Genomic DNA, 72,089 nt, shown 5'->3' on the forward strand with positions numbered 1-72,089 from the left:
CTATTCCTAGTGAATGTAAGCGCGTGTCCAGCGACACTTTTTTTTTTTTAAATGCGGCGGTTTCTCCGAATCCGTCGGGTTTTTGTTCGGCCACGCCCCCCGATTTCCGTTGCGTGCATGCCGGCGCCAATGCGCCACAATCCGATCGCGTGGGCCAAAAACCAGGTGCAATTCAGGAAAATCGGCGCAAATCGGAAATATTTGGGTAACACGTCAGGAAAACGCGAATTTGTAAATGACCCCCATACTATTGCAATTTTCCCAAACAGATGAAACATATGCAAACATTTTTTATATTTTCTACGTTTTTCTATGTCTTCTTATGTGGCTTTTTTTGTGTCCAACTCTTTCAATGTTATCTGCAAGCTGTATATCTTTTTGTCTCCGCCCCCGAACTGCATGCTACGTACTCAATTAATCAGGTGCATGGAGGTAATTTAATGTGTGTCATTTTGTGTTTTTGTCATACCATGAGTAAGGCTTGGAAAAGCTGAAACGCGTAGGTTGCTGTACCTACATGCACATGGTTGGACTTCTTTTAACAAGATGAAGAATAAAGCTATGTGATTTTATTGGATGGGCTACGAACCTTTTCTTCTTTCTGGATCACAATTATGAAACTTGTTTCTGTTCTGCAGTTCTTCCCTGACAACCCTGACAAGTCCCCATTATGTACCTCCTGCCCACTACGATCTTCAGCCACTTCTTCCATTTACTTTGCCTACCCTGACCTTGGATGGCTCCTACCTACTCTCTGCCTGTTTCTTTGGTGCCTTACTTTGGCATCTCTTGAACTGCCTGGGTCTGCTGTCTCCAACACCTGGGCTGTAGGCCCTTGCTGTCCGCCTCTATCTTGGGCCTCTTTCGTGACTATAAATGTTCTGCACCTGACCTTGGCTTTCTCCTGACACTCTCTGCCAAACTTTAGTATCTCTTGACCCCGCTGAGTATGTGTCTTCGGCACCGTTACTACTCCAAGAGCTGTTGACCATTTCACTGCACAATCCAGAGCCCATGTATTCGAGTTAAAAGATAAAAAGTAACAGGGTCACTTCAGAGTCACCCAAGCTAATCTGATTAGGTGGCACATGGGGTTCATCACTTAGATATCCTGCAAAAATTACAACCTGTTGTCTGCTACAAATGCCCACCCCCTACTAGTTAATACACCCTCCCGAGGAGCATTCATCTTTGTCCATACCAGTGCTGGTTTTGTATCTCCACCATAAATTGTCAATGTAAAAGGTAAAGTATTGTATATTCTAGTGAAACCAGATTATAGGGAGAGCTCCGGGGATGTGTACTCTGGGGTCCCCACCAGCAATATCCAACACTCAGCTCACAGCAGTGGGCTGTCTCTGAGCGTGATGCACAGCGGGTACTGGTTCTGTCAGTGAGAGCGTGCCATCCCAGCAAGCCCGTACTCAATAACAATCTGCATGCAGCATGCTTTCCAGGAGCTTTGCTGCATGCAGAATGACACCTGACCCCCCCCCCCCATTAGTACATAATACTTGTTGGCGGATCACTCTGCCCGATCTATGATAGCAATGGTGCTTGGAACTGGCGTGGGAACTAGGACTAGTACACAATATTACTGCCACTGTGGCAGCTAAGCTAGGCTTACACCACTGCCACTGTACCAGGTAACACCACTATTACTGTGCCAGCCAAGCCAAAAGCTATGCCAACACCGCTGCCACTGTGCCAGCTAGACCAGCGGCTAACCCAACACCACTACCACTGTGCCAGCTAGACCAGCGGCTATGCCAACACCACTGCCACTGTGCCAGCTAGACCAGCGGCTAACCCAACACCACTACCACTGTGCCAGCTAGACTAACAGCTAGGCTAATACCACTACCACTGTACCAGCTAGACCATAAGCTATGCCAACACCACTGCCACTGTGCCAGCTAGACCAGCGGCTAACCCAACACCACTACCACTGTGCCAGCTAGACCAGCGGCTATGCCAACACCACTGCCACTGTGCCAGCTAGACCAGCGGCTAACCCAACACCACTACCACTGTGCCAGCTAGACTAACAGCTAGGCTAATACCACTACCACTGTACCAGCTAGACCATAAGCTATGCCAACACCACTGCCACTGTGCCAGCTAGACCAGCGGCTAACCCAACACCACTGCCACTGTGCCAGCTAGACCAGCGGCTAACCCAACACCACTACCACTGTGCCAGCTAGTCCAGCGGCTAACCCAACACTACTACCACTGTGCCAGTGTTAAGGAGATCTCACTTGTTTTGGACGCCATCTTGACTACTGTCCGCCATCTTAGATACAGCAGAGGAAACTAGTATAAACAATATCTGTGTACAAGGTCTCTGAGAACTGAGCACAATTAATAAATTTTTTTTCCCAGAATGTGCTGATGACCAATAGCATTGCAGTATGCTATTCACGCCTCTTTGATGACTCTTCTGTCTGTGATATTATGCGTTTTGAGATATTAAAACAGGAGAAGATCTTTACATACACTAAGAGACTGACGTGTCTTAGTTTTTATGTTCAAGTTCCTAGTACCAGGACAACCATGAAAGGGTTAATTAGGACTCACCTTACAAAAGTCAAGAGGGCTGTTGGGGCCCAGCATAAAAATCCCTATCACCAGCTAGTCCAGCAGCTTGGGTAACCCCACTGCCACTGTGCCAGCCAGGCCAGCAGCTAGGCTAACACCACTGTCACTGTGCCAGCTATACCAGCAGCTAAGCTAACACCACTGTCACAGTGCCAGCTATAACAGCAGCTAAGCTAACACCACTGTCACAGTGCCAGCTATACCAGCAGCTAAGCTACCACCACTGCCACTGTGCCAGCTATACCAGCAGCTAAGCTACCACCACTGCCACTGTGCCAGCCATACCAGCAGCTAAGCTAACACCACTGCCACTGTGCCAGCTATACCAGCAGCTAAGCTAACACCACTGCCACTGTACCAGCTAGACCAGCAGCTAGGCTAACACTACTGCCACTGTACCAGCTAGTCCAGCAGCTAGGGTAACCCCACTGCCACTAAGCCAGCCAGGCCAGCAGCTAGGCTAACACCACTGTCACTGTGCCAGCTATACCAGCAGCTAAGCTACCACCACTGCCACTGTGCCAGCTATACCAGCAGCTAGGCTAACACCACTGCCGCTGTGCCAGCTATACCAGTAGCTAGACAAACACCACTGTCACTGTGCCAGCTAGTCCAGCAGGTAAGCTAATACCACTGCCACTGTGCCAGCTAGACCAGCAGCTAGGCTAACACCTCTGCCACTGTACCAGCTAGACCAGCAGCTAGGATAACACTACTGCCACTGTGCCAGCTAGACCAGCAGCTAGGCTAACACCACTGCCACTGTGCCAGCTATACCAGCAGCTAGGCTAACACCACTGCCACTGTGCCAGCTAGACCAGCAGCTAGGCTAGCACCTCTGCCACTGTGCCAGCTAGACCAGCAGCTAGGCTAGCACCTCTGCCACTGTGCCAGCTAGACCAGCAGCTAGGCTAGCACCTCTGCCACTGTGCCAGCTAGACCAGCAGCTAGGCTAGCACCTCTGCCACTGTGCCAGCTAGACCAGCAGCTAGGCTAACACCTCTGCCACTGTACCAGCTAGACCAGCAGCTAGGCTAACACCTCTGCCACTGTGCCAGCTAGACCAGCAGCTAGGATAACACTACTGCCACTGTACCAGCTATACCAGCAGCTAGGCTAACACTACTGCCGCTGTGCCAGCTAGTCCAGCAGCTAGGATAACACTACTGCCACTGTGCCAGCTAGTCCAGCAGCAAGGATAACACTACTGCCACTGTACCAGCTATACCAGCAGCTAGGATAACACCACTGTCACACTGTACCCGCTAGACCAGCAGCTAGGATAACACCACTGTCACTGTACCGGCTAGACCAGCAGCTAGGATAACACTACTGCCACTGTGCCAGCTAGTCCAGCAGCTAGGCTAACACCTCTGCCACTGTGCCAGCTAGTCCAGCAGCTAGGATGACACCACTGTCACACTATACCAGCTAGTCCAGCAGCTAGGCTAACACCACTGCCACTGTGCCAGCTAGACCAGCAGCTAGGCTAACACCACTGTCACTGTGCCAGCTAGACCAGCAGCTAGGATAACACCTCTGCCACTGTGCCAGCTATACCAGCAGCTAGGCTAACACCACTGCCACTGTACCAGCTACACCAGCAGCTAGGATAACACTTCTGCCACTGTGCCAGCTATACCAGCAGCTAGACAAACACCACTATCACTGTGCCAGCTATACCAGCAGCTAGGCTAACACATCTGCCACTGTGCCAGCTAGTCCAGCAGCTAGGCTAACACCACTGCCACTGTGCCAGCTATACCAGCAGCTAGGCTAACACCACTGCCACTGTACCAGCTATACCAGCAGCTAGGCTAACACCACTGCCACTGTGCCAGCTATACCAGCAGCTAGGCTAAAACCTCTGCCACTGTGCCAGCTATACCAGCAGCTAGGCTAACACCACTGCCACTGTGCCAGCTATACCAGCAGCTAGACAAACACCACTATCACTGTGCCAGCTATACCAGCAGCTAGGCTAACACCACTATCACTGTACCAGCTAGACCAGCAGCTAGGCTAGCACCTCTGCCACTGTACCAGCTATACCAGCAGCTAGGCTAACACTACTGCCACTGTACCAGCTATACCAGCAGCTAGGATAACACCACTGCCACTGTGCCAGCTATACCAGCAGCTAGGATAACACCACTGTCACTGTACCAGCTAGACCAGCAGCTAGGATAACACCTCTGCCACTGTGCCAGCTATACCAGCAGCTAGGCTAACACCTCTGCCACTGTGCCAGCTATACCAGCAGCTAGGCTAACACCACTGTCACTGTGCCAGCTATACCAGCAGCTAGGCTAACACCTCTGCCACTGTGCCAGCTATACCATGATATTGTAAAAATCATGCGGGCATTAGATTTGCGGCGCCCGCGGCAGACCGCTAGCGCTCCGGGACACTGACACTGAGCTCTCTGGAACTGGGAGCGATGCGCTGCGGCTGTGCTGCAGCGCATCACTCCCAGCCATGCACGGACATTTCAGCTGTTTGCAGAGCGGTGCGCTTCCACCCCCATCCGGATGCCTACAAGTCCCTGGTAGGAGACGATAAGCTGTCTGTCTCCACCTGGAGCGATGTGCTGCAACAAAGCAGCACATCGCTCCCAGCCAGAGATTGTCAGCTCCTGAGACGGTCAGCTCCCTTCTTCAGTGTCACAGGGTCACGTGCAGTTCGTTGTCACGTGACCTGCTGTGAGCCCGGGAAATGCCGGCTTCTGTATACTGCCGGCTTATCTACTGTGAGAGGAGGCTTCCCTGCCTGTCATGGCTCAGCGCTTCCCTTCACAACTCGGCCGAAAGGTAATTTCTGAGAGAAGCTATGTTCTGGGCTGCCAGAAAGAAAGGGGGGGGGGGGGGGGTCATCTGTCCTGGGCTCAGGGTCTCTAGCTCTGGGGGGGAGAGGAGACAGACTGTATATAGATGTATTGCAGGGGGGGAGACTGTATATAGATGTATTGCAGGGGGAGAGGAGACAGACTGTATATAGATGTATTGCAGGGGGGGACTGTATATAGATGTATTGCAGGGGGAGAGGAGACAGACTGTATATAGATGTATTGCAGGGGGGGACTGTATATAGATGTATTGCAGGGGGAGAGGAGACAGACTGTATATAGATGTATTGCAGGGGGGGAGACTGTATATAGATGTATTGCAGGGGGAGAGGAGACAGACTGTATATAGATGTATTGCAGGGGGGGACTGTATATAGATGTATTGCAGGGGGAGAGGAGACTGTATATAGATGTATTGCAGGGGGGGGACTGTATATAGATGTATTGCAGGGGGAGAGGAGACAGACTGTATATAGATGTATTGCAGGGGGAGAGGAGACTGTATATAGATGTATTGCAGGGGGAGAGGAGACTGTATATAGATGTATTGCAGGGGGAGAGGAGACTGTATATAGATGTATTGCAGGGGGAGAGGAGACTGTATATAGATGTATTGCAGGGGGAGAGGAGACTGTATATAGATGTATTGCAGGGGGGGGACTGTATATAGATGTATTGCAGGGGGAGAGGAGACAGACTGTATATAGATGTATTGCAGGGCAAGAGGAGACTGTATATAGATGTATTGCAGGGGGAGAGGAGACTGTATGTAGATGTATTGCAGGGGGGGGGACTGTATATAGATGTATTGCAGGGGGAGAGGAGACTGTATATAGATGTATTGCAGGGGGGGGGACTGTATATAGATGTATTGCAGGGGGAGAGGAGACAGACTGTATATAGATGTACTGCAGGGGGAGAGGAGACTGTATATAGATGTATTGCAGGGGGGGGGACTGTATATAGATGTATTGCAGGGGGAGAGGAGACTGTATATAGATGTATTGCAGGGGGGGGGGGACTGTATATAGATGTATTGCAGGGGGAGAGGAGACAGACTGTATATAGATGTATTGCAGGGGGGGACTGTATATAGATGTATTGCAGGGGGAGAGGAGACTGTATATAGATGTATTGCAGGGGGGGGACTGTATATAGATGTATTGCAGGGGGAGAGGAGACAGACTGTATATAGATGTATTGCAGGGCGAGAGGAGACTGTATATAGATGTATTGCTGTGGGAGAGGAGACTGTATGTAGATGTATTGCTGTGGGAGAGGAGACTGTATGTAGATGTATTGCAGGGGGAGAGGAGACTGTATATAGATGTATTGCAGGGGGAGAGGAGACTGTATATAGATGTATTGCAGGGGGAGAGGAGACTGTATGTAGATGTATTGCAGGGGGAGAGGAGACTGTATATAGATGTATTGCAGGGGGAGAGGAGACTGTATGTAGATGTATTGCAGGGGGAGAGGAGACTGTATGTAGCTGTGTTACTGGGGGGTGAGGCGGCTGTATGTGGATGTATTACTGGGGGGTGAGGCGGCTGTATGTGGATGTATTACTGGGGGGTGAGGCGGCTGTATGTGGATGAATTACTGGGGGGTGAGGCGGCTGTATGTGGATGTATTACTGGGGGGAGAGGAGACTGTATGTAGCTGTGTTACTGGGGGGTGAGGCGGCTGTATGTGGATGTATTACTGGGGGGTGAGGCGGCTGTATGTGGATGAGTTACTGGGGGGTGAGGCGGCTGTATGTGGATGTATTACTGGGGGATGAGGCGGCTGTATGTGGATGTATTACTGGGGGATGAGGCGGCTGTATGTGGATGTATTACTGGGGGGTGAGGCGGCTGTATGTGGATGAATTACTGGGGGGTGAGGCGGCTGTATGTGGATGTATTACTGGGGGGTGAGGCGGCTGTATGTGGATGTATTACTGGGGGGTGAGGCGGCTGTATGTGGATGTATTACTGGGGGGTGAGGCGGCTGTATGTGGATGTATTACTGGGGGGTGAGGCGGCTGTATGTGGATGTATTACTGGGGGGTGAGGCAGCTGTGTTACTGGGGGTGAGGCGGCTGTATGTGGATGTATTACTGGGGGGGTGAGGCGGCTGTATGTGGATGTATTACTGGGGGGTGAGGCAGCTGTGTTACTGAGGGGTGAGACGGCTGTATGTGGATGTATAACTGGGGGGTGAGGCGGCTGTATGTGGATGTATTGCTACAAGCATAGTGGATAGTGAGCAGGATAATTTGTATCTTTGTTGTATTCGGTTGGGGCCTCCACCATATTTTGCGCCCAGGGGCCCCCACCAACCTTAATCCGGCCCTGGTGCCAGCTACACCAGCAGCTAGGATAACACTACTGTCACTGTACCAGCTATACCAGCAGCTAGGCTAGCACCTCTGCCACTGTACCAGCTATACCAGCAGCTAGGCTAACACTACTGCCACTGTACCAGCTAGACCAGCAGCTAGGATAACACTACTGCCACTGTACCAGCTATACCAGCAGCTAGGATAACACTACTGCCACTGTACCAGCTATACCAGCAGCTAGGATAACACTACTGCCACTGTACCAGCTATACCAGCAGCTAGGATAACACTACTGCCACTGTACCAGCTAGACCAGCAGCTAGGATAACACTACTGCCACTGTACCAGCTAGACCAGCAGCTAGGATAACACTACTGCCACTGTACCAGCTATACCAGCAGCTAGGCTAACACCTCTGCCACTGTACCAGCTATACCAGCAGCTAGGCTAACACCTCTGCCACTGTGCCAGCTATGCCAGCAGCTAGGCTAACACCTCTGCCACTGTACCACCAGATTTTTTCGCCCAGTGGCCTCCACCTACCTTAACCCGGCCTTGTATACGTGTACAGGCGGTCCCCTACTTAAGAACACTCGACTTACATACGACCCCTAGTTACAAACAGACCCCTGGATATTGGTAATTTATCGTACTTTAGTCCTTGGCTACAATGATCAGCTGTAACAGTTATCACCAGTGTCTGTAATGAAGCTTTAGTGTTAATCCTGATTCTTATGACAACTCAACATTTTTAAAATCCAATTTTCACAGAGACCAAAAAAGTTCTGGCTTGGATTACAATGATAAAATATACAGTTCCGACTTACATACAAACTCAACTTAAGAACAAACCTACAGACCCTATCTTGTATGTAACCTGGGGACTGCCTGTATATATCTGCAGAATATGTGGGCTATATATTACAAAATCACTTTGGGCTTGTGTGTGCTTTGTGCAGAATTTTTTCTCCCATATGTAGGACACGCTGGCACAGAAAACAGCAGTTCTTAGAAAATTAGCAGGAAATTAGCAGGAAATGCGCTTGACCAAATGAGCATCGCACTTTCATTGTGACTGAGCGTGGCTGTATGTAGAGACGTGTAAATAGATGTGTGGGATGTATATCGTATCTTATCTATCTAATAAGTAAGTAGCAAAGCTGCTTGTGGGGGCAAAACCGCAAGACCACTGGCAAAGGTCATATATAGAGATGAGCGAGCACTAAAATGCTCGAGTGCTCGTTATTCGAGACAAACTTTTCCCGATGCTCGAGTGCTCGTCTCGAATAACGAGCCCCATTGAAGTCAATGGGAGACTCGAGCATTTTTCAAAGGGACCATGGTTCGGGAATAAAATGTGTTATTTAATTGAAAAAGAATGTCTTCTGATAAGTTAGCAGATGTATGCAAACATCTGCAATCTATTCTTCACTGTTCCGTGCGTATATTATCTCCCGACAAGTTAGCAGATGTGAAGAACAGTGAAGAATAGAATAAAAACCGTGACCACAGGATCATTTAAGTGAAGAACACAGTGAAGAATAGATTACAGATGTTCGGCACATCTGCTTACTTGTCGGGAGATACAGGCGGAACGGTGCAAACAAAATAGCATGTGAAGAACAATATATATGTGTGAAGAACACATTGCAGATGTTTCCATACCTCACCCTCTATGCCCTTCCCCCCTCTCCTGGTGAACCCCGCTTATAACTTGTCCTGTCATCTCTTATCTGAAACTTTCTTTCTGAGCTTTCAGCAAGTGTCTGAGACCTCGGGATCTTCTCCTATGAGACCCCCATTCACACACAGCGGATTTACCTGATTGCAGGGTCTGGAGTCTCCCCGATGTCTCTGTCCTCAGTGCTGATCTCCTGGATGCGCTGTCCCAGGATCCACTCCTCTTCTTCCACTGAAGTCTCCCCGATCTCTTTGCCCTTCCCGATTTCTCTGCCCTTCCCTATGTCTCTGTCCTGTTCCCCGATCTCTCTGTGCTGCTCCCCCATGTCTCTGCCCTCCCCGATGTCTATGTTCTGTTTCCCGATGTCTCTGTCCTCCCTTATGTCTCTGTGCTGCTCCCCGATGTTTCTGTGCTGTCCCCCAATGTCTCTGTCCCGCTCCCCGATTTCTCTGTCCTGCTCCCCGATGTCTCTGTCCTGCTCCCCGATGTCTCTGTGCTGCTCTCCGATGTCTCTGTGCTGCTCTCCGATGTCTCTGTGCTGCTCACCGATTTCTCTGTGCTGCTCACCGATTTCTCTGTGCTGCTCACCGATTTCTCTGTGCTGTTCCCTGATGTCTCTGTGCTGCTCCCCGATGTATCTGTGCTGCTCCCCGATGTCTCTGTCCTGTTCCTCAATGTCTCTGTTCTGGCTCCCCGATGTCTCTGTCCTGCTCACCGTGTTCTTCAATGTGTTCTTCACACATATATATTGTTCTTCACATACTATTTTGTTTGCACCGTTCCGCGCGTATCTCCCAACAAGTAAGCAGATGTGCCGAACATCTGTAATCTATTCTTCACTGTGTTCACTGTTTTTATTCTATTCTTCACTGTTCTTCACTGTGTTTTTTAAATTAAATGCTCGCTCTCGAGCAGGGGAAATACTTGTCCGAGCAACGAGTCGTTTCGAGTACCTTAATACTCGAACGAGCATCAAGCTTGGACGAGTATACTCTCTCATCTCTAGTCATATACTGATAATTTAAGGAACAGGCAGCTCTCCAAAATGTGGTATAAAGCAGGGTGTCCTTTATTCCATAGTGCGACGTTTCGGTGACAGCTTCCTCAAGCATAATGTATGTGACCAGCAAACTAACATGCAAAGGCCAAACTTTATTCCCATTGGTCAGAGGTTGAAGCATATAATCAGTATAAAATAACAATCAAAGTATATAGAGTAAAATACTCTCACAAGTGTTTTACATATACAAATGTGCATCAAAGTGAAAATATACAATAATTCATGAAATACGTGCATATTACGTGGTGTTAGAGGGCTGAAGCTGGTAGAATATATTAGGAGCTTATTGCCTCTGGGTGGCAATGGATTATTTGGGGCACATTTATTTATCCCCGACCTGAATGCACGTCTTCCGCGATTCATGAAGTTCGTGCGCCTGATATCCTGCATGTGTCGCTTCCACGCTCAGGTCCCTCCGAAGTTCACCTTCTTCTTCCTGGTGCATGTAAGTGCATTGGTTGCAAAACAAATTAAATCTTAAATCCCGTGCTCTTTCCGAATCAGTCGGATCGTCTGACGGCACACACCCTCAAATTCTGTCTCATGAAAGCCAGCACAGCTGTGCCAAAATCCGATCGCGTGTGACACAATCCCCTGCTATATACCTGTCACAGCGGCGCAAATCTCAAAAATGTCGGGAAGTCCAATGAAAATGCGATCAGCGGATGCTTAGTAAATAAGCCCCTTTATCTATCTCCGGAGCTCCGAGATTACAAGTCCTGCTCTCTTGGCAGTTAGCCACACCCCGGAGCGCCCTCTTCTGGACTGTGATGTATAGGGGGAATATGTCCAGCTCTCCTCAATAGGAGAAGGTTTAGTCTGATGTCCTCCGGGAGCTGAATCATCTAGGTATGGAAAATATTCGTTTTCTCATCTGAGGTAGAAGGATCTTTCATTGCTGTACTGAACATCTTAGTGCGGGTACACGGGCTGAGCCTTCTTCATACATACTGGGTTTTTGCATAATATACATAACTTTCTTTTATAAAAAGTGATCAAAAGGTCCTCCAGTTCCCAAAATGATAGCAATGACACCTTACACAGCTCCGTACACCTATGTAAGAGAGTTATTGCCGTCAGAATATGGCAAAATGAATACTTTTTTTGTGCAAAACAAAACAGCCCCTCATGCAGCTCTGTACAAAGAAAACAAAAAGGTAGGGATTTTTACAAGAGGGCAGCGAAAAATAAAACGAAAAAATGACATTGGCGTTAAGCTCTTAATGAAACAAATTGCAATATTTATTATTATTATTATCTTCCGCACTTTTCATCTGCATTCATTTCTACAAAAAAATGTAAAAGTTCCAAAAGGTTTAGTTACACTTGAAGGCGCGTTCACACACGTTGCTTTTCAGATGCAGTTGTTGAAGCCAAAAGCAGGTGTGGGTCACATTGGGGCACATTTACTTACCCCTTCCAGGGTTCCGGAAAGTTATTTGTCCAACGAGGATGCCCTGTGCCGCAATTCATTAAGATCGTGCGCCCGATATCCTGCATGTGTCGCTTCCCCGCTCAGGTCCGACAGAGTTCACCTTCTTCTTCCTGGTGCATGTAAGTGCTTGATTTTGCGACACAATTTGAAAGTTAAATCCCGCGCTCAGTCCGAATCAGTCGGATCATCTGGCGGCCCGCCCCCCGATTTCTGTTCTATGAAAGCAGCGCAGCCGCGCCACAATACCTGTGCAAGTTGCTATAGCCCCCAAAACAGTGCACAGTCCGACAAAAGTGTGTGTGTGCGACCCTTAGTAAATGAGCCCCAATGTGTGAGAACATGTAATGAAGAGAAGCTACTACTTCTCTAATTTCACTCCACACCTGAAAAACTGCACACAACTGCACCTGAAAAACTGCACACAACTGCACCTGAAAAACTGAATGTGTGAATGCAATCTAAATTTTTATGTTTCATAGTTTCATAGTATCATAGTTTATACGGTTGAAAAAAGACACTTGTCCATCAAGTTCAACCAAGGAAGGGTAGGGATTGGATGAGAAAGGGATTTAGGGGAAACCATTCTATATAACATAATCATCAATGTTATTTAGGTGTAAAAAGGCATCTAGACCCTTCTTGAAGCTCTCCGCTGTCCCTGCTGTGACCAGCGCCTGAGGCAGGCTATTCCACAGATTGACAGTTCTCATAGTAAAAAAGCCCTGTCGCCTCTGGTGATTAAACCTTGGTTTCTCCAAACGGAGACAGTGCCCCCTCGACTTTTGATTTGATTTAATCTGAAACAACTTACCACCATATTTTTTGTATGGACCATTCATATATTTATATAAATTAATCCTGTCCCCTCGTAGTCGTCTCTTTTCCAGACTAAATAAATCTAGTTGTTTTACTCTTTCCTCATAACTGAGACCCTCCAGACCCCTTATCAGTTTTGTGGCTCTAAGTTGAACCCTCTCCAGCTCCAGGGCCTCCTTTTTATGGACCGGTGCCCAGAACTGGACAGCATATTCCAGGTGAGGCCGAACCAACGCCTTGTACAGTGGTAATATTACATCCCCATCCCAAGAGTCCAGACCTCTTCTGATACATAACAAGATCCTACTAGCTTTAAAGGCAGCTGATTGACATTGCATGCTGTTATTCAATTTATGATCTACTAGTACCCCCAGGTCCTTCTCAACAAGGGACTCTCACAGATTTACTCCCCCAAGGACATATTTTGCCTTTGGATTATTGGCCCCCAGGTGCATAACATTACATTTATCCACATGAAACCTCATTTGCCAAGTGGATGACCAAATATTTAGTTTGTCCAAGTTACCCTGCAGCCTATGAACATCCTCCATTGACTGTATTACACTACACAGCTTGTACTACTACTCCCATCCTCCATAGACTGTATTACACTACACAGATACAGTGCTATTAATTCCTACCTCTATATCATTAATAAATATATTAAATAGTAGAGGGCCGAGCACAGAACCCTGGGGTCCACCACTCATAACTGGTGACCATTCCGAGTAGGAATCATTGACCGCAACTCTCTGGATACGATCCTTTAGCCAGTTTTTAAATGCGTCGTCTCCCCCTGGTGGCTGCTGGCTTTCTATTGCTTTAACCTCTTGACACTCAGTGGGCTCCGATCGCGGGTGTTTAACCCGTTAAATGCAGCGGTCTGCACGACCGCGGCATTTGACATGCCCTTCGGGGATCTTTCCCCCATGATCACCCACCAACCCGCGCCGTTTTCGGGGGGGTGCCGATCGTTGATATGGCAGCACTGGGGTCCGATCAGGTCCCCCAGTAAGATGGTGTCTATGATGTCATCTTACAGGCACAGTGTCAGCCTAAGCATGTGCATAGGCTGACCCTGCTAATACCCTGCAATACATCAGTATTATACATCAGTATTGCAGAGTATTATCAGGAACAAGCAATCAGATGATTGTTTGTTCATGCCCCAGGGTGGAAATAGTAAAAAAGTAAAAAAAAAGAAAAATGTTATTCAATAAAAAATAAATTAATAAATCAATAAAAATGCCCATGAGCCCCATAAGTGCATAGTTTATGCACTTGGGTGAATAAAGTACCCACTTTTTTTATATTGTGGTGTACAGCCAATTTTTTACTTTTACATACTCCCCATAACATATAAAGAGACATATAACGCTAAAAAAAGTCTAAATCATAACACAAACCCCACATATATAGTATCACAGTGCCCATAACAACCCGTAGAATAAAACGAAATAATTATTGAACCATGAACGCCGTTAAAAAAAAAAATGTTAAAAACCTGCAGAAGATTATTATTTTTACCTATTGAATCCCACAAAAATGCATTAAATAGTGATCAAAAAAACATATGTACTCCAGAATGATACTGTGCAAAGTACAACATCTCCCGCAAAAAACAAGCCATCAACCAGCTCCATACCCAGAAAACTAAAAATATTATGCCACTTGGAAGACGGCGATGCAAAAATGATAGATTTTTCCCCACATTAGGGTTTTATTTGGCAAATTTAGTAAAATGTAAGAAAAAATATTCATGTCTGGTATCCCCGTAATCGCATCGACCCATAGAATAAAGATAACAGGATTATTAGGATATACGGTGAACACGAAAAAAAAAAAGTAAAAAATCCAGTACAGAATTGATGCTTTTCTACTCCTGTCCTAAAATAAAAAGTTCCTAAATTTATAACAATAGGTGATACCAGCCCCAAAATGGTAACACTGGAAAAAGCATCTCATCCCGCAAAAAAAATGCCATCACATGGCCCAAATAACGAAAAAGCGAAAATTTTATAGCCTACAAAAGGGGCCAATAAGAAAACTAAAATCCTGGCAGCTGCAGGGTGCTCCTTCCCTTCTGTGCCTCGCTGTGCCCCCATAACACAAGTAATGTCCACATGTGGGGGGTCGCTGCACTCAGGAGAAATTGTAGAACAAATTGTATGGTGAGTTTTCTCTTTTTATCTTTTGGAAATGTGTAAATTTTAGGGCTAAATGAACGTATAACCGACAAAATTTGACCATTCTAAATTTCACCTCCATTTTGATTCAATTACTATGAAGATCTCAAGGGGTTAACAATCTTTGTAAATGCTGTTTCTGATAGTCTGTGGGGTGCAGATTTGAAAATGGGTTGGTTACATAGGGGGTTGTGATGCTAAATATGTAAAATTTCATACAAAACTGTATTTATCCCCAAAATAGTCAATTCTGAAAATACAGAAAATCGCTATTCGATTTGTAAGCCGCGTGACATCAAAATAAATTATCCAAACATTTCAAAAAATGATGAAAATGTAAAGTAGACAAATGGGAAATGTTATTCTGCAAGTTATTTAGGTGGTAAATCGATCTGCCTGAAAACGCGGTGATTTTGAATTTCGACAATGGCAAATTTTTAAAAAAAATACATCATTTTTTCTTTTTTTTAGTAAATAAACGCAAAACTTAACCCCTTAAGGACGCAGCCATTTTGTAGCTTGAGGCTCAGTCCCATTTTTTGAATTCTGACATGCGTCACTTTATATGGTTATAACTTTTGAACACAGTTACTTATCAAAGCGATTCTGAGATTGTTTTTTCCCCACATGTTGTACTTCATTTTAGTGGTAAATTTTGGCTGATAAGTTTTGCGTTTATTTACTAAAAAAATAAAAAATTATGATTTTTTTTGAAAAATGTCACTTTTTTTGAAATGAAAAAGTACATATGTTTTTTGATCACTTTTTATTGCATTTTTTGTGGGATTGAATAGAAAAAAATCATAATTTTTGGAGGGATTTTAGCATTTTTTTTTTTTACAGCATTCATCATACGGGTTCAATAATTATTTGCTGTTATTCTACGGGTTGTTATGGACGCGGTGATACTATATATGTGGGGTTTGTGTTATGATTTAGACTTTTTTGGGGTTATATGCCTCTTTATATGTTATGGGGCTCATGGGCATTTTTATTGATTTATTACTTTATTTTTTATTGAAGAACTTTTTTTTTTTTACTTTTTTACTTGTTCCACCATGGGACATGAACAAGCAATCATCTGATTGCAGAGTATTAGCAGTGTCAGTCTATGCACATGCATAGGCTGACACTGTGCCTTTAAGATGACGTCATCAACGCCATCTTACTGGCAGTGCCTGCAGGTAACATTGGGGTCCAGATCGGACCCCAGCACTGTCATAGCAATGATCGGCGCCCCCTGAAAACGATTCGGGAGGGGGGGGGCATCGTGGGGGAAAGACCCCCCCCCAGAGGCATGGTAGATGCTGCGGTCGCGCTGACCGCGGCATTTAACGGGTTAAACACCCACGATCGGAGCCCACTCGACCACGGGTGTTACACTGGGGTGCCGGCTCTCAGTCACAGCCGCCACCCCGTGTTTGCCGGGGTTCCGGTTCGGCTCAGATCCAGAGCCGAGCCGGCATCAGCTCAGTGGCGGATATATCGAGTTATAGAATCTGCATTGTTTGATATGTTTAAAATAACAGATGGATATCTGCAAAAATAGATTCTGTGTTTCATCATTGTGGAAAAAAAACTCGCTATAGTTTTTGATTCTTATGTGTAAACAAGAAATTGGTAAGGAATGTACAGGGGAAAACCTGCTACTAATCTGTTTACACAGGACAGTATAGAATATGTAAAAAAAACACAGACATTCAATGCACAGGGGAAGCATTTAAGAGAGGAAATTGTGTGTTCCTGGTTTCAGTCCCTTGGGGCTCCTACTACTGTTTCTTGTGCACCTGACGCAGTAGTGGATTATTATACAGACAGTTTGGGCAGCAGCCCCGTGGCCCAAGACTTCTAGGGGGCCCATGGCCACCCAAATTTATACTGAGAAGGACCTTCACCCATGAAATCCTTGTGCATCTATTTCTGGTCTCAATACACTTGTACACAAAAGCCATTTCAGGACCTTTCAAGGTCCTCCAAATATCCCAAAACCACAGATTGAAAGCAGCAGAAGGGACACGTCCTCCATTCCCCAAGAAGCTGATTCTAGTACCAGATGTAGGAAGTGATTCCAGACTTGTAGGGGCTTTAATATTCATACAGCCCAAGGCACATAACATTAGCCGCCCCTCTATGGGGCTAATAGCACCAGGGGCAGATGCTTCTTTGTCCTTCCTCCAGCAGTGTTACTGTTCAGAGCCGGCGCTAGCGCTGGGCATCAGGGCAGGATTAAGGGTGGTGGAAGCCCTTCCAACAATGATTTTAGAGGTTAGTAGCCTGCCAGCCCCCCTGTAGTATATATCCTGCCAGCCCCCCTGTAGTATATAGCCTGACAGCCCCCTTGTAGTATATAGCCTGACAGCCCCCCTGTAGTATACAGCCACCAGCCCCCTGTAGACTATAGCCGCCAGTCTCCTGTAGAAAATGGCGATCTTGGCGATCTCCCCCAGCAAAGGCAGCTGTGTCTTACTGACACAGCTGTCATCCTAGACCCCCATGTGCATTGCGAGCGGCCACTGGCCGCTGCGCATTGTGCACAGAGACACAGAGCTGAGCTAAGTCGCTGACTGTCCGAAACTGGTGGGGGCCCCGGGGCGCAGGCCCCATGAGCCCCTCCTTTAATCCGGCCCTGCTGGGAATACCTGGGCAGGTGCTGGAGCCCAGAGCTGCTGGGGGGGGGGGCATAAGGCTGAACATAAGGAGACCATGTTGGTGAGGGGGACTGTATCTAATGAATTCATAGGGGGTGAGGGTGGCTGTATCTAATGAATTCATAGGGGGTGAGGGGGGCTGTATATAAAATACCCACAAGGGGGTTGTATATAAAATAACCCTGTTTGGTATGATTAAATAGGGAATATTTTAGGGAACAGGAGACAGTTTTAGTTTCTGAATTTTTAATGGCTGTGTCGCCCAGGGGCCTGCTGCAACCTGGGACCGACCCTGTTACTGCTCATCATCGTTCTGCAAAATAGCAAACATTTGCTTCATCTTCCTGGGCTTCATCTCGAGGTCTGAGCTTCAACTCTTTAGATACAGGAAAAAACCATGAATAATAAATATGACGTATTTTAGTTGGTTTTCTCTTCTCAGGAATGTTGCAGGCGTCCACATATTTCTGTGCTCTGACAACTGATAATATCACAATATGCAGAAGATAACATCACACTACAGAACTTCCTGATACAGGCAGTCCCCGGGTTATGTACAAGATAGGTTCTGTAGGTTTGTTCTTAAGTTGAATTTGTATGTAAGTCGGAACTGTATATTTTATAATTGTAACCTCAGCCAGAATTTTTTTGGTCTCTGTGACAATTGGATTTTAAAAATGTTGGATTGTCATAGAAACCAATAAAGCTTAATTACAGGCACCTGTGATAACTGTTACAGCTGATTATTGTAACCTAAGGATAAAGTACAGTAATTACCAACATCCAGAGGTCCGTTTGTAACTAGGGGTCGTCTGTAAGTTGGGTGCTCTTAAGTAGGGGACCGCCTGTACTATAATGTCTGCAGAGCTTCATGCTCTTATGACGAGCCCGTCCATTTTGTTTGAGTTATTGGAGACCAAATATATTTTGTGAATTTTTTTTTTTTGTGACAAAACCAAAATGTTGTGAATTCTTTGTGACCCCATGATATGGATGTCGTGCAACAAAATACTGTGTGACCTAAAACGTATTCATCCAACAAAATTTCATTTGGTAGTCACTTTCTTTTTTTTTGCCACAAAATTTTAGTTTGTACATCCAAAATTGCATTTTTACGCACAAAAAAAGATTTCTGTGACTACAAAATAAAGTCTGTGCGCCCAAAACTTTCTGAGGAGGAGGAGGGGGAGGCACAAACCTTTCAGACATCTTACAAGAAGGAGTCTTACAGACACAGTATTGAATATCGGGGTCGTGACTAATTTGGAGGATATCCGGCCAGATAATCTTCTTTCTCTTCTTCTTTATCCTTGTAGCCAAGACTGTACAGACAGAATTTTGAAAAGAAAATGATATATTGGAAAAAAAAGTTTATGTTCGAAATCTGATCACCCTCAAGTTGTACACGAGGTGTGTGCTGCCTCCTCCCATCCCTGAACTCACCACGTTGTGTCACTACCGGATAATCTCCTACATTACAGCTCTGCCTGCAGCCCGGGACTGTCTGCTTGTCTCTCCCTATATCTGATACTGGACCCCAGGACTGTCTGCTTGTCTCTCCCTATATCTGATACTGGACCCCAGGACTGTCTGCTTGTCTCTCCCTATATCTGATACTGGACCCCAGGACTGTCTGCTTGTCTCTCCCTATATCTGATACTGGACCCCAGGACTGTCTGCTTGTCTCTCCTATATCTGATACTGGACCCCAGGACTGTCTGCTTGTCTCCTATATCTGATACTGGACCCCAGGACTCTCTGCTTGTCTCCTATATCTGATACTGGACCCCAGGACTGTCTGCTTGTCTCCTATATCTGATACTGGACCCCAGGACTGTCTGCTTGTCTCCTATATCTGATACTGAACCCCAGGACTGTCTGCTTGTCTCCTATATCTGATACTGGACCCCAGGACTGTCTGCTTGTCTCCTATATCTGATACTGGACCCCAGGACTGTCTGCTTGTCTCTCCTATATCTGATACCGGACCCCAGGACTGTCTGCTTGTCTCTCCTATATCTGATACTGGACCCCAGGACTGTCTGCTTGTCTCTCCCTATATCTGATACTGGACCCCAGGACTGTCTGCTTGTCTCTCCCTATATCTGATACTGGACCCCAGGACTGTCTGCTTGTCTCTCCTATATCTGATACTGGACCCCAGGACTGTCTGCTTGTCTCTCCTATATCTGATACTGGACCCCAGGACTGTCTGCTTGTCTCTCTCTATATCTGATACTGGACCCCAGGACTGTCTGCTTGTCTCTCCTATATCTGATACTGGACCCCAGGACTGTCTGCTTGTCTCTCCCTATATCTGATACTGGACCCCAGGACTGTCTGCTTGTCTCTCCCTATATCTGATACTGGACCCCAGGACTGTCTGCTTGTCTCCTATATCTGATACTGGACCCCTGGACTGTCTGCTTGTCTCCTATATCTGATACTGGACCCCAGGACTGTCTGCTTGTCTCCTATATCTGATACTGGACCCCAGGACTGTCTGCTTGTCTCTCCCTATATCTGATACTGGACCCCAGGACTGTCTGCTTGTCTCCTATATCTGATACTGGACCCCAGGACTGTCTGCTTGTCTCTCCCTATATCTGATACTGGACCCCAGGACTGTCTGCTTGTCTCTCCTATATCTGATACTGGACCCCAGGACTGTCTGCTTGTCTCCTATATCTGATACTGGACCCCAGGACTGTCTGCTTGTCTCTCCCTATATCTGATACTGGACCCCAGGACTGTCTGCTTGTCTCTCCCTATATCTGATACTGGACCCCAGGACTGTCTGCTTGTCTCTCCCTATATCTGATACTGGACCCCAGGACTGTCTGCTTGTCTCTCCCTATATCTGATACTGGACCCCAGGACTGTCTGCTTGTCTCTCCATATATCTGACACTGGACCCCAGGACTGTCTGCTTGAGTCTGCCTATATCTGATGCTGGACCCCAGGAGTGAACAATGAACCCTGGAGAATGTCTGCTTGGCTCTCAGGTTTCTACAAAAGTGCACAATAAGTGTGTCAATTTTATATATTAAGAAAATGTGAATGAACAAAAGTAGAATCTACATCACATCAGTATTTGGCGCAGCCACCCCTTGCCGTTTTGTAGTTGTAGTTAAACTACATGGAGGGTTTTTTAGACATCTTGAATATCTAAGCATTGATTTTTTATGGATGTAGAGTTGGCCCAAAGCTTCCATCTCTGTATGTAATCCCAGACAGATTGGATGATGATGAAAGCGGAGTCACTATTGTCTGCTTGTCTCTCACTATTATTCATACTGGACCCCAGTATCTCATTGTCTTTGCCTTTATCTGATGTTGGTCCCTGGGACTGTGTAATATCTGCTCCTCTATGTTGGTATTGTGTGACATTGCGGTGACATTTATCATGGCTTTTTTTTTCTCTTGCGCCTTAATCTACAAACTGTCAGCGTCACAATATTGGTCGACAAAAGAGAGCAGCTAAAAACGGGTCTAGGGAGTTCTAAACCTTATGTCCATGCATCAATACATTACATCCCACGGAAAAATATAGCATGGTTCCAGTGGCCCCCTCCGCCAAAAATAATAAATGCCCCTCACTGTCTATAGGGTTTACTAGAGATCATTCTCATCAGTGGTTTTGGAGCTGACCCTGGTTGTAACAGTCAATATGATTGGACATATCGTAGGAATTCTGTCTATTCTTCTGGCAGCAAATCTCCTCATCTCAGAAGGTAAGTGTCTTGTATAAAGTGTGGATTTAAACATATTGCAACCTAAAGGAGCCCTAGGGATCAGGGGGACCCCACACAGTGCAATAATTTCTCCCAGACTAGTTGTTACAAAATAACTGGCCTGCGCCCATCTCATGTGCTTTAAACTGTATTGGGTTCCACAGGACGTAGATACAGTTTAGGGCTATGGCAGAGCAGGGACTCATTTGGATTGAAGATTTGCACCCAGAATAAGGCTCTAGAAATAATAACATAATATAACTAACTAGAAATCTCTTAAGGTGGAAACAATAGGTAATAGGTGAACATGTGACTGCTTAGCACATGGGTCTGTGAAGATCAGGAGAGATATGGTGCTGTGCAAAAGTTATAGGTGTTACAAGTTTCTGCAAAAGTACACAAATAGGGTGTCAATAGTTACATTTTATCAATTAAGAAAATGTTAATAAACAAAAGAGAAATCTGCATCACATCATTATTTGGCGCAGCCACCCCTTGCCGCCTTGTAGTTGTAAATACACTACATGTAGGTGTTTCTAGATATCTTGAATATCTAAGCATTGATTTTCTGTGGATGTAGAGTTGTCCCAAACCTTCTCTGAATGTAATCGCAGACAGATTGGATGATGATGAAAGTGGAGTCACTATTGATAGTGACATTCAAGGGGATAAGCAGATGAATTGGCACTTCACTGCTCCTCAAAAGTATGAGCAGGTGTCTGGTTGTCATAGGAAAGCCATGTAATCTCTACACCTAGAACTGGAAATAGACGGATAAATCTTTACATGGGATGTTGTATAAACACATAAAGGACTAACCTCTCCGTCATGTATTTGCAGGACAGGTCCATCTCCCAGTATACGGAATAATAAACCAGGAGGTTGTGCTGAGGCTTCCTGTGGATCAGACCGGGTCAGGACTGGAGATGTACTGGACTTTTCAGAGCATTATTCTGGCTCATTTCAGCAATAATCAAATGAAGATAATAAATGAGAAGTTTATGACCAGATTGGAGCCATCAGACAGCGGCACAACCCTGAGGATCCATAACCTGACCATGGAAGATGCCGGGATCTACGCTGTGTCTGTACACACTGCAGGCAGGAAAATATATCAGACATCCTATAACCTGACTGTATATGGTAAGTTTATTCTGCATTAAGGAGAGGATCGTATCACAACTCTTAGAAGAAACAGATGATTTCCCCGGTGGCCTATAGCCATGCATTGTATCTTGACTTTTTCAGGCAATGTAGATGACATAGCGAATACAATCCAGAAAATGTGGATAGGTCCTAACTTTGATTCGTGGGAAAACCCTTTAACATAGGGCTTGCGACACAATTCTGTATTAAAGAGAACCTGTCAGGCAAAATAACCCCCCTAAACTAAATATATTTTCATAAACTGCCTTTAGAAAGCATTGCCTCTATCCCTTCATTGTCCCTCTACATGCCTGTAAACTTGAGCAATAAAGTCCTAAAGCTGTATGCAAATGACCTGAGAGAGGTCCAATGAGTCATTATCATATTCAAGCTGTCCGGCTTATTCATGAGTGGGAGGAATAGACACACCCCAAGTGCTTGACTGACAGCCTGTATAATGATGTGAGGTATAATGGTGTAATGGCTCCTCCATGTGCTTCCTGGTGCTGGCGCCCCCTGCAGCCTTTGTGTATGAGATACTCCTATACACATGACTGACAGCCTGTATAATGGTGTGAGGTATAATGGTGTATTGGCTCCTGCACTTGCTTCCTGGTGCTGGCGCCCCCTGCAGCCTTTGTGTATGAGATACTCCTATACACATGACTGACAGTCTGTATAATGATGTGAGGTATAATGGTGTAATGGCTCCTCCATGTGCTTCCTGGTACTGGTGTCCCCTGCAGCCTGTGTGTATGAGATACTCCTATACACATGACTGCTGCCTGTATAATGATGTGAGGTATAATGGTGTATTGGCTCCTGCACTTGCTTCCTGGTGCTGGCGCCCCCTGCATCCTGTGTGTATGAGATTCTCCTATACACATGACAGACAGCCTATATAATGATGTGAGGTATAATGGGCTAATGTGTCCTCCAAGTGCTACATGGTGCAGGCACCCCCTGCAGGCTGTGTGTATGATACTCCTATACACATGACTGCTGCCTGTATAATGATGTGAGGTATAATGGTGTAATGGCTCCTGCACTTGCTTCCTGGTGCTGGCGCCCCCTGCAGCCTGTGTGTTTGAGATACTCCTATACACATGACTGACAGCCTGTATAATGATATGAGGTATAATGGTGTATTGGCTCCTCCATGTGCTTCCTGGTGCTGGCGCCCCCTGCATCCTGTGTGTATGATATACTCCTACAAACATGACTGCTGCCTGTATAATGATGTGAGGTATAATGGTGTATTGGCTCCTGCACTTGCTTCCTGGTGCTGGGCCCCCTGCAGCCTGTGTGTATGAGATACTCCTATACACATGACTGAAAGCCTGTTTAATGGTGTGAGGTATAATGGTGTAATGGCCCCTCCATGTGCTTCCTGGTGCTGGCGCCTCATGCAGCCTGTGTGTATGAGATACTCCTATACACATGACTGACAGTCTGTTTAATGGTGTGAGGTATAATGGTGTAATGGCCCCTCCATGTGCTTCCTGGTGCTGGCGCCCCCTGCAGCCTGTGTCTATGAGATGCTCCTATACACATGACTGACAGCCTGTATAATGGTGTGAGGTATAATGATGTAATGGCTCCTCCATGTGCTTCCTGCAGCTGGCGCCCCCTGCAGCCTGTGTGTATGAGATACTCCTATACACATGACTGACAGCCTGTATAATGAAGTGAGGTATAATGCTGTAATGGCCCCTCCATGTGCTTCCTGGTGCTGGCGCCTCATGCAGCCTGTGTGTATGAGATACTCCTATACACATGACTGACAGTCTGTTTAATGGTGTGAGGTATAATGGTGTAATGGCCCCTCCATGTGCTTCCTGGTGCTGGCGCCCCATGCAGCCTGTGTCTATGAGATGCTCCTATACACATGACTGACAGCCTGTATAATGGTGTGAGGTATAATGATGTAATGGCTCCTCCATGTGCTTCCTGCAGCTGGCGCCCCCTGCAGCCTGTGTGTATGAGATACTCCTATACACATGACTGACAGCCTGTATAATGATGTGATGTATAATGATATAATGGCTCCTCCATGTGCTTCCTGTTGCTGGCGCCCCCTGCAGCCTGTGTGTATGAGATACTCCTATACACATGACTGACAGCCTGTATAATGATGTGATGTATAATGATATAATGGCTCCTCCATGTGCTTCCTGTTGCTGGCGCCCCCTGCAGCCTGTGTGTATGAGATACCCCTATACACATGACTGACAGCCTGTATAATGATGTGATGTATAATGATATAATGGCTCCTCCATGTGCTTCCTGTTGCTGGCGCCCCCTGCAGCCTGTGTGTATGAGATACCCCTATACACATGACTGACAGTCTGTATAATGATGGGAGGTAAAATGATGTAATGGCTCCTCCATGTGCTTCCTGGTGCTGGCGCCCCCTGCAGCCTGTGTGTATGATACTCCTATACACATGACTGACAGCCTGTATAATGATGTGATGTATAATGATGTAATGGCTCCTCCATGTGCTTCCTGTTGTTGGCGCCCCCTGCAACCTGTGTGTATGAGATACCCCTATACACATGACTGACAGTCTGTATAATGATAGGAGGTAAAATGATGTAATGGCTCCTCCATGTGCTTCCTGGTGCTGGCGCCCCATGCAGCCTGTGTGTATGAGATACTCCTATACACATGACTGACAGCCTGTATAATGATGTGAGGTATAATGGTGTAATGGCGGCTCCATGTGCCTCCTGGTGCTGGTGCCCCAAGGCAGCCATGTTATAGCAGAACATGTCAGGTACTTATGTAGCTGATGTCTGTGTCTCTGTGTATTAGGAGGATGCAGCATGTCAGCAGATACAGCACACACAATAGCCATGCTTTACTATACATTACACACAGACATGAGCAGGGGGAGGAGAGCGGAGGGGTAACAGGGGTGACATCACTGCTTCTGACCATGTCACCAGCCTCATTTACATAATAAAGTAAAGATGATTTTACAATGAATAATGTATGAAATAACTAGATAAAGGCTGGGATGGGATCCTTGTGAGTTGCTCCAACAGGTAGAGGTGACAGGACAAGTGACACAGACCTGATGACAGGTGTCCTTTAAATGTGGTGCAAACTCCGACTAAGCACTAACTTGCCCCTTTAGGTGCACATTTCTGAATGTCTTGTTGGACACAAAAGTGGCGCAGACACTTTATAAATACATGTGCTCCATAGACGTTCATTCTAGTACAAATTCAGGCAGAAAACTGGCGCAGCCACAATAATAGATCGGGGCCAGTGTCTACCATGGGAAGCTCCATTTCCCTAGGGAAATAACAGTATGAAACACCAGGTACAACACCATAAAAAGAGATTCACATAAAAACTTTTAAACATGATCAGGATTCAATAAGTTTTTCCTAACAAATCCCCCTTTTATTCTTGAAATCATTAATAAATCATTTAGAGAAGAGTTAACAATTAGCTTCATTAGAGTAGAGCAGAGTACAAGGGTTTATCCTAATCTATGGCGTTCCTCTGGTTAGCGGAGATCAAGGTGATCGGTGAGGGTCTGGAGAACGGGAAGAACAGAGATCCCGATCTCACTAATTGGTGAAGCGCAGGTTGAGTATACTATAGATAACTGATTACAGCGCTCCCCTATCTCTGATTACTCTCACAAGCAGTGAACGAAGCAGAGGGATGCATGTTCTTTCAGCTGCTCCACCAATTTATGAGATCAGGACCCTCATTCTCCGGATGACTGGGGGTCTGATCTGCTGATCAGTAGAGTTCCCAGCAATCGGACCCTCACTGATCACCTTCTTATCCCCTTTCCTGTGCATAAGGGAAAACTTCATAAATTGGGATGAACCTTTTAAGCCATCCCGAAAACTCAACCAAGCCAACAAGCTGGAGCCGAGTGCAGGAGGTCCTCCGCCCAGTGCCGGGAAGGAGAGATCTGGTGCCACTTGAGGGCGACAGTAGCAGCAGGGACTGAATGTTTAGAGGGACTTGCATAGTGTGGCCCACCAGGAAACTGTCCAGTGCGGTAGATTGTCAGCACGGCCTTCATACACATTGACTTAGGAATGAATGAGCTAAATAGAAAGTAAATCTACTGCTATGCAAATATTTATTGACCCCCCCACCCCAACCCATTTGGAAATCAAACAAGGGAACAGTTGCAGTAACTTGTCTTCAGTTATATCTCATCTGCATACAGGTGCACAGCTTATATATATAACAGATATGTTGTTATAGAGCTTCATTTTTAACCCTTTAAGCCTCATTGATATAATAGCACAGTGCTGGGTTGTAGCTGGTAAAGAAGCATTGCCTGCTACATGGCTGCAGGGTGGCATCTGTCACCTGACTCACCTGCCAGGGATAACTCTCATACTGGGTGCTTAACCCCCAAGATGCCACGGTCAATAGTGGTCACTGCATTTTTAATGGTTTGGAAGGTGAAGAAGTCTCTTCTCTCTGTTACTGTCTCTGTCACTGTCTCTATCACTGTTTCTGTCACTGTCTCTGCCACTTTTGTGCAGGGTCCTAAGGTTTTGTCAAGGCAGCCAAGAGTCCATACAGCTGGCTATTAGGCCCTGCCAGATACAGGACCTTGTATGCGTCTCCTAAATAGCACATATTCTGGTGAACAATCATGCAAGTGATAACAAGTGTAAAAAATCATATATACATTGGGGCACATGTGTCATAGTTTTTCGGCTGCCACTTTTTCAGGTTTCCTGTAGTTGGCCTACTTAATCATTACAATGTATCTTATGTTTTTCCCTTTGTGATACATGTGATGCGTTGGCTGTTTAGTCTCACTTTTGTGACTTTTTGTGGTGTGCGACTTTTTAGTCCCAAATAGTAGTTTATTCTGGGGGTCACATGTATCATAAGTCTGACTTTTTCTGTCTGTTTTATGAGAATATTTTTGGCTTTCCTGCTGGTCAGATGTATCTTAACAGTTTTTCTTTATTGATACATGTGGCGTTTGGTCTGCAGTGAATTTGCGACTTTTTAAAACAAAAATCGCAAAAAGTTTACAAAAGTCACAAACAGTTCCCCAGCTTATTTCTAGGGGCAACCATAGATTTGCGCAAAAATGAAAAAAAAAGTTGCACATCTGGGTTAAAATGATAACTCGGGGAACCCTGCAGAAAACTAGACAATAGCAAACTTCGAGAGGAGGCATTTTTTAGGCGCAAAAAAAGTCACAAATAAGCTCAAAAACCATGAAAAGTCTCAAAAATTAAAGAAAAAGGCAAATCGAAAGTTTGATACATGTACCCCTGGGTCTAGAATGTTCTGTTTTGGGACTTATTAGGTGCAGGAATGGGACAATTTCAGAGCCCAAAAGTCTCACCAGTTGAACAAACATCTGGGCTACAGAGATAACTACGGCTACCGTATAAAATCCTGGGGGCAGATAACTTTGGGTACGCTGCTCGATTCTGCACCTAAAAAGTCTCACAAAAAGTTGCACCAGAAAAGAAAAAGAAAGCAATAGGAGCGATACATGTGCCCCGTAGTCAAATACTGAATGAATTTTTTAAAAATAAATGTTAAAAGTAAAAATATAACCTCCTCTGACCATTTGTTACATAAATAATAATGGAAAATACCCTAAATTGTTTGTGTAAAAGTATTAAAACATACTCATATGTATTAAGCATAGTAATAAAGAATATTATTAAATAAATAGCAAACAAAAAGTGAAACGTAGCATAGAAAATGTGACCAATGAACACCATGGGGTAAAAAAAATTCCCTAAAATATCTCATTGGGAAACTAAAAATACAGGCAGTCCCTGGGTTACGTACAAGATAGGTTCCATGGGTTTGTTCTTAAGTTGAATTTGTCCTTAAGTAATCTTCTAAGTAGTGACAAGAACTTACACTACAGTCTAAATATGTCCCACATCTTCACAATGACTGACACTGGATGAGAAGCCTGGAGCCTTATATTGTTATCAAAGTTTATCCTGTCGAAACCATAAGACCTGCACAGACGAGTCTATGGGGCAGATTTACTTACCCGGTCCATTCGCGATCCACCGGCGCCTTCTCTGCGGTGGATTCGGGTCTTCCGACGATTCACTTAGTCCACGATCCATTGCTGGGTGAAGGTAAGCGCGTGTCCAGCAACACTTTTTTTTTTTAAATGTGGCGGTTTCTCCGAATCCGTCGGGTTTTCATTCGGCCACGCCCCCCCATTTCCGTCACGTACATGCCAGCGCCGATGCGCCACAATCCGATCGCATGCGCCAAAAACTCAGGGCTATTCAGGGATAATCGGCGCAACTCAGAAAAATTTGGGTAACACATCGGGAAAACGCGAATCGGGCCTTTAGTAAATGACCCCCTATGTTTTCCTAATCACATGTCTAGAAGAAGAGCCCTGATTGGCTAATACAGTGTAACATTGACTAATGTTTCTTCTTTATTTATCATAAATAAGTCACTATTACTGATTACATTCACATTATCTGTTTTTTTCTCATTTCAGAGCCCGTTCCCTCTCCGTATTTACGGACTGAAGTGATGGGATATAGGACAGACGGATGTAATGTCACCCTCCAGTGCTCTGTCCCATCACATCCATCACATCTGTCTTATACCTGGAAATACAGACACCAGGACCAGGAGTATCAGCTGTATGATAGCGGCAGCACCACCCAGATATCACTAGCACCGGACCACCAGGACATGGAGATCCTGTGTATAGTCCACAACCCGGCCGACCACAAGAACGTCTCCAGTACTCTACAAGAAATCTGCAGTGATCATGCTAATTCACCCGACATCGAAAAGGGTAAGTATGAGATGAGTCATATCACTATTAGGGAGGCAATGGAGGACAGAGATCAGCTTTCATTTTTTTAGAGATTTTTAGTGATCGCCAAATGTAAAGGTTTGTGTTCTCGGCGCTGAGATACGTAGCACAGAAAAGACACCAACACCTGGTAAAAAATGCTTTGCAGAGAGTGTAAAAAAGTGATGAAATACTCAAATGATATAGGTTAGCTTGAATATACCAGAACCTCCCCTTTAACCTCCCACTGAGACAAGTTTCTTATCTGCACTCAGGATAACAAAATAACGCATTCTCTAATTCACTGTTATTTACAAAAATACAGCATTTTCACAGATATAATTCCAACAGTCCTGGTGTACACAATTTCAGTTGACCCACAACCCTGTAACTTCTGACTTTAGGGTCGGGTGGCCGCCATCTTGGATTTGTGTGTGAGGCGCGTGCTTGCTTAGTTTCTGTGTCTTTCTGCTCTGAGCCTGTAGCCCCGCCCCCTGCAGAGAGCTCAGACACTCACTGATTCACTTCCTGCCAGCACATCATGAGCAGAGAGAGGCTGCAAACTACAAAGAGATAAGTGATCCGAGGGAGGGGGGGGGGGCAGGAATATATAATAGAAATCTCATGCATCTCTGATCTGTCTCCTCTCCCTTTATGTGTCAGTGTATTAGTACAATGTCAGAAGCCAGATGAAATTGTACATACACCTGTACCCTGATAATGAAGCCACACTGTCACCCCACAGAACTAAATGGATCATAATGTGCTTAGAAATGCCCCGCCCACACCCTGGGATTTTGCACTGAGCAGCCTGGGGAGTGATAGGAGATAAAAGCCATATGATAGCGGCAGCACCATCCAGATATCACTAGCACCGGACCACCAGGACATGGAGATCCTGTGTATAGTCCACAACCCGGCCGACCAGAAGAACGTCTCCAGTACTCTACAAGAAATCTGCCGCGATCGTGCTACTTCACCATGCCGCTCACTTATACTAAAATGTTTATTGCTCGAGATATGTCATGCTGGGAGGCCGGAGGGACTGCTGAATTACGTGGAATTTGTTGAAACGTTTGAAACGTGAAGTAAAAAATAGCAACTTTGTCCGTCAATGCACATTATATCTAATGTTTTAATCCAATTTCTGACTCATTACAGGTATAAAGCGTCGCTATTACTTATTGATCGTGCTATATGTAGTCGTGTTCACCGTAATAGCGAGCGCTGGATGGTATTTTATGAAAAGAAATAAGAGGAGAAAAGCTGTAGAGAACCGGAAAGAAGGTAGGTAAGTTTAGATAAACTGTCACAGAAATGTTTGCCCCCATCGAGTGGTCTCTTATTATCCATCCATTATATTCGTCGTGCACTTGATTTGGTTTATTAGAACGCATTTTGAAAATGTTGCTATATATAATGAACATGCGAAGAGAGATTTGGCTTAACACTTATTAATAAACTAGAATTAAAAACCTGCTTTAAAAACTGGTGATCGATTCCCTGTTATCTGCCCACTCTACAGCTTTGGATCCATTGCTGTGTACATCTTCTCTTTTATCATAGATCAAGGATGTAAAGATATATAGGGGCTTATTTACTAAGGGTCTGAGGACGCACTTTTGTCGGATTTTCCAAAGTTTTCGGGTTTCAAACGGCTGTGACAGGTATTTAACAGGGGATTGTGTAGCACAGGATCGGATTGTGGTGCAGCGGCACTGCTTTCATGTGACAGAAATCCGGGGGCGTGGACGTCAGACGATCTGACGGATTCGGACTGAGCGCGGGATTTAACTTTCAAATTGTGCCGCAAGATCAAGCACTTACATGCACCAGGAAGAAGAAGGTGAACTCCGTCGGACCTGAGCGGGGAAGCGACACATGCAGGATATCGGGCGCACGATCTTAGTGAATCGCGCCAGAGTGCGTGATCGTCAGAACAATGCACTTTGGATGAACTCCTCGGCCGGGAGGGAAAATGATATAGTTTATGTATTTTACTACGGATATTGTAGGTCTGTTTCTCTCTTACCCACCTACATACACTACTCCCCGGGTGGCTTCCACACGCCCTTCCTACGGATACAATCTGCTATTGTCAACTAATATTGATCTGTATTAGTTATATGCAGATAATGGGGATCATTTACTAAGGGCCCGATCCGCGTTTTCCCGACGTGTTACCCGCATATTTCCGATTTGCGCCGATTGTACCTGAATTGCCCCAGGATTTTGGCGCATGCGATCGGATTTTGGCGCATCGGCGCTGGCATGCACGCGACGGAAATCGGGGGGCGTGGCCGAACGAAAACCCGACGTATTCGGAAAAAACGCCGCATTTAAAAACCGAAAATGTGTCGCTTGGGAAGCGCTTACCTTCACCTGGTCCAGCTCGGTGTATTCCGGCGCGTTCTGATGATTTTTCACCTGGTGGACGGAGGAGGAACTACCTTCATAAATCCCGTCCGGACCCGAATCCTGTTCAGAGAACGCGCCGCTGGATCGTGAATGGGCCGGGTAAGTAAATCTGCCCCAATGAGACTGATAATGTATAGCACAGACAAAGGATTGGTTTCTTCACCACCTGGAGGACCCAGCCACTTCATACACACTGGAGATCAAAATGAGAGAACAATGTATGATCACTTTTTTTTTTTTTTTACAGCAATAATGTGATCTCCATTGATAAACTTTTGATGGATTTGTGTAAGGACTGCACTAGGCCACCAGGACAGTGTTTTAGAACATTACCAAAGTAGCAACATAAAAGCAATATTTTGCAACAAACATGATGATCATAATTAAAGGGTTTACCCGGGTGTTAAAAATTACTGAGGGCCGGGCTTGGGTGGGCTAGTTAAACATAATAAACATCTACTTACCTCGTCCGGCGCTGCTGATGTCACCGCGGTCCATCTCCTCTGTGCGCCAGTTTGTATACAGGGGCGCACAGGGATCTTCCGGCCGGCTGGAAGCTCCCATCCGACACGCTCTCCCGGCGCTTACATCGCTGAGAGATAGGGACGGATAGGAGGAGCCCATCCCTGTGCGCGGTTTCTGTGACCCTGTACACAAACAAGGGCACGGATTGAAGGGACCGCGGCGCGGGACATCGGCAGCGCCGGAGGAGGTAAGTACATGTTTAATATGTTTAACTAGCCCACCCCAGCCCTCAGTAAATTTTAACAGCCGGATAACCCCTTTAAAAAACAGCAGTGACTGGAGCACAGAGAAATACTGTAATTACATTTTCTGAAGGTCCACCCAGTCACCAATCAGTAGGGAGTGAACAGATCTTTGCTGTGAATGACTTCAGCACCGGCCGCAGGACCTCACTAGTCTCCCACACGGCTCCGCTGGGATTCTGTTCCTTTTTCCTTCTACAGTTCTGTGACTACTGTGGGTTTCTTGGACATAACTTTGTCGCCAGTGATTTTCTAGAAGTTTTCTATTTGGTTTAGATCAGGACTCTGGATCATTTCAATGTTTTCTGTTTTAAGGAACTGCCTTACCCACTTTGCTGTGTGAGAGGGGGCTTTGTCCTGCATGAAAATTACTGATACCTAATTGCATTCACTCTGTCATGTAGCTGTATGAGAGGCCCAGCTCTCGCTAAAGAAAACATTCCCTGAACCATGACACTTTCTCCACCACCTTTCACTGACTTCTGTACACACTTTGAGTTCAACATACCCTCAGTTTGTCGATGAACACATTGGGGCACATTTACTTACCCGTCCCGTCGCGATCCCCGCCGCGCGTTGTCCGATGAGGATTCGGGTCTTCCGCGATTTACTAAGATTGTGCGTCCAATTTCCTGCATGTGTCGCTTCCCCGCTGAGGTCCGCCGGAATTCACCTTCTTCATCCTGGTGCATGTGAGTGCTTGATCTTGCAACACAATTCCTTTTTTAAATTCTGCGGTTTGTCCGACTCTGTAGGGTTGTCCGACGGCCACGTCCCCCCGATTTTTGTTGCATGCAAGCCGGCGCCGATGCACCACAATCCAATCACGAGCGCCAAAAACCCGGGGCAATTCAGCGCAAAAGAGAAATATTCAGGAAACCCGACGAAAGTGCGGCATTCGGACCCTTAGTAAATGTGCCCCAATGGCGTTGACATTTATGAAATTGTCAGCCAGAACTCTCACTGGAGGAATCACGATAAGTGGAGATGACAGCAATCAGCGGTGCTTTCTGGAGTGGGATATTGAACCAATCAGCAGAAGAAACAAAAACCAGCACTCACCTAAGTTTGATGGGTACTTTATTCACAGGCAATGGGATGTTTTGGTGCAGAACCTCACTTTCTCAAGCCTTCTAACATAATCTACTCGGGATGTGCAGGATATTCCTGCCCCCCCCGGGTGGTTATTTAGGATGCAGAGTATAACACCACATAGTAATAGCTATCCAATCACGGAGCAAACGGCTCGGCATCTAACACTCGGTGTGTATACAACTCACTCCAATGGTTGTATGACGTCTGGTGACCACAAACCAACATTTACAATTAGTTATGGGATCTATAGCACCCTAACCTAAGTATAGTAACCAGACACATAACAATTTATGTACAAAATATAAAAAGAGCCGAGTAACTGACCATAGTAGGCATGTAACCTAATGTGCAGCTATGCAGGATAAAAGCTAAGTAGGTCTAAATCCATATTAATACAACGAATATCTCATTTTGGTTGTTTCAATTAACTGGACTTTTTTTTTTATAGAACCACAAGAGGAGGTAGCTTATACTAAAATTAAACATCCCCCGGGCAAAAACAATGACAATAAGGTATGACATCTGAAACATATCATTTGGAGTGTAACACCAATGTTTTAAGGATTTTTACTAAATTGTCTGATTCCGCCTTCAAAAACAAAGAAAACAGTTCCCATTCTGTGTTCCTCGCCCTTTTCTTTTTCGAGAGTTATGGAATTTTCTGTTCTGAAGATACTTTCACACCAGTGGTGAAATCGGCAGAGATTATATGCCTTGAGTCAAATTTGGACTTCCACTTATGCCTTGTGTTCTTTCATTCAGTAATTTTGCAGCAAATCCAGTGAGATTCCTACAAGTAAATCCACTGAACACTGCATAGTATACATAGAGGATGTCTACAGTGACTAGCCCTGTATCTTTCTTCAAATGGAGGAACATATAGCATGTAATAAATAGAAGAAACCACCAGTGAAAAAGCTACATAAAGTATATAGTGTGTACTGTATGAGCACTAAGGGTTAACAGTGCCTGGCTGTGCAGAAAATGTCTGAGAGCAGAAGATGGGGGAAGGAATCTATGATACAAAGGTGCAGGCAGAGACAGAGAAAGTTCTGCAGGATCACAGTCTGGGTTAAAGGGACTGATAGGGAACAGGAGAGTTCTTGTACCTCACTATTCATTATTCTGTATCCACAACACTGAACACACTCAGCTCTGCTACACACCGAGACAGCACTGTCACATGACCTACCCCTTCTCCCTCCTGAGTGAGCAGGTAGCAGCACCCCCTCCTCTGCTACAGCTACTGAGGAGGAAAACAAAGACAGGCTAAACTGAGGAGGGTAGGAATGCAACTGTTGCACGTAGGTAATCAAGATAATAGGCAAAATTGTTCTAATCCTGAGAGCAATTGATTTGTGAAAAAAAATTGCAGTTGATGAAAATTGCTGATTTAAAGGGAACCTGTCAGGACATTCTTGCAATGCAAACCTGACTCACTCCGGCAGCTGAAGCACCATATCATAGGCTTCATCATAATCCCATTCATTTACTTCTGTGGGGAACAAAGGCTTGGTTGTAAATATTTCTTATGTATGGAAATTATCCTCTTTGGGGGGGGGGGGGGATTCCATTGATCTGGTCATGCTCTCCTGAAGTTACTTTTGCTGGACCCTGTTCTAAATCTCAGCTTCTTATGAGGCAAGAGGAGAAGCTGCATGCTCCCGGAAGACTGGTGAGTGTCCGCATGTCTTTTTTAAGCATGACTAGATTTATGGGATCCACGCTTCCCCTACTCTTAATAAAAGTGATAACACATCCACTATAAGTATGATTCATTTCATAAAGTAGCTTAATAGGGGGTTTGCTTTTCTAAAACAGAAATTTAATATCAACTACATAGACGGTGTTGAACGATAAAAACCGGGCTGTCTGTAGTCACCACTAGGGGGAGGCATACTGCACTGTGAAAGGAAATCCAACAGCAGTTGTGACCATGCAGAACGTAGCCAGTGTTAGGTATTGGACATGGGGAGAGGTGTGTTGTAAGTAGCAGTAAGACTGTCCGGCTTTCAGCCTGCAGTCTGAACAGTGTTCTAGTTGCTGTATCTTTGCTCAGAGCCAGCATGGGTTAAGACTTGCACACCTTCAGAGCCTTGCCTCTCTCATCTGGAACACCGATTTATACCCTGTGAACACTTTTCCCCTTTGCTAATTTGTTGGTTAGCTTCCATTCAGTGCTATTTCTATTCTTTGTTATGCTGGTTTTCAATATCGGCTTTATCCTCAACTACTCTTCCGTCTATTGTATTAATGTATTATTCATAGAACTGCTGCTGCTAATAACATACACAAAGGAATGACTACACAGATCTCCAGGGACAATACCTAACACTGGTTGCAGTACTGCACGTTCCACATTGCATCTATGGTCAACAGATCCCCCTTAATGTGTGCGGCATAACAAGCTCCATAGCTTCATCTGGGGGTATCTACATGCAAGCCTTATAAATACATATATAATTTTGGTTTTACTTTTTTTGTTTGTTTAACAGGAATCTACACCTCGTACTAATGAAAGTGAAGTGAGGGATCAAGCCAAGTCAGAAACAAGGGACTCTAGGACTGTCTTGGATTCTGCCTTGGTAGAAGGCTACACTCCAGTGAGATGCTACACTCCAGTGGATGCTACCCCAATAGCGGGATCTCTGCTCTCTATTACAGATGAGTTTACAAATGGATCAGGACTTGGGGATGGCCGTCCTAGAAGAGAACTGGTGCTATACTCTGGAATAGGTTCAAAGGGTCTATAATGGGCCAAACCAGTGGGAACGGCTCACAAAATTACTCTGCATGTGTACATTCCTCCTACATACCTGCCTAAAATGAATTACATAGGCTCTCCAAGATGTTGGAGGGGTGTGGAGCAAGAGTAACTGGGAAAGCCCAGTGACCAGCACTTTTTGGAGAGCATTTTTTAAGTATGTGTCAACAATCCTTTGGATAGCCATTGCACCAAAACCAATACCACATTCACATCCCCACCCGCAGGCCCCACATCAATACCAGGCAGTGTTTTGCCAAGACATTTTGACTGCTTTCATGAAACAGGAAAGATAACAATGACGGCTCCACTACCTTGTCCTCTACAACCAGTGGAGCCACCAAGGCCTAAAGAAACTGTTTTTGTTGGCTTAAATTTTTGGAAGAAGGAAAATGTCCAAAATCTTCAGGCGGACGTCCAAAACCTTCTGGAGGAGATAAGTCAACATGTAGATGCCGTGTAATAGTTACAGGTTTAGTTTACTGCAGTTACAGAATCGAGGACAGAATGGGCCATTGCCAAGGTCAACCAACCTGAACCAAGATGCAGATATCTGGGCATGGACTGTCGCTCAGTGCCCAACTGGTGAAAGAGTTCCCCTGGTCTACAGATAGAGTTGATGTTTAAAGCCAATTGGGGCTCGAATGGGGTTGTCCCTTTGATACAATGGAAAAGGAATTTTTGAAAATGCAAAAGAGCAGATGCATGTCCACCAGATTGGCCTCTAGTATGGGGGCTGGACAATCTGCCATTAATAGCCTCATCGCTTAGTATGGACCTTCTTCAAGATGTCCCAATGGTGCATCCAGACATTATTCTGCTGGTGAAGACCCAACCAGAAACTGGTGAGACCTATGTGATCTGTCCTCTAATAAGGATGAACAATTGTGTCCACGTTCATGAATACATGTTCAAAGGAAATACGTTTGACATCCAATTTTATGTTTTTTCACAGAATCTTTTAATGCTTTGACTTTTATGAATTTTTAATAATTTTGGTTATAGGAATAGGAATTAACCTAATAAATACTGCTAATTATAAGATTTTTGTAAAATACAATGAACTTAATGTCAAGTTTATTTTGAGCACAAAATATGATGTCGGCAAGCGGCTCACGTCATGGTTTGTGTGACAGGACCGCACGGGGAACAGAAGACGGAACCGGAGCTGTAGACAGAATAGGACCTGCGGGAGGGGGCGCTCGGAAAGCTATTTCTGGAAACATTCCTCTATACTTTAGATAGTCACCCCTAGAAACCAGGAAAATATACTTGAGGAGTTGGTATAGAGAAACACACCTGCAGGAGCTATTCAGATTTTTTGGCTATTTTTACAAATATGACCTTAAGTAAAGAATTACTCAAAGGTCAGGGACTGTCATGGCTGAGAACTGGTTTGGTGTTAGGGTGTGCATTGCTGACGATGTGAAACCTGCACAATAGCTCCCCCTTATATTGTGTCCCCTCATGTCGACTACAATGGGGGTCATTTACTAAGGGCCCGATTCGCGTTTTCCCGACGTGTTACCCGAATATTTCCAATTTGCGACGATTTCCCCTGAATTGCCTCGGGATTGCGCACGCGATCGGATTGTGGCACATCGGCGCTGGCATGCACGTGACGGAAATCGGGGGGCGTGGCCGAACGAAAACCTGACGGATTCGGAAAAACCGCCGCATTAAAAAAAAAAATGTGTCGCGGAGCTTGCACTTACCTTCACTTGGAATAGGCCGGTGAACTTGAGTGCGTTCCGATGCTCTTCAGCGCAGCAGCGCCACCTGGTGGACATCGGAGGAACTGCCTTAATGAATCCCGGCCGCACCCGAATCCACCGCAGAGAATACGCCGCTGGATCGCGAATGGACCGGGTAAGTAAATCTGCCCCAATATGTTAGAGCTCTGATATTAAGATATCTACACAGACATCTAAAGGAAGTTTCAATCTATATAATAATATGTCTTCTAAGGCCCCACCAATGATGGTTACAGTACATACAGTGTAATAGACCTAAATATGAGTTATCTAGGCCAAGCTCACCAGTAGGCCGGTATAGACTGCTACTCATGGAGACAATATCACACCATTTGGTTACGGTTGGTGATGTTCTTGGCTTTGTGACTTCAGGATACATTTCTCTTCCCTAGTTTTTTGTCTTGGACTTTTGTATTTAACATTATAAATTCTATCGTGCTACATCCATGTGGAGGCAGGTCAAGAAAAACTGTAGCTGGCGGTAATGTGAGCTCAGATAAAGATCACATTCCTGCCTTGTATCAACATTTTGTAAGTGAAAAGGGTTTCAGTTTCATTTTAGGAGGACTGCAAATATGCCCCACTTCTCTCTAGCTGTCATATTTATATACTGTATATACTCAAGTATAAGCTGAGTTTTTGAGCCCAAAAAGATGTGCCGAGAAACCTAAATTGGCTTATACTCGAGTCTATAAAAAAAAACCAAACTCTATACTCACCTTTCCGACGCACCCCCTATGATGTCTGCAAGCTGCTGACCCCATGGTGTGTGTGGCTGCACCACACAGGGTTACTAGCCAGAGCATCGGAAGAAAGAAGAGGTCCTGCGGGGGGCATTAAAAATGTGCATACATTTTTTTTTTCTTATAGGCTGGGCATACCTCGGACAGGGGGCTGGCTATATACTAAGGGACATGGGCTTGCAGGCTATATACTAGAGGTCAGGGGCCTGGCAGGCTATATACCAGGGGGCATCGGGCTGCTGGCTATATACCAGGGGGTATTGGCTGGCAGGCTACATACCAGGGGGCATTGGCTGGCAGGCAATATACCAGGGGGCATTGGCTGGCAGGCTATATACCAGGGAGCATGAGCTGACTGGCTATATACTGGAGTTATTGGTTGGCAGTATACTGGGGGAAGAGCTGACTGGCTCTACTATATAGTAGGGGGCATGGGCTGGAAGACTATATACTAGAGGGCATGGGCTGGCTAGCTATCTACGGGGGGACAGGGGTCTTGATGGCTGTATACTGGGGGAAGGCTGTGACCCATGCATTTCCCACCCTCGGCTTATACTTGAGTCAATAGGCTTTACCAGTTTTTTGTGTTAAAATTAGGGGCCTCGACTTATACTCGGGTCGACTTAAACTCGAGTATATACGATACTTACCTCCGTGGTCCCTGGGGACCCACTCAATGCTGCTGGCAGGGAGACAGGTAATGTGAATTTAACTTATATAAAGTGAAATGATTCAAATATGCTGACAAGCATAGCACAGGCTATTGGAACCTGTCACCAGCTAAAAAAGGGCCGGTGACAGGTTCCCTTTAACTTCTCAGATATAGAAATTGGTTGATTATTTTTAGTTGTTGGGGTACATTAGGGTAACATTGTAAGTAAATTGACTGTTATAGAGGAGGCTTTAGATTTTGCTGGATTACAGTGGGCATTTCTACATTGTGGGCGTAATGGTAGGGGTCACACAGGAGGGGGACATGATATAAATTGAGGGCCACTGGGGTGTGTGGCCATTTTCTATCAAGGGGGTTTGAAGTATTGTGGGGTGTGTAAGATAATGGATCTGGAAATTATATTTTTACCATGTGGATAACCATTGTGTGAGAGAGCAGAAAGGGCAAGTGTAGATATTGAAGGAAATCTATTGGAGGATGAAGGTTTGTGAACCCAGCACTTACACGCTGGCAGGATTCACTTTTCAATTTTATTGTTATGCCCTTGTTTTTACAGAAAAAATACTTTCAAAATTATGCAAATAAGCCTCATTAGCAGAATTTTTAAAGCCTTTTTTTTGGTAAAAACAAGGGCAAAGTATCTTACCTAATATCAATTAAAATAATGAAAACAGGATGTACTTTCACCTTGTTGAAAGGTTATTGAAGCCTATCTACATGAGACATAGAAAAATGTTGGTCCCGACTTCGGTAACATGCGATTCTTTATTGTTAAAATGACATATTAAACAATGGGGCTCATTTACTAAGGGTCCACGGAGCGCATTTTCGTTGGGTTTCCTGACGATTTCCGTTTTGCACCGCATTGCTTCGGGGATTGTGTCGCATGCGATAGAATTTTGGCGCATCGGCGTCGGACCTGGGGGCGGGCCGTCGGACAACCCAACGGATTTGGACAACATGCAAGATTTAACATTTAGAATTGTGTCGCAAGACATGCACTTACAAGCATCGGGAAGAAGAAGGTGAACTCCGGCGGACCTCGGTGTGGAAGCGACGGATGCAGGAACTCGGGCGCACAATCTTCATGTATCGCGCCGGACTTCATCCTCGTCGGACCGTCTGAATCAGGGATCGCGAAAGGACCGGGTAAGTAAATTTGCCCCTATGGGTTTTGGCTTCGGACTGAAGCCTTCATGAGGAGCATACCCTGTTATGGCTTGTAACTTCTTTCCCTTCTTCCATTCTCAGATGTTGGTCGTGTGCTCTTCACAAACAGAACCAACACCCACCAATAGGCAAGGAAGCAAAACATATCATCAAGCTGCTTCCACAGACCAAAATCTTCACTCCACAAATCTTACATCAGAACCAGGGCCCCCAAACGCAGCATCCTCTTCACACATCCAATCCACAAGAGCTTTGTTTTTGAGCTGTAACTGAGAAATGGAATCGGCAATCTCGCTAACCCCTCCGGGACATATATGGCACAAAAAAGATATTCCACCTCAGGAACAGTAGCACAAGGTGTTCGGAACTGAGTGATAACTACAGGACACACAAATTACTAGTAAGACTCCTCAATTCAGGTTTGACCCAAATTTTTAAAATGTGTTCCTGTCTCCAAACCCAATTGCAGGTACCTATTGCGGTGTTAATTGTTTAACTACCACCAGCAAAGCCTACACCGCCATTTAAATCACTAACATGCTACCGGTGCTGTGTGACACCATTTTGGAGAGGGTTGATCTTTCCAATGCCGTCATCGCCGTTTGTCACCAGGATATTAGTGCCGTCTTACACTTATACCGGCACTTAAAGGGGTTCTCCAGACATAGCAATCCAGTCTCATCACTGAAACCCCAACAAATCTTGAGAATGGAGGTCTGTTGTACCCCTACTGTGCTCCAGATGTGGATGGCAGCTGGTCGCGCATGCGTTCATTCTAGTCATATTCACTGTGCATGTGTTGGCTGACCCAATTTCTGATCTACGAGGTGTGACTGAGCATCACGCGACCTCTGATGCCCTCCTTCACATGCAGGCGATACATAGTGACAACATCAGAAGCACCAAGGAGCAGAGCAACAGTGACGGAACCACATAGAATTCCCTGGCCACGGTCCTAAAGAAGCGCAATGCAAATTGCCCCCTCCCTCTGTTTCAGCACACAGTGGGAGGGTAGAACTGCTCTTGTACATTGTAACAGCCTCTGCAGTTCACAGTCTAACGGGAGCCCTACCAGCTCATTAGAATAATTTTAAAAGTTGATTTTAGAAGGAAGGAGGCCATGGATAACACATATAAGAAGATACCACAGTCCCAGTGCCTGGATCTATCAGTAATATTTATCTTGATGGATTTTGATGGTAGATTTCCTTTAAACTGTTGTGTTGGCGTTTTGTAAAAAATAAATGGGTTTGGGTTGTAGTTTGGGGCTTGGTCTCTCACCAGCACTGGCACTGGGCCCGGTCTTTCTAGAGGTAATGTAAGGGTCTGGTGTTACCTCTCCAATATCTACCTGATTTAAGAGGCAAACCTTTTTATCTTTGGATACTATGTGAGTAAATCTAAAGAGGAAATACATCTGCACCTGAGCAAATACAAAGCTGATAAAGCACCCGGTCCAAAGGGCAGTCACCCATAATAATGGACAATTTTCATTTTTTATTGGTCCCATTTACAAAGGGAAGGCAGATGGCTGATAAAGAACCATAACCTCCCTAAATACAGTACAGTCTTTGTATTTGACATGTACATACAGATATAAGAGCAAACCATGCGCTGTATAAAGCTCTTCTGCTTCTTTGTTTGTAAAGTTTATGAGAACACCCTGAGGTCATTGGGCAGATGCCAACGGAAGCTTTTTATAGAGACAATAGCACATTGTCCCATATTTACTAAGACCAGTGCAGTCTGTACTAGGTGCAGTTACCTGTGTAGTGTGCAGGGGGCGCCAGATTCATGAATTGTGTCGCTTGTTCTTCTTGAATCTGGCGCCCCCTGTGCTGCTCCGTCACAGTGCAGCACTATCATAGGGCGTGTGACACACTTCTGTCAGACTTTGCATGATAAATGTGTTGCACGTTCCAACTGAGCGCCGGAACTTCCCCTAATTTGTGTCGCATGAAGACTAGTGCAGCCACGCCACAATAGGGTGACGTGTGACACATATGTGGTGGAAACACTTCTTAAATATCTGTGCAAGCATTTTCTACTAGAAAGAATGTGCAAAGACTGCTGCACGGACCGTAGCAAATGAGCCCCATCGTCTATTGGAAACAAGTCGCTTTGTGCCAACAGAACATTCTTGTACGTGGAATGAAGCGTGGCCAAGTGCAGAAACATTTCCCATCATCCTCTCCCTCCCTGAACAGTCCACCAATCAGCTGAACACACAAAAAAACGGTCCACAATCTGATAATTTGGCCACACCTCTCCCCTTGTACAGTCCCATTAATTTTACCCCCTTCACAATCACTGTGAAAACTTGCATATCATCAATTATGGCTCATGTGAAAGGGCTAACACCTAAACCCATGTGGAGCATGTGTCCACGTGTGTCCACGGCCGTGCCCGATCACTGCTCTAAAAAATTCTCTCTCCCTTTAAAGGAAATCTCCATCAAAATCCATCATGATAAATCAGGGACGTTACTGATAGATCCAAGCACTGGGACTGTTGGAATCTTATCATATTTGTTATTCATGGCCTCCTTCCTTCTAATATGAACTTTAATGTTGCAGTCACAGAGCCCTTCCGCGCTGAAGATTCATAGGGGAAGTGTAACAGCCTTTGAATCTGCAGCATGGGGGGGGGGGCTCTGAGAACCACCCTAGTAGCCCTTCAGACTCATAAGCATAAGTTAAAAGTTGATTTTAGTATGAAGGAGACCATGGATAATATATATAAGAAGATACCACAGTCCCGGTGCCTGGATCTATGGGTAATGTCCCTGTTTAATCAGGATGGATTTTGATGGTCATTATTGTTGGCTTTGCACCAGTTTTTTGCTGCGCCATGTATCTTCTAATGTGGTTTCACATTTTTGATGCTCATTTGTTCATCTTGCCATGAAGCTAATGCATTAAGGACGTGCGCCACAATGCAAAATTACAGCTCGAAATTCAGGCGCAAAAAAAATAACAAATGACCCCTACAGAACAAATGACCCCTGCAGAACATCTATGAGCTAGAAGTAATCCATTATTCCCTGTATTCTTCAGAGAAAGGGTTAATATATCTGCCAGTTTCCCCTCCGGCCTAGAGAGTAGACGGATTGAGTTCCAGTTCCTCGTAGTTCATTATTATGGGAACAGGGAAGAACAGGCAGTGCCAGAACATCACGTCACTGGGTGACGGTCCCATTCTAAGGGAAAATTTGATTTGATGCATTATGAAGCAAACATACCTTGAGAATGGTGTAGCTACACGGATACAGGATTGTATCTTGTTTAATCCTTAAACTAAGTGGTTTTGCTGAAAAAACAATGATAAAATTATGATAATGAGGCTCTGTAGCTCCTATAGTTGGCTCGGCACTTCTCCTTTTGCCCTTATTATACACTGCTCCATAGGATGATGTAATCACTGGGTTGTGCCTGACAGGCAGAAGTAATCAATCGCTGCACCATCCCCCAGCAGCTGTGTATGAGTCACCCAGTTTAGGTTGATTAGTCACATCTGGACAGTTTAGGAAGCTCCTTGTGTAATGTGTTTATGCAGGCACCCAGCTTTCCCAAGGTCCTGAATTTTGTAATAGTTTAAACAAGGGATTAACAAGATATGTTCTTGCATCAGTGTAACTACAGCATTCTCAAGGTATGTTTGGTTCACAATGCATAAAAGCAAATGGTAGATTTCCTTTAAGTTGAATTTGTGTGTAAGTTAGAACTGTATATTTTATAATTGTAACCCCAGCCAAAATGTTTTTGGTCTTTGTGACAAATGGATTTTAAAAATGTTGGGTTGTCATCAGAACCAGGATTAACAATACAGCTTCATTACAGACGCCTGTGATACCTCTTATAGCTGTTTATTGTATTGCCTGGGGCAAAAGTACAGTAAATTACCAACATCCAGAGGTCCATTTGTAACTAGGGGTTTTCTGTAAGTCCGGTGTTCTTAAGTAGGGGACCGCCTGTATGTCCTCCTTAATGACCACTGGGAGACATTTTTTCATTTATTTTGTATTTTATCTTTCCTTCTTCTTCTAGTTTTAAAGTATAACTGCGGCATCTTTAAAAGTCTGAGTTACAGGGTGTCTGATCAGAGCTGTATATATTGGGTGTGATCAGACCCAGCACCTCGATTAACCCTTTGCAATCATATGTAGACCTGGGGAAGCAGCGGCTCTGCTAATCACTGTATAGCGCTACTTTAGCTACTTCGGGGCTATGCAGTGAATAAAGGAGAAGGCAGAAGCAGGAATAAACCTCTTCTCCATAGGATCTTAGGCGGTGTCTCCATAGGGTCTTAGGCAGTGTCTCCATAGGGTTCCCAGCTGTGTCTCCATAGGGTCTCAGCCGGTGTCTCCATAGGGTCTCAGGCGGTGTCTCCATAGGGTTCCCGGTGGTGTCTCCATAGGGTCTCAGGCGGTGTCTCCATAGGGTTCCCGGCGGTGTCTCCATAAGGTTCCCAGCTGTGTCTCCATAGGGTCTCAGGCAGTGTCTCCATAGGGTTCCCAGCTGTGTCTCCATAGGGTCTCAGGCAGTGTCTCCATAGGGTTCCCAGCTGTGTCTCCATAGGGTCTCAGGCAGTGTCTCCATAGGGTTCCTAGCTGTGTCTCCATAGGGTTCCAAGCTGTGTCTCCATAGGGTCTCAGGCGGTGTCTCCATAGGGTCTCAGGCGGTGTCTCCATAGGGTCTCAGGCGGTGTCTCCATAGGGTCTCAGGCGGTGTCTCCATAAGGTTCCCAGCTGTGTCTCCATAGGGTCTCAGACAGTGTCTCCATAGGGTTCCCAGCTGTGTCTCCATAGGGTCTCAGGCAGTGTCTCCATAGGGTTCCCAGCTGTGTCTCCATAGGGTCTCAGGCGGTGTCTCCATAAGATTCCCAGCTGTGTCTCCATAGGGTTCAAAGCTGTGTCTCCATAGGGTCTCAGGCAGTGTCTCCATAGGGTTCCCAGCTGTGTCTCCATAGGGTCTTAGGCAGTGTCTCCATAGGGTTCCTAGCTGTGTCTCCATAGGGTTCCCAGCTGTGTCTCCATAGGGTCTCAGGCGGTGTCTCCATAGGGTTCCTGGCGGTGTCTCCATAGGGTCTCAGGCGGTGTCTCCATAGGGTTCCCGGCGGTGTCTCCATAGGGTCTCAGGCGGTGTCTCCATAAGGTTCCCAGCTGTGTCTCCATAGGGTCTCAGACAGTGTCTCCATAGGGTCTCAGGCAGTGTCTCCATAGGGTTCCCAGCTGTGTCTCCATACGGTCTCAGGCAGTGTCTCCATAGGGTCTCAGACAGTGTCTCCATAGGGTTCCCAGCTGTGTCTCCATAGGGTCTCAGGCAGTGTCTCCATAGGGTTCCCAGCTGTGTCTCCATAGGGTCTCAGGCGGTGTCTCCATAAGATTCCCAGCTGTGTCTCCATAGGGTTCAAAGCTGTGTCTCCATAGGGTCTCAGGCAGTGTCTCCATAGGGTTCCCAGCTGTGTCTCCATAGGGTCTCAGGCAGTGTCTCCATAGGGTTCCCAGCTGTGTCTCCATAGGGTCTCAGGCAGTGTCTCCATAGGGTTCCTAGCTGTGTCTCCATAGGGTTCCCAGCTGTGTCTCCATAGGGTCTCAGGCGGTGTCTCCATAGGGTTCCCGGCGGTGTCTCCATAGGGTCTCAGGCGGTGTCTCCATAAGGTTCCCAGCTGTGTCTCCATAGGGTCTCAGACAGTGTCTCCATAGGGTCTCAGGCAGTGTCTCCATAGGGTTCCCAGCTGTGTCTCCATACGGTCTCAGGCAGTGTCTCCATAGGGTCTCAGGCGGTGTCTCCATAGGGTTCCCGGCGGTGTCTCCATAGGGTCTCAGGCGGTGTCTCCATAAGGTTCCCAGCTGTGTCTCCATAGGGTCTCAGGCAGTGTCTCCATAGGGTTCCCAGCTGTGTCTCCATAGGGTCTCAGGCAGTGTCTCCATAGGGTTCCCAGCTGTGTCTCCATAGGGTCTCAGGCAGTGTCTCCATAAGGTTCCCAGCTGTGTCTCCATAGGGTTCCAAGCTGTGTCTCCATAGGGTCTCAGGCAGTGTCTCCATAGGGTTCCCAGCTGTGTCTCCATAGGGTCTCAGGCAGTGTCTCCATAGGGTTCCCAGCTGTGTCTCCATAGGGTCTCAGGCAGTGTCTCCATAGGGTTCCTAGCTGTGTCTCCATAGGGTTCCCAGCTGTGTCTCCATAGGGTCTCAGGCGGTGTCTCCATAGGGTTCCCGGCGGTGTCTCCATAGGGTCTCAGGCGGTGTCTCCATAAGGTTCCCAGCTGTGTCTCCATAGGGTCTCAGACAGTGTCTCCATAGGGTCTCAGGCAGTGTCTCCATAGGGTTCCCAGCTGTGTCTCCATACGGTCTCAGGCAGTGTCTCCATAGGGTCTCAGGCGGTGTCTCCATAGGGTTCCCGGCGGTGTCTCCATAGGGTCTCAGGCGGTGTCTCCATAAGGTTCCCAGCTGTGTCTCCATAGGGTCTCAGGCAGTGTCTCCATAGGGTTCCCAGCTGTGTCTCCATAGGGTCTCAGGCAGTGTCTCCATAGGGTTCCCAGCTGTGTCTCCATAGGGTCTCAGGCAGTGTCTCCATAAGGTTCCCAGCTGTGTCTCCATAGGGTTCCAAGCTGTGTCTCCATAGGGTCTCAGGCAGTGTCTCCATAGGGTTCCCAGCTGTGTCTCCATAGGGTCTCAGGCAGTGTCTCCATAGGGTTCCCGGCGGTGTCTCACTAGGGTCTCCGACCGGTCCTGCTCCCACGATTAGTTTAGACGACGCTGCAGACTTGTCTTTTGTCAGTGGTTAAGGAAAAGAAAAAGGGAGGTTTTTACAGCTCACCCACTGTGTGCAGTCATATGTAGATCGCCGGTGCACGGATAAAACTGAGCCGGATCAGTGCTTGTAGGAAGAATGCGAACGGTAATCCAGCAGCCAGGCAGGTATGAAGACAAAATTATGAATAAAAAAGTTTATTTCATCCTTTAAAAATATTAAAACGGTACCATGGTGAAAAAAAACTGACGCGTTTCGAACTAAATATAGTTCTTAATCATAGTCTGACCCTCACCGTGTGAGTCTGGGCTTTATGTGAATACAAGCGGAAGTGGCCGGCAGGAGAGTCCCTAATTACATCACAGGTGAGAAATCAAACACAGAAAATTCATTATATAAATCGAAACAGAAAAAGTTAGAAAATAACACACTTAATATATATACATTAGGTCGTATCTTGAATTCAGGCCATGAGGGGCTCTGGTATTCATCGTCATGATCCAGAATGCCTCTCTGTTGCGGAGGGCTTTGACCCAGTCCCCGCCTCTTTTGGGACGTGTGACTCGTTCAATGGGTGTGACTGTAAGTTGCGAAGTTTCTCCCTCATGTGAGTCCCTACAATGTTTAGACACAGAAGATATGTTGCGGGTGTATGTGTGTGTACAGGAGGATTGTGTGCGGGCTCCAGATAGATGTTCCGCAATTCTATGTTTCAAAGTGCGCTTAGTGCTTCCTATATATTGGACAGAACATGTAGTGCAGGTGATAGAGTACACTACATAAGTTGTGTTGCAGTTTATAAATGCGTGTATTTTATATTGTTTATTATTGTATATAGAAAAGGCAACTTTTGTCTTCACTATATATTTACATAAACCGCAACGAGATTGGGCGCACTTGTAGCTACCTGCATTTTAACCAAGATTGATCATTGTGGATAGATACGTATAGATTCCAGAGTAGCAGAGTTTCTCGCCGAGAACCGACATCCCGATGCAAGGATCTTGTGTAGAGTGGGATCCTGATACAATATTGGTATGTGTTTGTTAATTATTTGGGTAACCTGGTTGTATTGTAAGTGATAGAATTATTGTTTTTTTTTTGTTTTTTTGGTCTTGGTGTGTGGCTGTCGATCCGGATATAACATTTGTGTTCTAGATTAATCTTCTAGACTCTCTCTGGTACGTGTAACATGTGTTTTGTTATAGCCTCTTTCATGCAAACGTTTGGTGATTTCAGTTCAAGTTTGTACATAATTGGGCAGATTTACTTACCCGGTCCATTCGCGATCCAGCGGCGCGTTCTCTGCGGTGGATTCAGGTCCGGCCGTGATTCACTAAGGTAGTTCCTCCGCCGTCCACCAGGTGGCGCTGCTGCGCTGAAGTTCCCCGGAGGTGCGCTGGAATGCCCTGAAATTCACCGGCCTATACCTGGTGAAGGTAAGTGTAATTTTCGCAACACATTTGTTGCGAATCCCGTCGGGTTTTCGTTCGGCCACGCCCCCCGATTTCCGTCGCGTGCATGCCAGCGCCGATGCGCCATAATCCGATTGCGTGCGCCAAAATCCCGGGGCAATTCAGGGGAAATCGGCCGCAAATCGTTAATATTCGGGTAACACATCGGGAAAACGCGAATCGGGCCCTTAGTAAATGACCCCCAATGTTCCTCTTGTGTGCATATACGTTTAGCCCTAATGAATTCTCCCTTGGGCAGATTTTTAATTACATGGGGCGGATGACAACTGCTGGCGTGCAAGAGGGTATTGCCTGCAGAGGGTTTACGATATAAGCCGCATATGACTTTGTGGCTAGATGGATTTCCTGTTAAACGTAAGTCCAGAAAGGAAATAGAAGTGGGGGAAGAAGAATATGTGAATTGAATATTGTAGTTATTGTTGTTGAGATAAGTAATAAAAGTTTGATTTGTTCTTCAGCCCCCGTCCAAACCATAAGACAATCATCTATGAAACGACCATAGTATTTGATGTTACTGTGAAATGGAAAAATGAATTCCTCCTCAAACCAAGTCATGAATAAATTGGCTAGTGAAGGTGAGAATCTGGATCCCATTGGGCAACCTTGTTTCTGTAAAAAAAAAATTCATTGTCAAAGGAAAAATAATTGTTGGTTAGTAAGAATAGCAAAAACATTGAGAATAAAACATTTACATGTATCTGTAAAAGATAGTGGTCAGTGGTTGGTCGGGATTTAGTTACCTGACATAATAATCTGCAGGACTCTTTCTTCATTACACCATCACTCAAGACACCTTCTTCAGCACCACAGGTAGGTCTCGCTGTCACTCTTTTTCACAGCAAACTATGGCCCAAGTAATTTCTGATGGAAGTCCAGGCAACCTCCGTGACCACACTGATATTTGGATACAACCTTTGCCTCCCCATGGATACTGCACATGTCAGTGATAATTAACTAACGAACGTCTACATCACAAGCTCATCACAAGACGTCGCCTTCAGCAAGTTCTGTGTGACTCTCACGAGCCTCATGTTTACTCAACAAAACTGAAAAAAAACAGGTCATGTGTGCAGTGAAAACACATATTAGGGCACATTTAGTCACCCGGTCTGCGGAATTCACCGAAAGTGCACTGTCTGACGATAATGCACTGTTCCACTATTCACTAAGATCGTGCGCCCGATATCCTGCATGTGTCACTTCCCCGCTCAGGTCCGACAGAGTTCACCTTCTTCTTCCCAGTGCATGTAAGTGCCACAATTATAAGTGACACAATTTGAAAGTTGAATCCCACTAATCAGTCCGAGCGTCCGACGGCCAAAAAACTGATAGTGTGCGACACAATCCCAGCACAGACACCTGTTAAATACCTGTCAAAGCCGCTCAATCTCCAAAAATGGCGAACAGTCTGACGGAAGTGCGATCTGTGACCCTTAGTGAATGTGCCCCAAAGTGCCGATACTCGGGGCAGATGTACCCATAAGCCTATCCATGTAATTTCTTTTGGTCCAAGAGTGAAGGTTGGACCTCACCGACGTCTTCATGACACCAATACAGCTCAATGTTACGGTAGCACAAGGTGTGATAGATACTATCATTGGTCCTACCATTGGTGTAGAGCAATGCATTCTGGGTACCAGACAAAGCACTGTCCCAGAAAATCACAAAAAAATTTAAGAAGGTTTATTAGGAATTATCAGCCATACAGATGATAGGATTGGCCAAATTATCCCCAAGCACAGCGGATTCTTGAGCCGTCACAAACATACTATAACTATAGGGCGCAGGGAAATGGGTCAATAGCGCAGGGTCAGAAGAAACAAATCCACTTTAGGGCGTTCAAACAATCGTAGAACAAAACATTTTGGTTATCACCACAAAACAATCACAAAAATCCTTACAATGTATAAATTTTAATATGGGTCTCAACGGCAATGGTTCTTAACCTTCCTTATGCTACAACCCTTTTATATAGTTCCTCATTTAGTGGATACCCCCCCCCCCTCCCACACACCACCATAGAAAAGTATGAGATATAGCTATAACTTATTGTTTCAAGACCTCTTCCCCTCTGATAATTACATTTACATCCATAGTCAAAGCCATCAATAAACTCACCTTTTGTGGTACCAACCTTCATTTGCAAATATAAATGACATTTTAGAGGTCAGAAGCAGATCTGGGACTGGTCATTACATTAGCATGAGAACATCTCATTCTCAGTGAGTCCTAAGCTGGTAGGTGGGAGGAAGACCCACCATCTATAAATTATAGAGCTACGCAAATGGCCATTGTCAGTCATCTCTACCTGGAAGGCTGACTAAAAGAGTTTACAGCGCGGATATCTGCAACTATTTTATTGATAAGGATATTATTTTAAATCCAATTTTATTTTTAAAACTCTTTGTGTATGTTGTTTATATTGTATTATAGCTTTTTTTATTTGACAACTGTATGGTTTTTATGTATGCACTGTACATTTGTATATAAAATTTTAAAATTTAATACTTCTCTGCTTGGAGCCTTAGAGAACCTAGCATCCATTTTCTAGTTGTCACAGTGATGCACCCTGTGGCAAGCAGTCAAAGTACTTATCTGCCCACGCTCCCGTAGGCTCTCTGGTTTTCTCCAGGTCTCTTTTGTTTGGACGATGGCAGCCCAGTGTGTGATTCCAATGAGATGGCGCGCGGAGATGTAACGGTTCAGTGCCGTTTTCCTTATCAAATGTGCATGCATCTATGATTATCTCTGTCCCTGACACCATCGAAAGACATATTTACGTCTCAGGCGGCCTCTGTGAAATGGTCGTTCGACCCACAACTCATGATCCAATGATCTAGAGATTACTTTATTTTGTAAAGTGTAATGAAAGTTGAAGTACTTTGTAGAAGCACTGATATTGGCAATGATAAGTATATTGGTCTCTATGAAGTTTGCCCATCTAGAGGCTGGAATTTCCCCCCATACTTTTGCAGCCTAGTTATAGATCAGTTTTATTTTAATAATCAACCTAGTTGTTATGGATGATATAAGATATTTTAGCTAAATTACACCCGTTCCATCCAAATTTTTATGGCAGACGCACATATTACTAGTAACTACACGCCTGGCCCTGTAATAGCATTGATGCACATAATTATATTTATTAAATATTATATAATGTAGATGATAGAAGAACTAGTTTCTATCTATGACCCAGAAAAGAGAATTAACATTAACAAATAGCAGCCGCCCTTGTTCTGCCGAATTCATGCCAGTCGTAGTCTAATAGGCCACCGAAGTCGAAGCGGTGGGGGAGGGGTTGGTCAAAAATTGTGAATGGAAGCCGCAGCTGCAAATAGTTCAGCAATGTTTATTTCCAGATAATCTCATCATAATAATAGCTCTCAGATTTACACAACAAAAGTTTTGGCTGCTTCAGTATTTGCATAACGCCAACATTAATGGCCCAAAATAGAGCAATAGTCTTCAAAAAGCAAAATGGCCCGTCGCTGTTATGTTGCCTATCCCAAGTGGCTGGTTGAAAACACAGAGGAGCTATAATGCAGCATAATACAGTGAGCTGAGGACACGCCCCCAGTGCTCTAAGTCCAGCTACAATCCTAAATTATACATAACAATGTCACAGTCCTGCTGCTACTAACAACACTTACTAAGATATGGTTGCAAAGATCTCCAGGACAAGTATCTAAGGTTGTGAAACTGCTGACAGATTTCCTTAAATAAATTTCTTTTAAAATGAAATAATTCTGTCCGTCTGCAGTCACCACTAGAGGGAGCCTACTCCATTGTGACCTCAGGGAGGATAAATGTACATTGGTAAGCTCTAGTAATATCTATACACAGTGTCAATAATATAAGAATATATGACCCTTGTTTTTCTTTACTCAGATTCAGTCCTAAAAAGGTGTCCAAACCAAAATGAAGAGAGTGGACTCTTCTTGACCCTTCTTCAGGACAAATCTCAAGAAATACACCAAAAGGCAGATTTGCAGCCTTGAACTTGCCATACGTGTTATTAAACCAGTGGGTGAAATGCTTAATGGTTACAGGACACCAGGATGCCCTGAGCTTGGTGGTTATAGTCACTAATGGATACAAGGTTTGGTGGCAGTGAACTTAATGGTTAGATTTCTAAGGCTATCGCATGTCATACTGTGTATAAGGAAGAGTATCTTAGTGGGAATACTGTGTATTTGTAAAATTAACATTGTACAGGGAGATGAGCTATTAAATCATCTATTGTCAGTAGTGATGTAATGATGGGTCAGTGTTATCTATATAGAGGTCATTGTACAGGGAGGGGAGGAGATAAGCTGTGACATCATCTATTGTCAGTAGTGATGTAATGATGGGTCAGTGTTATCTATATAGAGGTCATTGTACAGGGAGGAGGAGGAGATATGCTGTGACATCATCTATTGTCAGTAGTGATGTAATGATGGGTCAGTGTTATCTATATAGAGGTCATTGTACAGGGAGGAGGAGGGGATAAGCTGTGACATCATCTATTGTCAGTAGTGATGTAATGATGGGTCAGTGTTATCTATATAGAGGTCATTGTACAGGGAGGGGGAGGAGATAAGCTGTGACATCATCTATTGTCATTAGTGATGTAATGATGGGTCAGTGTTATCTATATAGAGGTCACTGTACAGGGAGGAGGAGATAAGCTGTGACATCATCTATTGTCAGTAGTGATGTAATGATGGGTCAGTGTTATCTATATAGAGGTCATTGTACAGGGAGGGGGAGGAGATAAGCTGTGACATCATCTATTGTCAGTAGTGATGTAATGATGGGTCAGTGTTATCTATATAGAGGTCATTATACTGGAAGGGGGAGGAGATAAGCTGTGACATCATCTATTGTCAGTAGTGATGTAATGATGGGTCAGTGTTATCTATATAGAGGTCATTGTACAGGGAGGGGAGGAGATAAGCTGTGACATCATCTATTGTCAGTAGTGATGTAATGATGGGTCAGTGTTATCTATATAGAGGACATTGTACAGGGAGGGGGAGGAGATAAGCTGTGACATCATCTATTGTCATTAGTGATGTAATGATGGGTCAGTGTTATCTATATAGAGGTCACTGTACAGGGAGGAGGAGATAAGCTGTGACATCATCTATTGTCAGTAGTGATGTAATGATGGGTCAGTGATATCTATATAGAGGACATTATACAGGAGGAGGAGATAAGCTGTGACATCATCTATTGTCAGTAGTGATGTAATGATGGGTCAGTGTTATCTATATAGAGTTCATTGTACAGAGAGGGGGAGGAGATAAGCTGTGACATCATCTATTGTCAGTAGTGATGTAATGATGGGTCAGTGTTATCTTTATAGAGGTCATTATACAGGGAGGAGGAGATAAGCTGTGACATCATCTATTGTCAGTAGTGATGTAATGATGGGTCAGTGTTATCTATATAGAGGTCATTGCACAGGGAGGGGGAGGAGATAAACTGTGACATCATCTATTGTCAGTAGTGATGTAATGATGGGTCAGTGTTATCTATATAGAGGTCATTGTACAGGGAGGGTGAGGAGATAAGCTGTGACATCATCTATTGTCATTAGTGATGTAATGATGGGTCAGTGTTATCTATATAGAGGTCACTGTACAGGGAGGAGGAGATAAGCTGTGACATCATCTATTGTCAGTAGTGATGTAATGATGGGTCAGTGATATCTATATAGAGGACATTATACAGGAGGAGTAGATAAGCTGTGACATCATCTATTGTCAGTAGTGATGTAATGATGGGTCAGTGTTATCTATATAGAGTTCATTGTACAGGGAGGGGGAGGAGATAAGCTGTGACATCACCTATTGTCAGTAGTGATGTAATGATGGGTCAGTGTTATCTATATAGAGGTCATTATACAGGGAGGAGGAGATAAGCTGTGACATCATCTATTGTCAGTAGTGATGTAATGATGGGTCAGTGTTATCTATATAGAGGTCATCGCACAGGGAGGGGGAGGAGATAAGCTGTGACATCATCTATTGTCAGTAGTGATGTAATGATGGGTCAGTGTTATCTATATAGAGGTCATTATACTGGAGGGGGGAGGAGATAAGCTGTGACATCATCTATTGTCAGTAGTGATGTAATGATGGGTCAGTGTTATCTATATAGAGGTCATTGTACAGGGAGGGGAGGAGATAAGCTGTGACATCATCTATTGTCAGTAGTGATGTAATGATGGGTCAGTGTTATCTATATAGAGGTCATTGTACAGGGAGGGGGAGGAGATAAGCTGTGACATCATCTATTGTCAGTAGTGATGTAATGATGGTTCAGTGTTATCTATATAGAGGTCATTATACTGGAAGGGGGAGGAGATAAGCTGTGACATCATCTATTGTCAGTAGTGATGTAATGATGGGTCAGTGTTATCTATATAGAGTTCATTGTACAGAGAGGGGGAGGAGATAAGCTGTGACATCATCTATTGTCAGTAGTGATGTAATGATGGGTCAGTGTTATCTTTATAGAGGTCATTATACAGGGAGGAGGAGATAAGCTGTGACATCATCTATTGTCAGTAGTGATGTAATGATGGGTCAGTGTTATCTATATAGAGGTCATTGCACAGGGAGGGGGAGGAGATAAACTGTGACATCATCTATTGTCAGTAGTGATGTAATGATGGGTCAGTGTTATCTATATAGAGGTCATTGTACAGGGAGGGTGAGGAGATAAGCTGTGACATCATCTATTGTCATTAGTGATGTAATGATGGGTCAGTGTTATCTATATAGAGGTCACTGTACAGGGAGGAGGAGATAAGCTGTGACATCATCTATTGTCAGTAGTGATGTAATGATGGGTCAGTGATATCTATATAGAGGACATTATACAGGAGGAGGAGATAAGCTGTGACATCATCTATTGTCAGTAGTGATGTAATGATGGGTCAGTGTTATCTATATAGAGTTCATTGTACAGGGAGGGGGAGGAGATAAGCTGTGACATCACCTATTGTCAGTAGTGATGTAATGATGGGTCAGTGTTATCTATATAGAGGTCATTATACAGGGAGGAGGAGATAAGCTGTGACATCATCTATTGTCAGTAGTGATGTAATGATGGGTCAGTGTTATCTATATAGAGGTCATCGCACAGGAAGGGGGAGGAGATAAGCTGTGACATCATCTATTGTCAGTAGTGATGTAATGATGGGTCAGTGTTATCTATATAGAGGTCATTATACTGGAGGGGGGAGGAGATAAGCTGTGACATCATCTATTGTCAGTAGTGATGTAATGATGGGTCAGTGTTATCTACATAGAGGTCATTGTACAGGGAGGGGAGGAGATAAGCTGTGACATCATCTATTGTCAGTAGTGATGTAATGATGGGTCAGTGTTATCTATATAGAGGTCATTGTACAGGGAGGGGGAGGAGATAAGCTGTGACATCATCTATTGTCAGTAGTGATGTAATGATGGGTCAGTGTTATCTATATAGAGGTCATTATACTGGAAGGGGGAGGAGATAAGCTGTGACATCATCTATTGTCAGTAGTGATGTAATGATGGGTCAGTGTTATCTATATAGAGTTCATTGTACAGAGAGGGGGAGGAGATAAGCTGTGACATCATCTATTGTCAGTAGTGATGTAATGATGGGTCAGTGTTATCTTTATAGAGGTCATTATACAGGGAGGAGGAGATAAGCTGTGACATCATCTATTGTCAGTAGTGATGTAATGATGGGTCAGTGTTATCTATATAGAGGTCATTGCACAGGGAGGGGGAGGAGATAAGCTGTGACATCACCTATTGTCAGTAGTGATGTAATGATGGGTCAGTGTTATCTATATAGAGGTCATTGTACAGGGAGGGTGAGGAGATAAGCTGTGACATCATCTATTGTCATTAGTGATGTAATGATGGGTCAGTGTTATCTATATAGAGGTCACTGTACAGGGAGGAGGAGATAAGCTGTGACATCATCTATTGTCAGTAGTGATGTAATGATGGGTCAGTGATATCTATATAGAGGACATTATACAGGAGGAGGAGATAAGCTGTGACATCATCTATTGTCAGTAGTGATGTAATGATGGGTCAGTGTTATCTATATAGAGTTCATTGTACAGGGAGGGGGAGGAGATAAGCTGTGACATCACCTATTGTCAGTAGTGATGTAATGATGGGTCAGTGTTATCTATATAGAGGTCATTATACAGGGAGGAGGAGATAAGCTGTGACATCATCTATTGTCAGTAGTGATGTAATGATGGGTCAGTGTTATCTATATAGAGGTCATCGCACAGGGAGGGGGAGGAGATAAGCTGTGACATCATCTATTGTCAGTAGTGATGTAATGATGGGTCAGTATTATCTATATAGAGGTCATTATACTGGAGGGGGGAGGAGATAAGCTGTGACATCATCTATTGTCAGTAGTGATGTAATGATGGGTCAGTGTTATCTATATAGAGGTCATTGTACAGGGAGGGGAGGAGATAAGCTGTGACATCATCTATTGTCAGTAGTGATGTAATGATGGGTCAGTGTTATCTATATAGAGGTCATTGTACAGGGAGGGGGAGGAGATAAGCTGTGACATCATCTATTGTCAGTAGTGATGTAATGATGGGTCAGTGTTATCTATATAGAGGTCATTATACTGGAAGGGGGAGGAGATAAGCTGTGACATCATCTATTGTCAGTAGTGATGTAATGATGGGTCAGTGTTATCTATATAGAGTTCATTGTACAGAGAGGGGGAGGAGATAAGCTGTGACATCATCTATTGTCAGTAGTGATGTAATGATGGGTCAGTGTTATCTTTATAGAGGTCATTATACAGGGAGGAGGAGATAAGCTGTGACATCATCTATTGTCAGTAGTGATGTAATGATGGGTCAGTGTTATCTATATAGAGGTCATTGCACAGGGAGGGGGAGGAGATAAACTGTGACATCATCTATTGTCAGTAGTGATGTAATGATGGGTCAGTGTTATCTATATAGAGGTCATTGTACAGGGAGGGTGAGGAGATAAGCTGTGACATCATCTATTGTCATTAGTGATGTAATGATGGGTCAGTGTTATCTATATAGAGGTCACTGTACAGGGAGGAGGAGATAAGCTGTGACATCATCTATTGTCAGTAGTGATGTAATGATGGGTCAGTGATATCTATATAGAGGACATTATACAGGAGGAGGAGATAAGCTGTGACATCATCTATTGTCAGTAGTGATGTAATGATGGGTCAGTGTTATCTATATAGAGTTCATTGTACAGGGAGGGGGAGGAGATAAGCTGTGACATCACCTATTGTCAGTAGTGATGTAATGATGGGTCAGTGTTATCTATATAGAGGTCATTATACAGGGAGGAGGAGATAAGCTGTGACATCATCTATTGTCAGTAGTGATGTAATGATGGGTCAGTGTTATCTATATAGAGGTCATCGCACAGGAAGGGGGAGGAGATAAGCTGTGACATCATCTATTGTCAGTAGTGATGTAATGATGGGTCAGTGTTATCTATATAGAGGTCATTATACTGGAGGGGGGAGGAGATAAGCTGTGACATCATCTATTGTCAGTAGTGATGTAATGATGGGTCAGTGTTATCTACATAGAGGTCATTGTACAGGGAGGGGAGGAGATAAGCTGTGACATCATCTATTGTCAGTAGTGATGTAATGATGGGTCAGTGTTATCTATATAGAGGTCATTGTACAGGGAGGGGGAGGAGATAAGCTGTGACATCATCTATTGTCAGTAGTGATGTAATGATGGGTCAGTGTTATCTATATAGAGGTCATTATACTGGAAGGGGGAGGAGATAAGCTGTGACATCATCTATTGTCAGTAGTGATGTAATGATGGGTCAGTGTTATCTATATAGAGTTCATTGTACAGAGAGGGGGAGGAGATAAGCTGTGACATCATCTATTGTCAGTAGTGATGTAATGATGGGTCAGTGTTATCTTTATAGAGGTCATTATACAGGGAGGAGGAGATAAGCTGTGACATCATCTATTGTCAGTAGTGATGTAATGATGGGTCAGTGTTATCTATATAGAGGTCATTGCACAGGGAGGGGGAGGAGATAAGCTGTGACATCACCTATTGTCAGTAGTGATGTAATGATGGGTCAGTGTTATCTATATAGAGGTCATTGTACAGGGAGGGTGAGGAGATAAGCTGTGACATCATCTATTGTCATTAGTGATGTAATGATGGGTCAGTGTTATCTATATAGAGGTCACTGTACAGGGAGGAGGAGATAAGCTGTGACATCATCTATTGTCAGTAGTGATGTAATGATGGGTCAGTGATATCTATATAGAGGACATTATACAGGAGGAGGAGATAAGCTGTGACATCATCTATTGTCAGTAGTGATGTAATGATGGGTCAGTGTTATCTATATAGAGTTCATTGTACAGGGAGGGGGAGGAGATAAGCTGTGACATCACCTATTGTCAGTAGTGATGTAATGATGGGTCAGTGTTATCTATATAGAGGTCATTATACAGGGAGGAGGAGATAAGCTGTGACATCATCTATTGTCAGTAGTGATGTAATGATGGGTCAGTGTTATCTATATAGAGGTCATCGCACAGGGAGGGGGAGGAGATAAGCTGTGACATCATCTATTGTCAGTAGTGATGTAATGATGGGTCAGTGTTATCTATATAGAGGTCATTATACTGGAGGGGGGAGGAGATAAACTGTGACATCATCTATTGTCAGTAGTGATGTAATGATGGGTCAGTGTTATCTATATAGAGGTCATTGTACAGGGAGGGGAGGAGATAAGCTGTGACATCATCTATTGTCAGTAGTGATGTAATGATGGGTCAGTGTTATCTATATAGAGGTCATTGTACAGGGAGGGGGAGGAGATAAGCTGTGACATCATCTATTGTCAGTAGTGATGTAATGATGGGTCAGTGTTATCTATATAGAGGTCATTGTTCAGGGAGGGGGAGGAGATAAGCTGTGACATCATCTATTGTCAGTAGTGATGTAATGATGGGTCAGTGTTATCTATATAGAGTTCATTGTACAGAGAGGGGGAGGAGATAAGCTGTGACATCATCTATTGTCAGTAGTGATGTAATGATGGGTCAGTGTTATCTTTATAGAGGTCATTATACAGGGAGGAGGAGATAAGCTGTGACATCATCTATTGTCAGTAGTGATGTAATGATGGGTCAGTGTTATCTATATAGAGGTCATTGCACAGGGAGGGGGAGGAGATAAGCTGTGACATCATCTATTGTCAGTAGTGATGTAATGATGGGTCAGTGTTATCTATATAGAGGTCATTGTACAGGGAGGGTGAGGAGATAAGCTGTGACATCATCTATTGTCATTAGTGATGTAATGATGGGTCAGTGTTATCTATATAGAGGTCACTGTACAGGGAGGAGGAGATAAGCTGTGACATCATCTATTGTCAGTAGTGATGTAATGATGGGTCAGTGATATCTATATAGAGGACATTATACAGGAGGAGGAGATAAGCTGTGACATCATCTATTGTCAGTAGTGATGCAATGATGGGTCCGTGTTATCTATATAGAGGTCATTGTACAGGGAGGGGAGGAGATAAGCTGTGACATCACCTATTGTCAGTAGTGATGTAATGATGGGTCAGTGTTATCTATATAGAGGTCATTATACAGGGAGGAGGAGATAAGCTGTGACATCATCTATTGTCAGTAGTGATGTAATGATGGGTCAGTGTTATCTATATAGAGGTCATTATACTGGAAGGGGGAGGAGATAAGCTGTGACATCATCTATTGTCAGTAGTGATGCAATGATGGGTCAGTGTTATCTATATAGAGGTCATTGTACAGGGAGGGGAGGAGATAAGCTGTGACATCATCTATTGTCAGTAGTGATGTAATGATGGGTCAGTGTTATCTATATAGAGGTCATTGTACAGGGAGGGGAGGAGATAAGCTGTGACATCATCTATTGTCAGTAGTGATGTAATGATGGGTCAGTGTTATCTATATAGAGGTCATTGTACAGGGAGGGGAGGAGATAAGCTGTGACATCATCTATTGTCAGTAGTGATGTAATGATGGGTCAGTGTTATCTATATAGAGGTCATTGTACAGGGAGGAGGAGGAGATAAGCTGTGACATCATCTATTGTCGGTAGTGATGTAATGATGGGTCAGTGTTATCTATACAGAGGTCTTTGTACAGGAAGGAGGAGATAAGCTGTGACATCATCTATTGTCAGTAGTAATGTAATGATGGGTCAGTGTAATCTATATAGAGGTCATTGTACAGGGAGGGGGAGGAGATAAGCTGTGACATCATCTATTGTCATTAGTGATGTAATGATGTGTCAGTGTTATCTATATAGAGGTCACTGTGCAGGGAGGAGGAGATAAACTGTGACATCATCTATTGTCAGTAGTGATGTAATGATGGGTCAGTGTTATCTATATAGAGGTCACTGTGCAGGGAGGAGGAGATAAGCTGTGACATCATCTATTGTCAGTAGTGATGTAATGATGGGTCAGTGTTATCTATATAGAGGACATTGTACAGGGAGGGGGAGGAGATAAGCTGTGACATCATCTATTGTCATTAGTGATGTAATGATGGGTCAGTGTTATCTATATAGAGGTCACTGTACAAGGAGGAGGAGATAAGCTGTGACATCATCTATTGTCAGTAGTGATGTAATGATGGGTCAGTGTTATCTATATAGAGGACATTATACAGGAGGAGGAGATAAGCTGTGACATCATCTATTGTCAGTAGTGATGTAATGATGGGTCAGTGTTATCTATATAGAGGTCATTATACTGGAAGGGGGAGGAGATAAGCTGTGACATCATCTATTGTCAGTAGTGATGTAATGATGGGTCAGTGTTATCTATATAGAGGTCATTATACTGGAAGGGGGAGGAGATAAGCTGTGACATCATCTATTGTCAGTAGTGATGTAATGATGGGTCAGTGTTATCTATATAGAGTTCATTGTACAGAGAGGGGGAGGAGATAAGCTGTGACATCATCTATTGTCAGTAGTGATGTAATGATGGGTCAGTGTTATCTTTATAGAGGTCATTATACAGGGAGGAGGAGATAAGCTGTGACATCATCTATTGTCAGTAGTGATGTAATGATGGGTCAGTGTTATCTATATAGAGGTCATTGTACAGGGAGGGGAGGAGATAAGCTGTGACATCATCTATTGTCAGTAGTGATGTAATGATGGGTCAGTGTTATCTATATAGAGGTCATTGTACAGGGAGGAGGAGGAGATAAGCTGTGACATCATCTATTGTCAGTAGTGATGTAATGATGGGTCAGTGTTATCTATATAGAGGTCATTGTACAGGGAGGGGAGGAGATAAGCTGGGACATCATCTATTGTCAGTAGTAATGTAATGATGGGTCAGTGTAATCTATATAGAGGTCATTGTTCAGGGAGGGGGAGGAGATAAGCTGTGACATCATCTATTGTCATTAGTGATGTAATGATGGGTCAGTGTTATCTATATAGAGGTCACTGTGCAGGGAGGAGGAGATAAACTGTGACATCATCTATTGTCAGTAGTGATGTAATGATGGGTCAGTGTTATCTATATAGAGGACATTATACAGGAGGAGGAGATAAGCTGTGACATCATCTATTGTCAGTAGTGATGTAATGATGGGTCAGTGTTATCTATATAGAGGTCATTATACAGGGAGGAGGAGATAAGCTGTGACATTGTCTATTGTCAGTAGTGATGTAATGATGGGTCAGTGTTATCTATATAGAGGACATTGTACAGGGAGGGGGAGGAGATAAGCAGTGACATCATCTATTGTCATTAGTGATGTAATGATGGGTCAGTGTTATCTATATAGTGGTCACTGTACAGGGAGGAGGAGATAAGCTGTGACATCATCTATTGTCAGTAGTGATGTAATGATGGTCAGTGTTATCTATATAGAGGTCATTGTACAGGGAGGAGGAGGAGATAAGCTGTGACATCATCTATTGTCAGTAGTGATGTAATGATGGGTCAGTGTTATCTATATAGAGGACATTATACAGGAGGAGGAGATAAGCTGTGACATCATCTATTGTCAGTAGTGATGTAATGATGGGTCAGTGTTATCTATATAGAGGTCATTGTACAGGGAGGGGAGGAGATAAGCTGTGACATCATCTATTGTCAGTAGTGATGTAATGATGGGTCAGTGTTATCTATATAGAGGTCATTATACAGGGAGGAGGAGATAAGCTGTGACATCATCTATTGTCAGTAGTGATGTAATGATGGGTCAGTGTTATCTATATAGAGGACATTGTACAGGGAGGGGGGAGATAAGCTGTGACATCATCTATTGTCAGTAGTGATGTAATGATGGGTCAGTGTTATCTATATAGAGGTCATTATACTGGAAGGGGGAGGAGATAAGCTGTGACATCATCTATTGCCAGTAGTAATGTAATGATAGGTCAGTGTTATCTATATAGAGGTCATTGTACAGGGAGGGGAGGAGATAAGCTGTGACATCATCTATTGTCAGTAGTGATGTAATGATGGGTCAGTGTTATCTATATAGAGGTCATTGTACAGGGATGGGGCGAAGATAAGCTGTGACATCATCTATTGTCAGTAGTGATGTAATGATGGGTCAGTGTTATCTAAATAGAGGTAATTGTACAGGGAGGGGGAGGAGATAAGCTGTGACATCATCTATTGTCAGTAGTGATGTAATGATGGGTCAGTGTTATCTATATAGAGGTCATTATACAGGAGGAGGAGATAAGCTGTGACATCATCTATTGTCAGTAGTGATGTAATGATGGGTCAGCGTTATCTATATAGAGGTCATTATACAGGGAGGGGGAGGAGATAAGCTGTGACATCATCTATTGTCAGTAGTGATGTAATTATGGGTCAGTATTATCTATATAGAGGACATTGTACAGGGAGGGCGGAGGAGATAAGCTGTGACATCATCTATTGTCAGTAGTGATGTAATGATGGGTCAGTGTTATCTATATAGAGGTCATTGTACATGGAGGGGGAGGAGATAAGCTGTGACATCATCTATTGTCAGTAGTGATGTAATGATGGGTCAGTGTTATCTATATAGAGGTCATTGTACAGGGAGGGGGAGGAGATAAGCTGTGACATCATCTATTGTCAGTAGTGATGTAATGATGGGTCAGTGTTATCTATATAGAGGTCATTGTAAGGGGAGGGGGGGAGATAAGCTGTGACATCATCTATTGTCAGTAGTTATGTAATGATGGGTCAGTGTTATCTATATAGAGGTCATTGTACAGGGAGGGGGAGGAGATAAGCTGTGACATCATCTATTGTCAGTAGTGATGTAATGATGGGTCAGTGTTATCTATATAGAGGTCATTGTACAGGGAGGGGGAGGAGATAAGCTGTGACATCATCTATTGTCAGTAGTGATGTAATGATGGGTCAGCGTTATCTATATAGAGGTCATTGTACTGGGAGGAGGAGATAAGCTGTGACATCATCTATTGTCAGTAGTGATGTAATGATGGGTCAGTGTTATCTATATAGAGGTCATTGTACAGGGAGGGGGGAGGAGATAAGCTGTGACATCATCTATTGTCAGTAGTGATGTAATGATGGGTCAGTGTTATCTATATAGAGGTCATTGTACAAGGAGGGGAGGAGATAAGCTGTGACATCATCTATTGTCAGTAGTGATGTAATGATGGGTCAGTGTTATCTATATAGAGGTCATTGTACAGGGAGGGGGAGGAGATAAGCTGTGACATCATCTATTGTCAGTAGTGATGTAATGATGGGTCAGTGTTATCTATATAGAGGTCATTGTACAGGGAGGGGGAGGAGATAAGCTGTGACATCATCTATTGTCAGTAGTGATGTAATGATGGGTCAGTGTTATCTATATAGAGGTCATTGTACAGGGAGGAGGAGGAGATAAGCTGTGACATCATCTATTGTCAGTAGTGATGTAATGATGGGTCAGTGTCTATATAAATCAGGGTGATATCTGTAAGATATAGTAATTTTTATTAAATAAAGATAGTGACATGCCACTTTTGTTTGAAATTTTTTTATATAGAAAAAAATAATATGTTAAATGTAAAAAGTTTTTTTTTCCGGTGACACGTTCTCTATAAATGAATCAGTTCTTTGCCTGGATGTTGTTATATATGGGTTATGGCGCCTCCTGTTGTTCAGTTCTAAACCTTTTGCCATATGCCTGCAGTTCTACAAAGCCGCACTTGCTCAATTTCGATGAGGAATGAAGCTGTTATTATCATATATACGGTATTTGCTTTTTTATGAGAAAGCCTCAGAAAACGAGTCGGTGAGATGACATGGGTTGAGGCCCTCTGGCTGCAGCTGTTGTTTGTGTCCCTCGTTGTGTCGGGGGGGGTGAGGTTTTCTCATGGACGGATTGGAGGCCAATCATCTTCTGGAAGATACACATCTCAGTAGAGTCAGTGCCCGCTGGTCTGCAGAGCTTGTGCCAGGCTGGAGAGGTCTACACAATGAATGGAGACGTGGACCCTCAGGCCATCGGAATGGTAGTGGGAGATCTTCACATTGTTAGTAATGTGTTAGCATGTTGAGACTTTGTGCGATTCAACGTTCATGTTTGTGGAGGACCCTAAGAAAAAAGAGAAAAGTATCAAAGAAATATGAAGACCCATCGTCCAATCGGATTTAGTGACGATGAGTCTTCCACCAACCCAACCACCAAAGAGGTCTCAGCACCCAGAGGGAGTCATAACAGCAAATCACCCCCACCAATCCCATACTGATGACCTATCTAGCAGGAAGGTCCTCAGTATGAAGAATTACTGAAGGACTGTGAAGACGTTGAGGGGGGTCTAGCTCTATGAACCCACCTTTTTTCTCATCGGCTCTTATACTGAGATACATTATTAGCGGCAGCAGGAACAGGACACATTGTAGAGGCTTTATGATCAGAAGATGAAGAGATCTCCCACCTAGAAAGAAAAATTAAAAATGACCGGAAATCACCACTGAACCCCCCCCCCCCATTACACAGGGAGGACAATGACGTGATGGTGACCCTGTGTCCTTTGCTTGACAAAGGTCGGTATGACAGGTGTAACGTTGCTGGAGGTGGAATAGACACCATTTTTTTCACTATATTGGAGTGCTGCCATTTTCCTTTTGGATATGTAATATATATAAAGGCAGTTACGAACAAGATAGGTACCAGAGGTTTGCTCTTAAGTGGAATCTGTATGTATGTCGAAACTGTATATTTTATAATTGTCGATCCAGAGAAAAAATTTTTTTGTCCCAGTGACAATTGGAATTTCAAATTTTTTGCTGTAATTGGACGAAGGATTATCAATAAAGCTTCATTACAGACACTTTATAGCTGATCATTGCAGCCTGGGACTATAGTAACATCCAGAGACTTCACCAGAGGTCACAGTGGGCAGAGGGGTCCGTCTGTAACTAGGGGTCGTCTATAAGTCGGGTGTCCTTAAGTAGGGGCCCGCCTGTATATTTATATATGTATATATTTCTTGAAAAAAATTGTACTTGGTCTGATTTTCGGGGGTCCTGTTTTCAGGAAAATAGGGTATAACATAAATCAAGTGAAGTATTGGCAGTGCAATATAGATATAAATTTGGGAGAGCGCTATAACAAATATATACGGATAGGAGGAAGCCATAAATACAAAATGAGGGGTTTTATGTATCTATATAATGCAATAAGAGATTTCTGCTTCGAGATAAATAAGTGATAGAGATACCAGTGGATACAGACGGCGCCAGGGGATAGTAGATAATTGTTTAAATGCTCCACACTGCATCTTGCTCAAATAACATACATTTTTATGAAGATTACGCGTTTCAGAGGAAACTGCCCCTTCATCAGATGTAATAATACAGAACATAGTACATAGTGGGGGTCATTTACTAAGGGCCTGAATCGCGTTTTTTCCGATGGGTTATCCGAATATTTCTGATTTGCGCCGATTTTCCTTGAATTGCCCCGGGATTTTGGCGCACGCGATCGGATTGTGGCGCATCGGCGCTGGCATGCAAGCGATGGAAGTTGGGGGGCGTGGCCGTAAGAAAACCCGACTGATTCGGAAAAACCAGTGCACTCCGAGGGAATTCAGCGCAGCAGCAACACCTGGTGGACATCGGGCGCATTGCCTTAGTGAATCGCCGGAAGACCCGAATCCTCCGCAGAGAACGCGCCGCTGGATCGTGAATGAACCGTAAGTAAATCTACTCCAGTGTGTTTGGGGTTACACTAAAGAGAACAATTGTTACATTACTTTTTATCACTATATAATATCACACACTTATACACAGCCACACACACACACACTTATACACAGCCACACACACACACACACACACTTATACACAGCCACACACACACACACTTATACACAGCCACACACACACACTTATACACAGCCACACACACACATATACACAGCCACAAACACTTACACACCGCTACACACACATATACACAGCCACACACACATATACAGGCATACACACTTATACACAGCTACACACATATTGTAGGAGATTAGCTCCGGGGATCGTCGTCTCCTAAGCAGACGACCAGCACACACAGGGAATTCACACAATGTGAGTAAGGTTAAGACTGGCCTCAGACAGCTTTATTTGGCAGTACACAAACTCAAAACATAAAATAACACCTAAGCCTCTCCGGCACTAACTAAACATCGAGGTTTCCTACCTCACCAGGTGCTGGCCTACTGCCAGCCACCCCAAAAACACAGTAACAGTTCACTGCCACCGCTCCACAGGCCTTTGCCGTAGCCTGTCTCTTCCCCAGGGTGGAGCCCAGTGTGAAGTCTGCCCCATGTATTAGTGCAGCCCCTCCAGCTGAAAACTAATCAACTTAATTAGACAGACCCAACTTTTCCAGGCCTGTCTTCTACTCAGCTTTTCATAAGGCAAAATGCACATTTTATGCCCAAAAGCTTCTCTAGTGGCAGCCACCCTGCCACAATATATACAGGCATACACACTTATACACAGCTACACACACTTATACACAGCCACACACACTTATACACAGCCACACATACTTATACACAGCCACACACACACTTATACACAGCCACACACACATATACACAGCCACACACACATATACACAGCCACACACACTTATACACAGCCACACACATATATACACAGCCACACACATATATACACAGCCACACACATATATACACAGCCACACACATATATACACAGCCACACACACTTATACACAGCCACACACATATATACACAGCCACAAACACTTACACACCGCTACACACACTTATACACAGCCACACACATATATACACAGCCACACACACTTATACACAGCCACACACATATATACACAGCCACAAACACTTACACACCGCTACACACACATATACACAGCCACACACACATATCCACAGCCGAACACACTTATACACAGCTACACACACTTATACACAGCCACACACACTTATACACAGCCGCACACATATATACACAGCCACACACACTTATACACAGCCACACACACTTATACACAGCCACACACTCTTATACACAGCCACACACACATATATACACAGCCACACACACTTATACAGAGCCACACACACTTATACACAGCCACACACATATATACACAGCTACACACACTTATACACAGCCACACACACTTATACACAGCCACACACACTTATACACAGCCACACACTCTTATACACAGCCACACACACATATATACACAGCCACACACACTTATACAGAGCCACACACACTTATACACAGCCACACACATATATACACAGCTACACACACTTATACACAGCCACACACACTTATACACAGCCACACACACTTACACACAGCTACACACACATATACACAGCTACACACACTTATACACAGCCACACACACTGTTACACAGCCACACACATATATACACAGCTACACACACTTATACACAGCCACACACACTTATACACAGCCACACACACTTACACACAGCTACACACACATATACACAGCTACACACACTTATACACAGCCACACACACTGTTACACAGTAGGCCTCACCTCTCTCGCCTGCAGCTGCACATATGTCCTTCACCTGGATGGAGACGTTCTTGCCCTCGACCGGGTTCCAGACTATACAGTGGATTGTCATGGCCCGGGAGTCGCTCTTTACTGCCGTCTGCAAGTATTCTTCCTGTACATTTAGTCCATATAATACTCCAGCGTCTGATAATAGCCACGTCAGGGGGAGATGTGATTGGCTTGTACTGGATGGTGTGGTACAATGGAGAGTGAAGTTACAGAGGTCCGCGGTGTCCTCCATCACCTCAGCGCTTATGTGTGGGCGAGGAACAGGTTCTATAGACATAAAGCACAGAAATAAGATGGTATATAAACCATAGCTGCAGTACTAGCCCCCAGTACTAGTGATAGGAGGACACACTTCCCCCTGCTGGTGTGATGATGTGAGGGCCATGGTACAGGACAGTCACCCCTAGTAGTGATAGGAGGACACACTGCCCCCTGCTGGTGTGATGATGTGGGGGCCATGGTACAGGACAGTCACCCCTAGTAGTGATAGGAGGACACACTGCCCCCTGCTGGTGTGATGATGTGGGGGCCATGGTATAGGACAGTCACCTCTAGTAATGATAGGAGGACACACTGCCCCCTGCTGGTGTGATGATGTGGGGGCCATGGTATAGGACAGTCACCCCTAGTAGTGATAGGAGGACACACTGCCCCCTGCTGGTGTGATGATGTGGGGGCCATGGTATAGGATAGTCACCCCTAGTAGTGATTGGAGGACACACTGCCCCCTGCTGGTGTGATGATGTGGGGGCCATGGTATAGGACAGTCACTACTAGTAGTGATAGGAGGACACACTGCCCCCTGCTGGTGTGATGATGTGGGGGCCATGGTATAGGATAGTCACCCCTAGTAGTGATTGGAGGACACACAGCCCCCTGCTGGTGTGATGATGTGGGGGCCATGGTATAAGACAGTCATCCCTAGTAGTGATAGGAGGACACACTGCCCCCGGCTGGTGTGATGATGTGGGGGCCATGGTGTAGGACAGTCACCCCTAGTAGTGATAGGAGGACACACTGCCCCCTGCTGGTGTGATGATGTGGGGGCCATGGTATAAGATAGTCACCCCTAGTAGTGATTGGAGGACACACTGCCCCCTGCTGGTGTGATGATGTGGGGGCCATGGTATAGGACAGTCACTACTAGTAGTGATAGGAGGACACACTGCCCCCTGCTGGTGTGATGATGTGGGGGCCATGGTATAGGATAGTCACCCCTAGTAGTGATTGGAGGACACACAGCCCCCTGCTGGTGTGATGATGTGGGGGCCATGGTATAGGACAGTCATCCCTAGTAGTGATAGGAGGACACACTGCCCCCGGCTGGTGTGATGATGTGGGGGCCATGGTGTAGGACAGTCACCCCTAGTAGTGATAGGAGGACACACTGCCCCCTGCTGGTGTGATGATGTGGGGGCGATGGTATAGGATAGTCACCCCTAGTAGTGATAGGAGGACACACTGCCCCCTGCTGGTGTGATGATGTGGGGGCCATGGTATAGGACAGTCATCCCTAGAAGTGATAGGAGGACACACTGCCCACTGCTGGTGTGATGATGTGGGGGCCATGGTATAGGACAGTCACCCCTAGTAGTGATAGGAGGACACACTGCCCCCTGCTGGTGTGATGATGTGGGGGCCATGGTATAGGACTGTCACCCCTAGTAGTGATAGTAGAACACTGCCCCCTGCTGGTGTGATGATGTGGGGCCATGGTATAGGACAGTCACCCCTAGAAGTGATAGGAGGACACACTGCCCCCTGCTGGTGTGATGATGTGGGGCCATGGTATAGGACAGTCACCCCTAGTAGTAATAGGAGGACACACTGCCCCCTGCTGGTGTGATGATGTGAACATTACATTTGTTACTGGAATTATTAATGCAACTATTATATTTTACTAAGTCATTATATTTTCATTATAGGAGACACCCCACATTATAGAGACACCACGCACCATAGAGTGTGACATTCCATGAATAGTTTTCTGGTATTCTATTTTCTTGTACAACGTCAATCCTGTAAATCCCGGCGTCCTCCATAGTCAGGTTCCTTATGGTCAATGTAAGAGGGTCTTCAGACTTTTGTAGACGCCCAGTGAACTGAGTGTGAGGTGAATGATGGTTATCCCCAGCAATGAGCATTATCAAGACACCTCCTCCGCTCCCATCAAACCACCATCTTACTACACTTATTGTGGCCGTCTTCTCTGTAGGAACATATGAGAAAGTGACCTCCTCGTGTAGTAGAGCCGGTGTATGCTCCACTGCTTCACCTCCTACAGACACAGAACATAACAAATAATTATAAGATATATAATAATAAGATATATCCGCTGGGCACTGATAGGTCGTCAGCCTGGAGTCTTATAGAAACTCCTGGGCCCAACATAAAGCCAGATCTGTAAAGATCAGTTGTAAATTTACAATATGCTACAATATAATTGTATTACAGTACATTGTAAGTGCAATCAGACCCCCTTGGGTTAAAGTACCTTAAGGGGCCTGAAATAATACAAATTCTGCATTGGTGAGTTCTCTCAATTAAAACATAACTTTTATTCCAAACATCTAAAATTAAAATATGCTGAACAAACAACTCGAATGCTCGGGTAGTATACCTAATAAAACTACAAAATTGAGCCCAAATGACTGAATTCAGCTCACACTTTAAAACCAATGTTACCAATGCTACTATACAGTATGGAACGGACCATTGCTGGAGGTGATTGTGGAGAGGCCAGGATATATGAAACCCCCCTCATTTCCTGACTGTCCAAGGTCCAAGTTCATGTGATAGGATGATTTCGGTCACATGGTAAAAAAGACCCTAGTTCATCCCTATTACCTCCTGGCCCCAGAGTTTTATTGCTCCCGCCCTTACAAGGGCAGTCCCATTATTGACCTATTAGGTGCTCTATCCTCGCCCTACACGTTTCATCCTATTTTCTGCATAGTCAACCATCAGGAGCTTCACTGAGGTGATTAGAGCCAAGGGGTGTCCCACAAGACTGGTAATGTCTATGGGGTAAAAAAT

At 44.7% G+C, this 72,089-nt stretch overlaps 2 protein-coding genes across 6 annotated transcripts in view; one reads left to right on the forward strand and one right to left on the reverse strand.

Moving 5' to 3' along the window:
* Window positions 1-5,127: 5,127 nt before the first annotated feature.
* On the forward strand, window positions 5,128-37,368 carry LOC140069375 (uncharacterized). Of its 5 annotated transcripts, XM_072115016.1 has the most exons (8): window positions 5,128-5,411; window positions 18,915-19,008; window positions 21,208-21,332; window positions 22,173-22,475; window positions 28,975-29,280; window positions 30,442-30,567; window positions 34,009-34,073; window positions 36,056-37,368. In XM_072115016.1, the coding sequence occupies exons 3-8, from the start codon at window positions 21,269-21,271 to the stop codon at window positions 36,311-36,313; spliced, it is 1,122 nt and encodes a 373-aa protein (XP_071971117.1). In that variant the 5' UTR covers window positions 5,128-5,411; window positions 18,915-19,008; window positions 21,208-21,268; the 3' UTR covers window positions 36,314-37,368. The 5 variants fall into 5 exon arrangements, with proteins under 5 accessions (XP_071971117.1, XP_071971116.1, XP_071971114.1 ...); XM_072115015.1 differs by lacking the exon at window positions 18,915-19,008; XM_072115013.1 differs by lacking the exons at window positions 5,128-5,411; window positions 18,915-19,008 and adding an exon at window positions 20,272-20,626.
* A 27,662-nt stretch (window positions 37,369-65,030) lies between these two features.
* LOC140068687 (SLAM family member 9-like) overlaps window positions 65,031-72,089 on the reverse strand; it is a 9,488-nt gene continuing 2,429 nt past the window's right edge. Inside the window, exons 2-5 of the mRNA XM_072114072.1 lie at window positions 71,011-71,331; window positions 69,024-69,320; window positions 65,781-65,882; window positions 65,031-65,539 (exon numbers count right to left, since the gene is read on the reverse strand). Of these exons, the coding sequence (XP_071970173.1) occupies window positions 65,490-65,539; window positions 65,781-65,882; window positions 69,024-69,320; window positions 71,011-71,331 (770 nt within the window). The 3' untranslated portion in view covers window positions 65,031-65,489. The remainder of the gene's footprint in view (window positions 65,540-65,780; window positions 65,883-69,023; window positions 69,321-71,010; window positions 71,332-72,089) is intronic.

The sequence above is a fragment of the Engystomops pustulosus genome, chromosome 7 (assembly GCF_040894005.1).
Source record: "Engystomops pustulosus chromosome 7, aEngPut4.maternal, whole genome shotgun sequence".
In the NCBI taxonomy this organism is placed as follows: Eukaryota; Metazoa; Chordata; class Amphibia; order Anura; family Leptodactylidae; genus Engystomops; species Engystomops pustulosus.

Bases quoted from the DNA above. Each gene is read 5' to 3' on its own strand.
- LOC140069375 (XM_072115016.1), top strand. From the start codon at position 21,269: ATGATTGGACATATCGTAGGAATTCTGTCTATTCTTCTGGCAGCAAAT. The intron at 29,281-30,441 runs GTAAGTATGAGA...GACTCATTACAG, and splicing joins TTCACCCGACATCGAAAAGG to GTATAAAGCGTCGCTATTAC. The intron at 30,568-34,008 runs GTAGGTAAGTTT...TTTTTTTTATAG, and splicing joins TGTAGAGAACCGGAAAGAAG to AACCACAAGAGGAGGTAGCT.